Below are 54,984 nucleotides of genomic sequence, written 5' to 3' on the forward strand. Positions count from 1 at the left end.
GAGACCAAGAGCTGACCAAGAGAGAAAGATGACCCAGAGAGAGAGAGAGAACTTCCGGACAGATCCTCATCTATATACTGGGCGTGACATGCATGATATGGAATAGAGCATTGGCCAATTTGAGTCTCAATCCTAAACCTAAAGTGGAATCTTATGCTAGTAATTGGGGCTGTGCTCCCTCCCAGCTTCTCCTGCCCCTGCACAGCAGAGAAGCTGAAAAGTCTTTGACTGTCCTGGCAACAACTGTAAACTCACCAGTATGCGATCAGCCTTCTGCTCAGCACAAAACCAAAATATAGCCTCACACTAGCTACTCTAGCAAGCTAAAGAACTCTAAGAAAGTTAACTCTGTCCCAGCCAAATCTGTGACATTCACTGAGAACACTTCCTTCTAGGAAACAAGGACATTCAAATTCTAGTTCTTCTCTATTTTTATGAAGTCAGGCAATTTCCTGAATAAAATGCAAGTTTGCAATGTAACAATGCTTACACTAAGTGTTGTTTCACATTTACAGAGAGCCTGCAACTCTGAAAGATCCCAGGGAGCCTCATGAACTTTACATATCATAAACTGAATATACCAAAGAAAAGAAAGTAAGCCTACCACAGTATTAAAAAAAAAAAAAAAAAAAAACAACAACAAAAAGGCTGATAATGACATACAATACTGCCAAAACCCACTTTTAAAAAAAGGGGGTTTTGCAGAAGGCCCACTGAAAATCACAAATGCTATTTTTCTTCAAGTTTTAGATTAAAGACTATCTCAAATGTTTCAAGTTCCTGGTATTTGCCTTCTGAGTGTTTAAGTCATTAGAGTGCATTTGGGTCACATTCTGAAGCTTTGGTATTAGAGATATTGTTTGAATGAAAGCTGCAATTTAAGCAAAAATGATTGATGCCGGAAACATGAATTAAATGAAAAAAAAGTATCTCAAGTCCTTGATAGATCTGGCAATAATTACTACATGTAGAGCAGAAAAATAATACATTTAAAACATATATTTAATGTTGAAGTAGGAGTTTTATTTTATTGTTCTCCTTAGCAACCTAACAATTTAGCTCTTCAAGAACTAGCTAAGAGCTTGAACCTATCCTTACGGAGAGGCAGTCGCTAAAGCCACCTAGATCTACATGCCAGGTTTTGATGTTATTCTCCTTGAAACATCATAGTTAATGGAGCAGCATGCACAGGCATGTCGAAGTTTTCTGCTAAATGGAAAACTCAAGGGCTGGACTCGGTATGAACAAGGCAAGAACACCCCATGTCAAGTACAACCAAACATGTAGAACTAATGCTGGAATATGACCAAATGACAGAAAAGGGAGGAAAAAAATTTGAAAAAAAAAAAAAAAGAAAAAAGTAAAAAACAGTTTCTTCTAGTATTTTAAAACATTAAATATTATACCTTTTAACTTCATTTCAGAAAAGCACAGATCACCATAGCAACTACTATTGAATGGATTCTACCCACAATCGGGAAAAATAAGTTCTCCAACAGAAGCAGCTTTTTTATTAAACTTCCAGCTACTAGAATCTCCCTGGGTTGTTTCTGTTTGTTTGTTTTGGGGTCTTGTGTGTGTGTGTGCCTTTGATAAAGGAAGTTCTAATAGAGTGAATGTGTTATACGATTGCTGTCAGTTTTTCCCCTACTGGAAAGCAGAAAGCAAAACTCTAAGAGAAAACAACTGGGAACACATTTACTCTGCTATCAGCAAATAACGCTGCAGTGATATCAATAGAATGGTGAATTTGACTCATAACCCAGTATATTTTTACCTGCCTTCCATCTGGTGAGAGGAATTACACCATTCTCTGGAGGGGAATTATACAGAAGAGGACAGCTGGATATTTTAAAATCTTATTCTTATGTAAATCAGACTATCAGTAAGTGCTTATTATTTATGCACAGATCCGTACAATATTAAATAGTTTTTTAAAGCTTGCATACAGTGAAGATTTTACCAAATAAGCAGGGTATATTTTTATAAATAGTGTTTCTTCCAGATCTTCAGAAGAAATAATGAATAGTCTGAATATTTATTAGAATTAAAACAAGCAAAATATTACTTTTTCATTTAAATTGAATTTATTCTTCTCACAACTACATAAAATATACTATAAAATATGATATTAAAATGATTTTGCTTCCCCAATATTTTATGCCCATCTAACAGTTCTTCATTACAAAAGACTTGAAGCCCAGTTTTTGCCCAGTTCTCACATGGTTTTCTTTTATTTGTTTGTTTGGGTTTTGTTTTTTTACACACCTCAGCAGACATCTTCAACATTTTAATGTTTCCCAGTTAACTAAAATAATTATTATTCTGATTTATGCCTGGGAACTTAGATACACTAACATATCTAACCTGCTCATCATTCAAAGATACCGTTTCAATCCAACAGGACAGGTCCAACAGCCTAAAATCTGCCACAACAGGGAGCATTTAACAAGGGAGATTTATTTTCTTCCCCAAAAACTACAGCAATGACTGTAACTGGAAAGTACAGTGCAATAAATGCTACAGTACATCCAGTAAAACCTGACAATTTGAAAAATTCACTACGATATCTTATTTCCACCAAGCATTTGTAACCCTATAACCTTTCCAGAAACTCATAATTTGTCCAGATTTACAAAGATTTACAAGGTATGACAAAAGCTAAAGACACATCTCCAGGTGAAGGCTGTCTCTTGAAAAAGCTCAGACATTCTGAAACTTCCCAAAGAATTATTTAACTGCTCAGTTGTTTCTGCAATTTTCATATTCATTTCTTGCATCTAGTAAAAGTTCTCTCATTTAGTATCTGAATTTGAACTTTGAAACATCCTTTTAGCAGATTCCTTACATTTCCATTGGCCTATTCCTGAAAATTTACCTGTGTATATAATCCTGCAGATGGATACACTGAAACCTACAGAAATTTTAAAACTTCTGTAGACGAAATTCTATGAGGGAATAAAATGAACAGCTAGCAAATCAAATATTACAGAAAATTAAGTAAAATCACCTTAAAGTAATAGTTTTTACCTAATAATACTTTAAGTTAATATGATTTTCCTGTTATTATCAATGGTACATTTCCTTATTAAAATTAAGGGGAAATAAAAACCTAAACATTTTTATTTTTTTCTCTTTTATTGTTTTACAGTCTAATTACTTTGAATAATCAAACTATTCTATTCAGTTCCCCTGATTAGGAGAGTGTTACAGGTTTTTACCAACTGAAACTACCTAAAGAAAACAAAAACTTTTTTTTTTGGAAAAAAAAATGTTGTCAGGTGTCATTAAAGAAACATTGTAAATTAGTGTATTAGGTTTTTATCCCCACAGCAGCCCTCCCAGTGCTGTGTTGCACTGGCAGCTGGCAGGGTGTTGATAACACATCTTGGGAGGGGGCGGAGCTGGGACAGCTGACCCGGATTGGCTGTTCCACCCCATGTGACCTCAGCTCAGCCATAAAAGCCAAGGGCAGGGAGGAGGAGGGGGGCATTTGTTACTGTGTTTGTCTCCAGGAGCAGCTGCTACACATAGTGAAGCTCTGCTTTCCCAGAAAGTGACTGGACATCACTTACTGAGGGGAAGTAGAGAATAACATCTTTGTTTATCTTTTGTTTCTATGCGTGGCCTTGGCCTTTGCTTTAATTAAACTGCTTTTATCTTGACCCATGAGTTTTTCATCTCATTCTCTCCCTTTATTTTGCTGAAGGGGGAGTGATAGAGGGGCCCGGTGGGCACCTGGCATCCAGCCCAGGTTAACCCACCACAATTAGAATGTAAATGTATCCTCCAAGCTGCTTTAGAGCACTTATTTTGATTTAAAATGCCCCTGTGCTTCATGCTATCCAACAGCACAATTCAGAAATTAATATAACTGAGATGGGTATCCTAAAAAAAAAAAATAAATGAAGAAAAAAATTAAGAACTTCTGTAAAAAACACAAATAAATAGCTGTTCTTAAGCTAGGTAGAGAAAAAGCAAAAAGTGTTGTAAAGTTTCCTAAAAACTCTGCCCCCAAGGCATGGTGTGTAGTGCATATGACAAGCAGATATAAAAGCATCAGAGGGAAGGAGGAAGAGATGGAAGGAGGGAGAGAGGAAGATAACATATAACCCTGCAGCCATGACTTTCTAATCAATAGGATTCTTGACAGGAATATAAATCTAACTTTCACACTGAACAGCTAGAGTTTGGAATTTTCACAGAAATCCTTATTTTAGAAATCACAGGGTTATAGGTTTGCTGCTGAGATTGCACAACAGTCTATCTAATGAGTGGTAAAAAAAAACCCCGATTTTTTTTCCAGAGCTATGGAGAACAGTATTCACACTTTGAATCAAGTTCCAGATGATTTATGGAGGATATAATAAAATCATAAATACAAGTAAGGCATTTATCTGATTTAAAATAGTCCTTATCTTCTAGATGACTACAGTGTATGTATTTTGACAATATAATACGATACTTTCAAAACAGGTTTTTTGAGTTCAAGAATAATTTTTAACAGAAAATAGTTTTCTAATTTTTTTACACATAATATGAAACTGATCAAGTTCAAATTTTTCAAATGAAGTTTACAAATTAGATGCCAATACATGACTGGATTCCATGATTCAGGAGTGAAATATTTTTATGTTCTTCATCTCCTGATATTCTAAGTGAAATAATTAAAAAACATTTGACTGAAACTTCCCTACATCAATGGATCACTCTCCCAAACAAAGCATCAGAGTACAATGCCAAATCCTATGTGTATCAATTATCTGATGACATGTACTAAAACTCTAAATCTGTGGTTATTGGCTTTACTCAGCATATCCAGTGATCTCAGCAATGAGTCTCTAATACTGAAATTTTATCCTACATAGTCTCCTAATAAGTTCAAAGTGTTTATAACTGGAATTGTTCTCTTTCTACTTCTGCTGTGATAAACTGGATAGTCTACATAGCCTTTTTTTAATTTTTTTTTTAAGAACAGAGTTCGGAAAGGACTTAAGACCAAAAATTCATTTTCATGCTAATATTTGTGCCTATGAACCCAAAAGATGCGAAGCTCACAATCCGAAATGTTATCACAGCCCAAAACAATTTGAAAATGGCTGCTCTGCAGAGTTTAGATCATCCCAAAGAAAACATTTGGAATTAAAACATTTGATGCTTTAACATCACAGCTTGCCCTGGATAAGCCTCTGTTCTATGTAAGAATCTAGGAAGAGGAATGTATTACATGTGAGAAAGAGCCACATTTCAGTCTGGAATTTCAGTCACCATTTCAGTCTAAAATTGCTATTTAAAATTTACTCTGGAAAAGTCAAAATTCAAATCCCCATTTCCTCCATTTTGTGGAATTGCTGTAACTCTTGATCAGGACAGTAAAATCCACCACTGGAAACAGCTTTTCTCTTCTAGTTCAGTAAACGGGATAAAAGAACCTTTTACGTCAGACATAAACTCAAGACAGCAGCCTGATGTGGCTGAGCAGCACAACCAGCCATATGAGAAAAAAGTTCCAAATCAGAGCTGAGAAAACGATGAAATGGACAAAAGGCAGAGGGAAAGCAGTAGCAAAACTGGTTTGTGAAATACAGACCAGGGAAAAGGTCTATAAAGAGTGCCTTAGGCTGAATGGCAGTAGGTAGAGCACTGGAGTTACAAACAAAGAAACTACTTCCTGTGGTTCAAGTGTTACAATGCACAGAGGAGCAGTTTGTTTTGTTTTTTCCCCATTCTTAGCAAACAGGTAGAGCAGAACCAACATATGACTGTAGCACACTGGTAATCAAACCACTCATTAACATCTAGAACTGACTGTTTGGACACAAAAAGAGGAAAAAAAAACTTCTCAGTGAAGACTTAATTCAGAATTTAAAGATATGATCGCTCTTCAGCTTTTGTCATGATAAAAATTCACCATTTAGTTCTAATCTTGGTTTCCCCTCTGATCCTGAGAATCTCCAGTTAGCCAGACAAAAAGTCCCAGGGGTCCCACTTAAACGTTATACCTCACAGCACAGTTCTTTCTCACAAGTATACACATAGACTCTGCATCAGATATTTTGCTTCTTGACTGTTATCAAACAAAGTGTTAATGGTAGGATTCAAGCCATTTCTTTAAGTGTATCAAAGACGAATCCACAAATCAAGTGAAAGAATATGCTTCAGGGCAGGCAGAAGGTAACCTTCTGGCACCTCTCCCTGCTGGAGAGGAACAAGCTGTATTTACGCCTTTTCCCCTGTTCTGATCAACACTGCTAAAACAATTATGGGGCCAGATACTATTTAAAACAAATATAACTGTGAAAGGAGGTTCCTGTTGGATAATGCAATGTACAGCATAGAATGAACTGACAGAAACATCTTGAATATAAGGACATTCACAGGTAACCTTAATGTGTTATTTCTCCTCTCTACAAGTTATTCCACTTCAGTAGTTCCTTTTTCCTAGTCCTTCCATTTGCTATACTCTATCTTAAATTGCAAGGTCTTCCTCTAAACAAACACAATAAAGTATGCCAGTACAAAAGAAGATATACTAATTGTGCTTTTCATGGCAGATCTACACATTCCTCTGTTCTCTAACTTATGGGAAAATGTCTAAAACACTGTGCACCTTAACATGTTTCCAAAACTCTGAAAATCTAATCATTGTAGGTTCTGAGCAAGATATGTAACAAATGTACTGAATATAATTACCGATTTTGCAGATATTTTTTACGTAGAATAATTTTTAAAAATCATTTTAAGAAATGAAGATAATTACAGGTAATTTTCCAGTTACTTTTTTTTTTTTTACAGGATATTTCTTAAATCTGTAGGGTCTACAAAATATTGCTAATATTTTGTGATGTAATTCTTTAACAAAAGAATAATAAATATTGAAATTTCCTAAGAAATGTGGGAAACACTAGATTCACCACTACAATGTTGTCAGGGCAATCACAAAATCCAAAAACAAAAGCAAAACAAGAACAGGAAAAAGTGATTATACACTAGGCATGAATTGCAATTACTTTGGGCTACATTTAATTGTACTCACAGTTGACACTGGTCTCCTTTGATTCCCTTAGTTGTGCAGAAACATTTTCCTGTTTGCATGTGACAAATATTTGCATGTCCACTGCACGTGCAAGCTATAAAGTCAAAAAGGAAAAGTGAGATTTCTTCACCCATATTTTACTTTATAAGTAAAGGAATTTTCACGGATTTTAACACTTCATTCTAAACACGTTTCCTACAAGCTGTATTAAAAAAAAAAATAATGACTACTTCAACTATAAGCTTTTTTGAAGAACTTTTCACTAGCACATCATTTAGTTTATTTTCTGTAGAGTTAAGAATTATGCATGTGTCATTAGGGGCTCTCCTCCACACCTTAAATTATAGCAGTTCGAGAATAGCTGTTGAAGTCTACCATTTCAATGCACAATACAGAAAATTATTAACAATACATCTTTTCTATATACGGTGAAATCCCGACCAACAGCAAAACCAAAGGCAAAATTCCATTAGTTTCAAATGTTTAATTAAACAAATTGCAGATGTTTGGTAAAATGTCTAATATAATTGGAACTCTTGCTTTTCAACAAAGAAAACAAAAAAAGAAAGCTTAGAAACCATTTGAACAAAGATGGAGTTATTACTAAAATTATGGACCACAACAAGAATACTCTAGAAGTAAAAAACCAGACACCTTTAAAAGCTCCTGAAATTTGAACTGGAGGAGCATCACAGAAACATCATCATCATTCCACTCCTTTTTAAACTCAGAGGCTAAAGCAAATCTCTCCACAGTGGTCTGCTCACTGCCACTCTTGCTTCCTGATTGATTCACACCTCAAGGCAAGCCATTATGTTCCAATTCTTGAGCTTTCTTTTTGCTTTTCCCATGTTTATACAAATGACTATCTTGTTTAGGCAGTCCTCCCTGTTTTCTAACCAAGCGTACAAAACTTAATAACCTCCTTCTGGTACATGTGTCAATAAATTCCCACATCATACTGGAATAATTACCTGCTAATATTCCCACTACATTTAACATCTTTCTTTAATACAAAGTAACTCTGAACTTACCTTGACCATCATATGCTTTCACTGAAGTTTTAATTACAACTAAGATAAAAGATTTAATATGTGGGCTCCTGCTTGGGAACTGATATGATACTAAGTGGTGACCTGTATATAATAAAAGTTTATTTTCCACTTTATAATCCTAATATTGAATTTCTATCAGAGGGACTGAGTTTAATGTTCCTGTTCTCCTGATAAAGAATAAAACACAATGAATACTTCTGCACCAGTGGCCCATACCATACATACTTTAACCTCTCTGCCCCACAATAAGACAAATAGGAAAATAGGAAATAAAACAGCCAGACTAGAACCACAATTAAACATAAGATATATATTCCAATGTCAGGTATTCTATGGTTTCTTTAGCCTTCAGCCTTGTGCCCTGGTTTAGTCTGGGATAGAGCTAATTTTCTTCTTAGTAGCCAGAATAGTGCTGTGTTTTGGATTCGGCATGGGAATTGGTATGAGAATGTTGATAATATACTGATGTTTTTAGTCATTGCTAAGATAAGGGTGAGCGAGCAACTGCATGGTGTTTGCCACTGGCTGGGCTAAAACCATGACAACATGTTCAATAGCCAGCTGAAGCTGAAAGAGCAACACTTTACTAAAGAGGTACTAGAGATTCAAACTGTCTTGAAGAAACACATACCAGACATTTCTATGCAGCATATAGTGATGTATGCTGTTTTCCTCTCTTTTATAATATGGCTTGTAACCACATTCCTGAAAAGCACCTACAGTTTCCACAGAGGGCTAATTTTTTTTCCTTTTTTTTTTTTTTGCTATGATCTTGTACTTCTATAATAAACATTAATTGAAGTGCTGCTACTATATAATCAATTACATTTTCCTAAATTCATTCACATTTTCCCCTCCACTTTTATAGAATGTTTATTTGGACATTTTAAGCTGGAAAAGCCTCTTCTCAAAAGTTAATTGTGTAAATCTTTGTTATACTTTCAGTGAAAAACAATGGAATATATTCTTAACATCTTATTCTACTTAAGGTTAATTGCTCTCAACAATGATGCACCATTACAAGAAAGCACAAAAGTTATAAAGGAGCTAAAAGGCCATATTCCAAATCATATTCCAGAGCTCTCAATATATTGACAAATACAGAAGCTATTACCAACCAACCTTAATTGGTTACTCCCATAGTTATTCTTCACTTAATAGGAAGCAGATTACAAATGTGAAAGTGGAACTTCCTTTACTTGAGTAGCTTTTATTTTGTAAAAGTATTTAAACATTAAATTGTAAAAGCCTTTGGACACTATGCAACTTCATAATCTTCTTGAAAAAAAAAATGGGTTAAAATGAATTCTATAGTACAAGTAACAGATGTACCATACGGGACTTTGTGGAAGAGCAAAACAGTTTCCTTTGACAGCTCAGACATGACTTGTATAACCAGTCCATGGAATTACTGGCCAAGCAAACTTTTCAATACCATTAATCCCCAAGGACATCTAAATCAAATCAGCACCTACATAATGCACTTCAGTATAATATGTGCTCACTCACACAGGAGTCCACAGATAACTCCTCTCCAATCAGACACATATCTCCTTCCTTTTAAACTACATCATGCTTCAGTCACTGCACTCTGTCTCTATCTCTATAGTTTCCTGGATTTATAGTGGAGAATCATTAAATAACATAAAAATCTGGTAGAATTCATTTGCCTACGGATTCATCTAAATTTTGAACCGTGTGTATTCATAGCACACACAAAGAAATAATATGTTCATTTTTTGGTCTCGCTCAGCAAAAACACTAACAAGGCTACTCTACCTCACATAACACATATGAAGCTTCTATAGTGCTATGATCAGCATGGTTGGAAAAGAAGAAAGGAGGAGTTGAGGAGACTCAACCCTTGTATTCTGGGTTACTCGTCAATGAAAAAGCTAGCTCTGACAAGCCCAGCAGCTAATTTTCTTCTGTTACAAGATGAAGAGCAATTAATCTCATTGATCGAGTTTCTAATAATTTAACTGTTCCCAGGACAATACCTTGAAAAAGGACATCAGGAGCTAATCACTTTTACATTATTTAAAAAAAAAAAAAACAAAAAAAAACCCAACTCATCAGGGCAAATTTATTTAACAGTAATAACTGCATATTTTAATTAATCTCAGGTTGGCAAGTCTGTGATGAAAAATTGATTCCTACCAATCTGTGGACCTCTATGTGGGGGGGGGTAACCAAAAAAAAAAAGAAAAAGAAAATATATATATAAGGCATCCCTGCTGTCACTGAAGCAAATGTCAATATATGTTATCAAGCAAATAAAACAGCAGAAGCAGGACAATATTACATATATTCAGTGGAAAAAATCTTTAGATACCATTGTCTTTGTGCCTCACTGCAAGTTTTTTCCACTGGCCTACTTCTGAATAACACAAAAGAAATTATGAGCTTTGAATACAAACTATGTTTACTAATTTATAAACTGCAACCTAAAGCTAAATTTTATTTCAAAGTAACACAAGATTTACATTCTTACGCTACCTCAATATTTCCACACTCCTCTTTCCATTATTTTCTTTAATATTTTCTATTTGGTTTTCTCTGTTTGACCATTCTCAGTGAATGGTTTCTCTTCTGAAAGTATTTAAGTCAATATGTAAAACTTTAGCTACAGCAGTATCTCTCACAGTGTAAAGCTAGTAGAAATACGCCAAAACTTGGAATCAGTTTTAAAAGCAGATTTTGTATCAGTCATTATCAGCTGCTAGAAGTCAGCACAGGAGATGCAATTTCTATTTTCCTTCCCCCCCCCCCTTTTTTTTTATTTTTTGAGGTCCTACCCCTCTCTACCCCCATGTATTTGTTTTCAAGGAAGGAGGCTTAAGTTCCAGCAGCAGCAGCTGCAGCTAAAGTCTATATAAACTCCTTTTTTTTTTTTCCAAAAAAAGGACAGTTATAATCTTTAATATTGATCTAAAGAAATGCTTAACGTGATTTTTCTTTGTAAGAACTCCCTAAAGCTGAAGGAAAAGGAAATAAAAGTTAAAATTAAAGCTGTACTTAATGCTTCACATTTGAAACGCTTCCCTTTTCTCCCTGTGTATTTAATAAAAGGTTTCAGAGTTTGAGTAGAACTGCAGGGTGGTGAGCAGAGATTTCTGACTGAAAAATCCCAGGCTCAAGACTACTTAACGTCAGATAGTGGTAGGATCACATTATTGCGTTTGATTTTCTGGGCCTGTCTGCTCCATCTTAATCAACATATCTGAGACACTGTCAAGGAAATTTTCTGACATCCCATTTTTGTGCTTTAGAGTTCTCCAAGACATCATATTTTTTGAGGCTGTGCATGGTTAGCTAAGCCACCCCACTGAGATTCTCAGCCAATAAGGACAGTTTCAGCTTCTGCTACACCCGAGCATTTTACCAAGTTTCAGCATGTTTTAACTGATTTCCATTACCCCATTTAGCTCCCACATCCTCCAGCGTGGATTTTTGATAACCACAATTCTCCCACGTGTTCAGGTAGGCACAGGGAGAATTTCTTCTTGTCACATCTCTCAAATGATATGAAGTTGACAGAAACACATTCTCTATCATGATTATGCTTTAAATAATAAACAATCTCTATGCTTTTGGACGGGGAGTTTTCACCCATAACGGAAAGACAAAAAAAATAGAAAGATAACAACACTTAACAAGTCCACAAGTCCAGTCACGAAAGGTTCTCTAAACCTGATTTCTGGTTTTTTTTCTTTATTTAAAATATACTAATTAAAGAAAAAATAAATGTAGAGTCAAATTTTGGCCCTATCATCAAAAAAACACACCATCAACATAACAAACGAGCCTCACCAGTGCCATTATACCTTTTCCTGAGTAGCACCATATGAACAGTAGTACATGACAGTTAGAGAAGAGAAATTACTATCTACAGGGTACATCAAATTCAGATTCTCGTGCTGTACGACGCATTCCAGCACTCATAGCAGCACCATATTCAAGCACTTTCAGGAGGTTACGATGACACTAATCCTCTCTCAAATCTCTCCTGACAGTCATCAATGCAGAGAATAGCCTTGAATCCTGCTTTAACTTTATCACAAGTTTAATACAATAACATTTTAACAGTCTTATTGACTTCTGTTCATAGTCTCTATTTCCTCCTAAGTACTCATATTCCATATTCAAAATTCAGAAATTAATCTCTGTAAACCAACTGGTTAAAATGAAATATACACAATTTTCTTCTCAATTTTCTTCTGCATCCCAAAACACTACTGACTTTAAATAACAATAAGTTAATTCCAGGCAATGTATTTTCAATGAGATAATCACACCTCTAGGATACAACAGGGGTTGATAGTATATCATCTCTCCCTTATCCTCATGGGAAAGAAGTAGATCCGTCATTCTCTATTTCATAATTCACACAGTGCTAACAGTTTTTAATTATAAGGCTAAGATTAAAACTCAAAATAAATGCCAGCTTCTGCTCAATTTCAGAACTTTCTGTTAGGCAAGAATTATCATTAGCCCTACACCTTACAAAATAAATTGTAGTACATAAAACACACAAAAAAAACTTGTTACCAATGCTCATATTTCACTTAAAGAGACAAGAAATGATGGGAATTAGAACTGCCACACTTTTGCGTGTGAAAAACTCAGCTGCAGAATACGGACATAGGTGACACATTGCAATTCAAAATATATTGTACAATTCTAATGGATAATTTACTTCATTTGTAAATTCCTGCCCAAATGTGCACATTCTTTAAATCAATTTCAAAGTTTTTATAAATTTTATGATACCTATACTTTAAAAAAAAAAATCGTATCAGCTACAAAAATTCTTCTTTCAAGATGCAGATAATGAGTGATCTTTTGTAACAAATCTCCAAACCACGCCCTTCCTACCATGCCTTGGTTTGTATCATACTCCATGTCCATTAAATCAATTTAACAGAAATGAAACCAAAGCAGAAGATGGACACAGGACCACAAAGATGACCAAGGGACTGGAGCATCTTTGATATTAAGAGAGGCTGAGAGAGATGGGATTCAGTCTGGAGAAGAGCTTACTAACACATGTATAGAGCTTATTTATATATATATATGTATATCTCATGAGAGGAAGCAAGACCCTTGTGGTAGCACCCACTGACAGAACAAGAGGCAATAGTCACAAATTAAAACTCAGGAAATCCCATCAAAACACATGAAAACACTTTTTTTACTGGGAGGGTGACTGAACACCGGCACAAGTTGCCCAGAAAGGTTGTGGAGTCTCCATACTTGGAGATATTCAAAACCCAGCTGGGACTCTACCGCCCTGGGCAACCTGCTCTCACAAATCCTGTTGGAGCAGGTGTGGACCACACGATCTCCAGAGGTCCTCTCCAGCCTCAGCCTCTCCACAACTCTGATTATTCCACAAACTCACCTGAAGGACAGCAGCCATTTATAGCTGTTATCCTCCTCCCAAGTAAAATCCAAAAAACTTTCAGTGTGGGTGCTAGATGCTGTTAGTTGTACTCTAGAGATTGGTACAGCAGCGTTGTAACACATCGCAACAGTGCAACCTGTCACACTGCACCCTGTGCTGCTCATTTAGATAGAAGCAGTGAGTTCAGCCCAACTTCAAGTCTTCCCAAACTACTGTATGCACTCCTCTTCAACTTGGGTTTACATTATGGACGCATGCTTTTGTTTAAAAAGTTATTTTAAACACCTAACTACCCTGCAAACATTTTATCAATCATTAAGTATTGTAAATAAATAGAAAATCTATGTCTTACAACAGTAAACCTGCTTAAAATATATATTTTTAATCTATTTTGTCATGTTATTTTTACTTATTAACGGAAATTATAACATCAGAGCTCCAAAAACAACAAAAAAAAGCCATACCATCCTGGCAACTTCTACTCTATTTTTAGGGAAATAGCAGTTCACACTATTCTTTTGTACAATATGCAAGTTCTAAATGGAACATAAAGATTATATGAAAAAAACATAATCCAGTACAGTAAATCCATGCTGTAAAATCACAACCCTATAGAATTTATTAAATAATAAATCCACAGCACGATTGATTCTGAGTTGCTAGCTCAGCATATAATTGTTCTTGCTGATGCTGACACCAAAAGAATACCCATTGCTATTTCCATGAAGTATGCATTTTAGACAATTGAATTTAAACACACTTATTGCTTAGCCCCCACCATATAGCTGCAAGAGCAATTTTTCTCTTAAACGGAGCTTGCTACAAATGGTACTTTAACTTAATATGTTTGCTTAGTTCAAAGACTGATAAACTAGTAGATGCACACAGATAATTCCTTTAAGGCACATTGCTGATGCTTTTTAAAAGGAAAGCTATGACAATGCTATAAATACAGAGTTGCGCTACTTTAATTTTGGTAATGTGCAAGGCAAAAATTGTACCAAAAAACATACATGTTGTATCAAAAAAAACCCCACATGTATCAACAAAAACCATTCACATTAAAACACATCTACATTGTACAAAAAAATATTGTATATGTTTTTTGAAAAGGAGATAGTCTTTTTCAAGCTGCTAAGTAAGAAATCGCAAGTATAAACATATATTAGATATAACATTGTAATGCTCTATTTCACTGTAAATGTAATCCATTAGTCTACTCATATGAGAACTGCTCTTCTGAGACGGTTCTCTACATTAGTATTATTACAAAACTGTCTAGTCACTTATTTTTCTAGAAATGTATATTCAGCTGGAAGCCCCTGATACCCTTTTAGCATCCAACTATTACTTCTAGAGGAAACACATCCATCCAACCTTTGAGACAGACAATGTAAAAGCAAACAGATGCGCCCAACACCACTTATGCAATAACACTTATGCAATGAGTAGCACTGCAATTCAGCTAAAGAACTTCTGTGAAGCAATGAGCAATAAAAATAAGTGTTAAAAAAAATTAAAAAAAAGTTGTTATTAGAAAGGACTGCTGCCTTCTAGCAAGCACTCCAAAGGTACACACAGGTCAAATGCAACTGTCATTTTATAGTGCCACAGCTAACCTCCATGATAAGTCAATCTTATTAGACTAACTAGGACATATATGGCTAATTTTCTTTCCATCCTTGTGATTTATCTTTCTTTGGTCTCGGGCCAATTTATTTTTAAGAATACAATAACAGCATAGAAAAGACAAAAAACCATATCTATGTGTATTTACACAGTACTAAGGACTGTGAGACCCTACACTTGCCAAAGAGAGAAAAGGTGAAAGGAATAGATATAGCTTTAGGATAAAAGGAATAGATACAGTTTTAGAATTTATATAAGTAGCATATGGTATCTGTATATGGAGGATATACAGGAATTCTGCAACCACCCAAATCATGTATAGCTCACGTATGTATCATCCAAAGCAAGGTCAGTTATTCCCAATATTCACAAAAACTAGACAATCATTTCACCAGATCAGTACTAGACATAAACTTGTTCTGGAAAAGGCAAATATGCCAAATCACCCAGACAGCCATTTTCGTAAAATTAGACATTCCTTACAACTTCACAATGTTTTCAGCAGTTCTCTCAGACTGCAGTGCACCCTGACCTCTGCTCTTCCTTGGCATTTGAGAGGGTAAGCAGGGGGTTACAGAAATGCTCTTATCCTTAGCCACTTCCCATTCCAAAAGAGCAATTCACCCAAGCCTGAATAGGATTTTAATTTTTTTTTTTAATTTATATTCACAGCAAAACACAGACAATTTCACCTGACCATGATCTAAGCCTACTGAGATCATACTGACTACTAGTAATGCAAACACATTTTTCCTAAAAAGCAGTTCTGTGTCATGCAGTCAAACACTCTGGAAATCACAAGTGAAGTTTCCTTAGCTTTTTGGAGTGATATATACATTGTGGAAGTAGGATATTTAATCTAAAACAACAAACAAACAAACAAACAAAACACCAAACAAAACTGGAAAACAATAAATAGGCTGGTTTCTGTTGCAGGAAACAAAATTTGGTTTGGTTACACCAACACAATCGTATGGCGTCCTTCTCTATTTCAAGACTTGTATTTATTCTTAAGCCATTTTTACACTGGTGAGAAAGCTCTGCAGTGTTTGTATTTCATTATTTCTTCTGTTTAAAGTACTCAACCTGAAAAGTGAACTGATTTTTTTTATTTGTAATGAATACCTCTCAAGCAATCATACTAAATCTGTCTTTAATCATCAGCAACTAACATTATAAAGACAGCTTGGAAAACCATAATTTTGTTTTATACAAGTAGATAATGAAAATGCAGCAGAGAAGATTAACACTGAAAGACAGGATATTTTTTCTTGTTTTGAACTGAGCAGAATATTAATTCTGAACTAGAGCACAGAATTTCTATAGCTTGTTCTTGGGATCACTCAGGAATAATTAGACAGTATTTTCTACAAAAAAAAAAAACAACCCATGCCAAAACAAAACATTTCATGAGAACTCATGAACTGAGTATCACTAATTTTATTTTCTCCATGTTCAACTGTGTGAAGAACTGAAATTTTTACATTTACTTTGAATGTGTGAAACCAAAAAATTTCAGGTGAAAACATTATTAAGAGCACTTTATTTGGAGATAAGTTTAGTATGTCCTACTTACCAGTTTCCTTGTCATTCTTTACACTTCTTTTCATTTTTGAATATAATTGTATGTTATTAAGAAATAAATAGCCTTCAAATGTTACAGTGAGTTAAGCCGCTCAAGTCAAAAACTGAATTCTGTATCCGATGTGTAGTACAGTTCTTTAAGCATGCAGGCATTTAAAGAGATGTTTCTTTCACAATGCCTACATGATTAAAAATATTATTTGTTAAATTACTCTTCATTTTCTTGTTTGTCAAGAGGCTTCTCACACAAAATATAAGATAAAATTAGAATTACTTAAAAAAGAATTTATTTCAGATCTAGCAGACTAAAATTTTTATTAGATTTAGTAAAAACTGAAACAGGGGTGCTTGTTGGGCTTTTTTTAAAGGAAAACCACAAACTGATAATTTTAGATGCCTTAAGCTTTGCATGTCCAATAAGAGATGTGTTTAAGTAGACTTTTTCAGACACCAAAGGCTTAGTACATTTTTTTTTTAACTGTGTCTTCTTACATTTACAAAAGACAGCAGCAGCTTCTCTATTGGCTGTTTTGAAATTTTGGCCAAAAAATTCACTAAAAGACTGCTATTTCTTTTTTCCCCTCTCTAAAGAGAATGTATAACTTCCTAAATTATAATAGAAAAAAAATCAATTATTATTATTATTATAAGGCAGTATGAAAAGCAAAACAATTTAAAACCACTCAGTAGCGATCCATAGCAGCTTTAAGCACGACAAAAAATTTCCAGTCTAAGGTGAAAAACAACTGAAATCAACAACCGATGATTGCAACTGTGTGTGCTTATTTGGTCATTCAGAGTAAAAGCCCAAAGAAGAGAAATGTCTCACACAATTTATCAGAAAAAAATGCCACAAAAACGTAAAGAAGTCAGCAAATAATTTCCCTGTGTTAGCTATTAGGAGGTACAAAATACTGATTTTTAATGCATTCAACTGTGAGTGAAGCTTTTTTTTTCCCTTAAATAACCAATGCCACTGTAATGTGTTGCATTTACCACTCAGAAAATGAAGGCGGAATCAACCGCAATCAAACAGAAACGCCATTACAAAAGTTTGTTGGGTTTTTTTCAAATCTTCATTCTACCAGTTAGAAAATAAGTTGCATGATGCCTCAAAAGCTGTTTTCTCAACAGCCTGTAGGTGGCTTCCAAGACCCCTTAGGGAGAGGGATGACCATTCCAATTCCAAATTACTATTTCTTGACTCTTCTGTCCTGGGGACACATTCACATGTAGGGATTCAAACATGTAACTCCATGGTCTCCTGTCACACTGGGAGGTTCTGTCATACCTCTGACTGATGTGCAGTCTCTGATCTAATTTAAACTGATGGGTACATAACCAAATTTAAAAAAAAAAATATTTTAAGGTGTAAAATTGCAATTGATGATGGAAGATACCATGCCACTTGTTACATGACAGACTAACCAGCTGTTAGGAGACATATTTGTGGGATTTTCTTGGGGAAAGATTACAGATGGAGATGCCGGAATTTCTGACGTACTGCAGATGTCTCTGCATTTAAAATAATAAGACTAATAGGGAAGCAGTGGTTGCAGTAACAAAAGACAGAATGATTGCTTCTCAGCACGTAGAAACACCTAGAAGGGCAGACTCAGAAATTACAAACAAATGAAATGGCTACTTTTATTTTTATTTATTTCTGTTGTATTTGGGACAGGAAGACTCTGGCTGTAGTCAAATGTTTATCTGAGGACCAGGTAACAGTGATTTAAGAAAATTTCATCCTCAACTTAAAACCACCAAACCTCAACCGGAGGCTAGCATCTTCTCAGCCTAGACACAGTAGCTAAGTGAGCTCTTGACATTTCCTTCAACAAGGCAAAATATGTTTTTCTTATAAGTGACAGAGAAAATCACTATATTTCTGGACAACCGAAAGTTTCTACATCATGCCCTGCCTATCTTCTCTGGGAACATCTTTTGGACACCACCGACTTTACAAATTTAATTAGGAAGGTGAACATACTAATACACAGCTCAGAGACCACATCAGAAACACATTTTATAAATATTCCTTATTCCTGAAAGTAAATTTATAGCACGTAAACCTGAAAAACATGAAAATTGAAAATAAGAATGCACAGCAAATCATTCATCATTGCCAAGAACTATGTTACACAATAATACACAGGAGGACTTGATCACCAACATCAGTGAAAGCATTAATCCTTGTGAAAAGATAAAATAAGCACAGAGATAAAGGAATATAATATAAATCAAACTTCTGTATCTCTTCAATATCTATAAAAGTAATAAGTGGTGATCAATTAAAGGATGCCTGAATTCTTAGTCCTCAGGCTAAGACGCTGAATAAGCATAAAATGCCTGCTATTTAAAACAGATTAAGATAGCACAAGTTGTTGCTATTTTTTTTTACTATTTCAGATATTTTTGTTATATAACAGACATTTTAAAAGTTCAGAAGAAGTTTATTAAATATGCAGTATATATTGTACATTTATAAAATTTCAGAAATAGGAAAGAATAGAAATTTTTATTTTTCTGGATTGGTGAAGTTACATTTATGTATGATCCAAGACCATGTTGGAGCAGGTTTATTCAAAGGGATATTCCATACCATATGACGTCATGATCAGCATATAAAGCTCGGGGAAGAGGAAGGAATGGGGGGGATGTTCGGAGCGATGGCATTTGTCTTCCTAAGGAACTGTTACGCATGATGGAGCCCTGCTTTCCTGGAAATGGCTGAACATCCGCCTGCTGATGGGAAATAATGAAATCCTTGCTTTGCTTTGCTTGCATGTGCGGCTTTTGCTTATTTTGCTATTAAACTGTCTTTATCTCAGCCCACAAGTTTTCTTACTTTTACTCCTCCAATTCTCTCCCTGATCCCACTGGGGGTGAGTGAACAAGCAGCTGTGTGGTGTGTATTAAACCACAACACAGAGCATCAACCCACCACACTGTCAGTTAGCAGTTCTGCCCAAACACCAACTTTTTCAACAGCAATCCAATCCTAAACTGATGCTTTAACCAGTACTTTCCCATGCAAGCTCTTCCTAAAATCAGATCACTCTGCAATGAACGCACATATCCTGGTTTAGTAAGTAAAATCAAACTTAAGAGAACCAAGCACTAGGTTTACAAAGTTGGGTTTTTGCAGTGCTTGACAGGAAGTTTATAATAGTCTTCTGTATACAATCAAGAAAAATCACAAAAAGTATTAAAAAGTATTAAATATACCGAACAGGCATCCTGTCAAAACCTTATGAAATCCCACAACCACCCAAATAATCTCTCTCTGGAGGTTAATAATGAGGAATATTACATTCAATAGTTTCTTCTTTTTTTCCTCACAAAAAATATAGACCTCTAAACACAGCTTGAGAATTACACTTCCTTGAAGTACAACTCCAGGCCCTTTACCTAGGATTATTCTAAGAAGGTTAGGGAATACAAATGTATCTATAAAAAGGTTCCTAATTTTAGCTGAGTTTTTGCTTTTAATTTGCAAATTATCTAATCTACAACAAAGCAAAAAGAAAATTATATGTATACACAACAATTAATAGCATACTGAAAAGTTTGTTTAGTAGATTCTGCTTGGCAGTCAAAAAAATAACTAGAACAGTAGTTTGTTAAAGGTGTCTTCTTCCAAGGTCCTCAACTAATTTTTTTCTTATGGCAATCTACTTTTCTTCTGTTTTAGTAGTACAGGACTTATTTGGAACACATTCTGATTGGAGTGAATTGAATTGAAGTCCATAACTAAGCCCAAGTACGGGCATTTTATTCACTCAGTATTCAGACTATCTTAAAAGCTGTTCAATAAACAGCATTCACTAAAGGAAACAAAATAAATTTCCAAATCATCTTTAGGGGAAGGGTCTTCTTAAATAAGAGTGCTTATTCCTACTATTCTAACAATCTCTGCAAAAAGCAATATAAACCTTCTCTTGAATGCCTTAATGTGCTGATATCTTTTCTTTATATTTCATATGTACTAAGAAGCCCCCTACCTACTACTACAATCAAATTCCAGCATTTTACTTAATATTAAGTGTTTTTATTCTAAAATAAGTTCTTGTATAAAAACGAGCAATTGGTGTCATTATCTCTATTCAACACTTAAAAAAAAAAAAAAAAAAAAAAGACAGCAAACCCAACAACAAAAAACCACTACCACTACTGCAAAATGGGACTTCTTCACAGCCCCCTCATTTGTCGAAACCTTTGGTTATTTTATTTCTATAGGATAAACAAAATCACGTTTTCTATTGGACTTTAGCACCACGTGTGAGCTTTTCTTTTTTTCTGAATAATCTTAAATTACAGCTTCTTATCACAGTTTTACTGTGAACTTGTGACCCATTGTTTCTTAGAAACTAAGGTACAAGACACAGTGGAAGTGGATTTTTTTTTGTTTTGTTTTTTAAATCTAGTTCCCTTTTCTGGTACCTCAAGACAGTATGAAGCATACCATACTCTCCTTTTTGATGATCTCCAACATTTAACCATTTTTATATAAATGTCTTTATTCACATTGACTCCTGGGTTCTGTATCATAAGCCTCCAATCCAATGAATATCTGGTATTCATGTGAATAACCACAAAGCACCCGGGCTAAAAGATGCTTTGGATCTTTAATTACACAGACTTAGTCACTGTGAAGAGAAGGTTTCTAGAACACAATATTTGACCTAATATAGAATTTCCTCTAATAATTTAGACATCTAATGATGGAATATCTCAACCTACAATCCTTAATGCATCCATGAATTTCATAAACACAATTCTCTGCATGCTAGAAATTAAGATGCCTAAACAGAAAAACTGTATAAAAACTCTGTATCCCAGATTGCCAGGTCATTCTCTAACAGACTTAAAACTCACATTCATTAATGTTCATTCCTAACTGTACTTTAGGAAGAGCAGAACAAAATGCTTTTGCTGCTGTTTATACTGCTAGCTGAGAATACTGTGTTCCTTTATGATTTCCACATTTCTGTTAGCTTTTCCTGCAGATGACACTTAAAAGTGCTTTGTCCTTATTCTTAGCTCTACCTTACACAGGAGTCGTGGTCCCTGAATGCAAGGTTTTGGGACCAGAAACACAGAATTCCCCTGCAGAAGATAAAAGACCAAATTTACAGCTGCCTCCAACAGTAATAGAATACTGCTAACTACTACTAACGTCTTTTCTGATATAAAGTTAAACACTGAATATCACTTTAATGGTTCTATTAAAAAACTAATAAACCAAACTCTACATAGTGACAGAGCTTATTTTTCCTCCTTTTCGTTTTCATAACATGCAGGTGCTGACCTCTATGGACAGCACTGGATAAAAGCATCCAAACTCTAGGTATTGTGGCACAGGCAGAGCCAGGATGAAATGTACAGGAATGAACCTTTTGAAGTGTAAAATGTAATTGCAAACAGGGGTGGAAATTGCCTCTGGGTAGTGGAGTTGATCCCCACCAGAACTTTCTAGCTCTCACTGCAGCACCAAGCCCGTATCCACACGACATGTGGAGGGGCTTAGCTTCGGCTAAGTGACAAAACACCATGTGTAAGAAAGCTACAGGGTCCCTTTTTACAGCCAAGTATTTTTGGCTTGTTAGTGCTATCTTGACAATTAATATCTTTTATTGTTTCTGTATGATATTTTCCTCTTGGGTGTGTGCTGGGTTCTAGGGACATGCGTGCACACACATCCATCTACAGGAAACATCTACATCTGAAAGCACCAGCAGCTGAAAAGCTTGAGAGACATCAGTAAGTACAAGATAGCTTAAACTTGATACAAAACTATGAGACTTCTATTAGTACTAACTGGACTCATGCAGCTGAACACATTCCACTCCCCATTTTGAAAATTTAGATACAAGAGAGGAACCATTTAAAGAAAAATACAGAAAATTGTGGGTTTTTAAAAGTCTCATAGAAATAATCTATACACTATTTATTACAAAACTAAATGTCGTACTCTAGCTTGTTTTTAATTTACCTGACTCCAATAAGCAATTTTATATGACTGCCAGACTCATTGGGAGGAAAGATTGATGATGGCTTGAGAGTCAATATTTAGATGGTCTATTTTAAATTTCTACCTTCTTCATCCTTCTTCATTTAATCACTTTATGTAGAAATGCATTATGTTATAATAATTTGGACTATGAATACCTGTATTTTGTTTCTAAATAATACAAGATATGAGCAAAACATCAGGTCATTGGTCACTGAAGATTAATAGTTAAGAACAGCAGCTTTTGTGCTATTAAAACCAAGTATTACTACAGGCTAATAAAAACATGTTTCTGGACAAGTGCCACCACTTTGTGGTCATAGCAGGAGAAAAAAAATAATGCAAATAAAATAAAGAAATGAACACACTAGTTAAACTAGCTCTATTTTTAAAAATCTTGTTCCAACTAAAACCATGTAATTTTCTAGCAGTTATAAAAATAATGATCAATTAATTCTCTTTAACATGTAGGTTTACTGAGCTCACGTATTTTTTGTTTCCTTGGTTATCACAGCCTATAATATTTCCTACATATTTTCATCAAAATGACAGTCTGTATGACTGTTCCCCACAGAGAACTGCTATTAACAGATGTTGGAAAAGATACCAGTGACGGATATCAAAGGCTGGGAAAGCTTCAAGGGCAGGTTACCAAATGAGATTTCAGTACTTACACATTAGGCTTCCAGTTTTCGAAGTTTGACACTTGCAAGTTTGGAAGTTTGACACTTAAATTCCCCAAAGAGCAAATTATTTCATCTGCTCTCACTCTGGCTGGTTTAGTCTACACTAACAAAGGAACTGCAGTTTTGAACCAACTCACTGTCAGGATGGGAATAACCCTAGGGGCACTAATTATGAAATTATCATGTTAAAGAGGGATGCTCTTTCCAGCACCTTGATTTTAGACAAAATCAACTGTAGTTCATGGGCTCTTAGCTGATCTTAGTGCTGGCTTTATATATGGATATAGTCTAAGTATACTATGGACAGAATTCAGGCAATGTGCACAGAATGCCCAGTTTCAGAGTACAAAATCAGTTCAGGAAATAGGTGCTTTGATGGTTAGTTCATCAAGAACAGTAGCTAGGTACATGAAGGTAAAAACTGTTAGATGCCTTAGTCTTCTTGAAAAAGCTTATTTACTCATTAATTCAAAAGCAAGCATTTGTCTCACCTAGGTCAGGTCTATAAGCATGTGCAAAAATCAGGGATACAACCAAAAGACCTTATAACAAAGTCACAAAAGGAAGATTACAGGGCTACAAAAATTAGCACAAGCATTTATGCTAAGAATTGTAATGAACAATCAGGCACGGGGGTTTTGTTGTGGGTTGGGGTTTTGAGGGGATTCTTTTTGTGTGGGAGCTTGAGGGGTTTTTTTTTCTCTCTTTGTGTTCTCTTTGATTTGGCCACAGGATGTTTGACAGACCTGCACATCAGTCATCAAATGCTCTTTTGGAATGCACTGTATGAAGTCAATACTGTCATCCTCTAACAGCTATTAGTTGACAGTCCATCTAGTGTTTACAACTTTTCAGCCCACTGAATGCGTTTTGTGGAGAAAAGCTTTGCCACATGTCCAGCTGTTTAACAATTCCAGAACCTAGTAAACAAGAAAAAAAAACAACCAAACAAACAAAACAAAACAAACAAAAGCAATTTGAACTCTACACAGAACTGCACTGGTCACCAGACCTCAAAATAACAGTGTAAATAACTTCCTTAGAAGGAAATCATTTAAAACTAGAGAGTGTACTTGCATTAGATTTGGATTTTGAAAGGCGTTAGTGCTACAGTGCTTCATGCTACCACGCAGACAAAGCACGGATAACTGTAGTGTAACAAGAAAGGTGTGGGGAATCCAAGCACTGGATCAAGCCTTCCACAGTCTGAGTCAGGGCAAAACTGATGGAGTTGCAGAGCCACTCACAGATAGCAGCATATCTCCTCCCTGTCCAGCTGTGTTAATTACACTTTGCAAAGGGCAGGAAATTAAACAGAAATGGATGAAACAACATAAAAATCATCTTACTGAAGCACAGAAGTAATTACTGTATGCAGCACCCCAGGGTACCTGTACAATACTTGCAGTTTCTGCATGCATTTCTAAGGAAACATAGATCATGATAGTGAAACGAGCCAGAGAAAAAAATAGAGCTAGAAAAAAATAGCATGAATATTCATACCAGCTGAGACCAACTCGTAACCAGCCCTGTAAGAAAGAAAAATTTGCTTGGATCAAGGTATTATGAGACACTATTCCAACTTTGCATACTGAAGATATCCAACAAGCCAATGGATACGAGGGCAACGGAGAGGTTCCTTGTAAACCACTGTTTAAACACTCAACAAGACAGGAGATTAGTGGTAACTCAAATATAAATTTGAAAAATTCTTGCAAGGTTTTCCAAGACAGGCTTTATCCTCCCTTAAGACTGGTTTATAGAAACAAAATGTGCTGATCCTAAAAGCTACGAGAAGAATCTAATACAGGCACATGAAGAACAGAAGTTTTTGAACCTCTGGTCTTTAATGAGTCAGTATACAGCACTGTTTTCAAATCACAGAATGGGTGAGGTTGGAAGGGACCCTGGAGGTCATCTGGTCCAGCCCTCCACCTAGAGCCAGTTCCTCAGGATTCTATTCAGAGGGCTTTTGAATTATCTCCATGGAGGAAGGTTCCATAACCTCTCTGTGCAATCTCCTCCAGTGCTCAGTCATGCTTATGGTAAAAAAAATAAAAATATTTTTTAAAGTTTTTAGCACACTAAAATTGCCTTTTCAAAAGCAGACTAGAAATTTCATCTAAAACAAAATAATTATCACCTTCCTACTGCTCAAACTGCTGTCATGAACTACCTCCAACAACTACATATGACTAGAATACTTAAGAATGTTGTTAAAGAGAACAAGTCTCTCAATCGTAGAGCCATTTTGTGACAGCCCTGAAAAGTAATCAACACATCTCTCCTAGATACCCATCAGTGGTGGGACTTTCCTGATAGACAGAAACTTTGACTCCCATTTTAGCTAAAACATTTACAAAGGCCAGGATTGCTGCAGAATCTGTTTGTAAAGTTCTGAATCACAACAAAATAAAATTATTTCAGGTTGCGGAAAAAATCCCTTGATGAAGTTTTAAATGTAAGATTTTATTTCTCCTTCCAAAACCTATTTCTCACGACAAGAGCATCTGCCTAGTTTTGCTTGTTTAAAGTAGCATCATACAGTTCCTAAAACCATAATATATTCGTTTCCAAGTGTTCTGAGACTAAAACTCAAATATCATGTCATTGTACTATAACATTTACTAAATAAAACTGTTCTTAGGGAAATAATTTATTTTTTTTTACTTTCAAGTTTACTGCCACAAATAGTCATATAATATTTATGTTCAGAATATGTAGGCTGATACTTCTCTACACCTGCCCTATGCAATCCCAAACTACAGGTAATTTAAAAGCTACTCAGTGATAGTGTTGAAGTGAAAAATTAAGACTGCTGCTTTCTTTTCCCTCATTGCTTGTATAACTTCTTGAAATGTAGAAAAATAAGCCTAAGGGGAAATTACCACATATGTTTCTATCAACTAAGTAGACAACAGCATATTTTAGTTCAAAAAAGAACATTAAATTGTTTCCCTTGTCACGCTATCAACTTTTTCCTTTCCAAAAGACAGGTTGCTTTCCGTAATGTGTGAAATTATGTAATTTGCTGTATTAGAATTTAACACACAAATGCTGTGCATTGTGTACGTATACACACACACATAAACGTGTGTATACGTATTCCAAGAGTATGGCTGGGGAGCAAGCACTTACATTGTCCTGGGCACCATGGGTTATGTTGTACTCTCTAGATGGAAAAGGAAACTGCTTCTTCCTTGAACACAAATGAAAACAACAAGCTTTGCAAAAACTATTGGGAGCAGCAGTCAGGGCTGAGAGAGGACAGAGACAACAGGAAGCAGAAAACTTGAAGTAAAAGTAGAACCTAGGTGTTGCAGAAAAGAAGAGGCCTATCTACATCTAAGAGCAGATTCAAAACAAACTGGAGGATGGGAAAAAAAAAAAAGATGTTCCCAAGATCTAGTGTAGGTTGTACAGAGTCTGATTCAGCTTGGACACAGCAAGAAATTGTTGGATTGGGAGGAAAACTGGGAAAGGACACTCACCTTGGAAGTATTTGTTAGCAAAAGTTAGATCCACTTCCAATTTTTCTTTAGTACACCTCCTTTAGTTTTCTATAGATAATCTTGTTCAAGTTGATGTTTGGGTTCTAATAAATCAGACTACAGATTACTAAAATTATTAAAGTAATTGTGGGGTTAGAAATCAAATGTGAGGGTAAGTTGTTGCCTTTAGGATTGAAAACGTCCAACTTTATGATGGCAAAGAAGGGGACAAATCTATAGAGGCACTAGAAATGACACAGATTTGCTTAAAAAACTTGTCCCATACAGCCTATCGGGTAGGAGGCTCTTATAGAATGGTCATCAGTGTCTAAAACACCATGCTTTTTCAGGCTGTTTAGAAAGCAAGCAGTGCAAATTGAAACACAATGTTCCTGCTGTGCTAGTACTCACAGTTTTACTCCTACTGCAAAAGCAACAGCAATGGTAGTACAATTATAGGAAAATTGAACGCTGTTTGGGATGTTATCACTTTATGAAAAAAATGGCAATACAGCAAAGTGCTTACATTATCTTATTATTAAATGTATTATGCACTCACACTGTCATAAGTTACTGTAAAGAATTCTCTCCTGGCATTTCATACATTTTAAGAATAATTTGTAAATATGCCATGCATAAAGAAAATTACAAGATCATAAGCACCTAATTCTTTTAACACTGACAACTAAGTAAATGATTAATAAGTTTGAAATTATGCTTAAAAAAATGTTGCCAAGATTACACAAAATTGTTCCGAGCAGTCTCCCATACTGTTTTCTCCTCTGACGTTATGCTGCAGTACACATAACCTTTTTTTCTAGAATGTCTATAAAAACATTGCATATTTTCTGGACATGCAACACATAGCATCACAGAAAGGTTTGGGTTGGAAAGGACCTTAAAGATCGTCAAGTTCCAACCCCCTGCCATGGGCAGGGACACCTCCCACTAGCCCAGGTTGCTCAAAGCCTCATCCAGCCTGGCCTCGAACCCCTCCAGGGATGGGGCATCCACAGCTTCTCTGGGCAACCTCGGCCACTGCCTCATCACCCTCACAGTGAAAAATTTCTTCCTAATGTCTAGTCTGAATCTACCTTCTTCCAGCTTATACCCATTACCCCTTGTCCTCTCACTACAGTCCCTGATGAAGAGTGCCTCCCCATCTCTCCTGTAGCCCCCTTCAGGTACATGATAGAACAAGAAAATATAACACTAAGAGAAACCAAGACAAGTCAGTATCTGTTCCCATCTACAGTCAGAGCTGTCTTATTTCCAAAATCTATCAATGTTTAACGATTAGTTTTCTGTTATTGAATTTTGATATTCATGCCTTCAAAACTGTACCTCTAATGGAACTCAAGCACAATTTAAAAAAAAAAATAAAAAGACAAAGAATCAAAGTGATTTGGAACATCCGTCCTCCAACTCTTCAGTATCTCAGACTACAAGGCTTCCTAGGTGCAGGAAGCATCTGGATAGCTTGACCCACTCAGAAGCGAACACGGCTGAGCTGTGCATCTCTCATCTGAGCTTCATCACAACACAGAGTGCAAGTGTGCAGTATTCTGTTAATTCACTACTTTCCTTAAATATTTCTGGCACAGACTGACAGCACTGTTATTTAGTACTTCAAGGGCTGCTTGTGCATTTGCACCCGAGATCAGACAGATAAAAGGGGCAAACAGAACTGGAGCCTGGTCTGGAACCCAAAACCTGTCCCTTGCTAGTGCTCTCTATTCCCTCATGTTCAGAATTCACCTCTGGCTTCTTTCTTATTTTCTTGCACATTGAGCCAACTCTTAAAAAGGATGCTGTAACTTTATGTGGTAACATTGATGGTACACTTCTCTTTGCCGTACAGGGGCTTTAGCTTACAAATCTTAAGCACAGGCACAGGGTCTGGACTTACCAATTAGTGCACTGTGTATAATTTATTTCAAAGAATGCAAATGTTTTTGTCTAACTAAAAATATATCATAATGTGAGGTAAAAAATTAATAGCATTTTATATTTTGGCTACCTGTTTCACAGACATAATAACTACCTGAAACCATTCATAAATTACAGGCACAGAACTTTCTTTAACGTAAAATAAAAGGCTTTTACAATTTATTACTGATTTTTGTATAGAATGCAGCAATGAATCAAATACAAAAATAATTTAAACTAGATATTTGTACAATGAAATGTCATAAAGAATTGAAGGAGTACATCCATCTTTACTGCAAGCCACAAGTTCGGACTACTGAATATAAAGATCATGTATACACCAAGAATACAAATCTAACTTTCACTCTCTGTATAGAAGAGAGACTTCAAGTGACAGAATTTAAATGAATAAATGGTATTAGGCATGTATTTTTAAGAAAAAGTACAATAACTAATTATAAAAATATGATAATTGTCAAACTATTGCCCATCAGCAACCAACATAACCACACTTCCGACACAAAAATAGAGAGAAGATAAATCACAGTAAACCTGCATTAGATGGAAAGCTTTTTAATGCCACAATAACAAAAATGCTACAGATTCCAAAATAAGTACTATGCAAGACTTAAAGGCACCTTTATTAAGCATGCATAATATGGTGAATACCATAGAATAACAGAATGGTTTGGGTTGGAAGGGATCTTAAAGGTCATCTAGTGCCAACTTCCCTGCCATGGGCAGGGACACCTTCCACTAGATCAGGTCATTTTGCTATACATAGATCATTTTCTTATGTAATCAGGATACTTTATCTTTACTCAACACCTCTCTGCATTCTAGATCTCAGACTCCAAAAATCTTTTGAAAATTAGGACTGGAGAACATGTGAAATCAGTCAGTCCACTGCCCTTTTCTAAAGTTAGAGAAGTTTCAAAATTTTAAAAATACAGTGTAGATGATATGGCAGATTTCATAACAACTTTAGGCAATCTATTTTACAGTTTAACCTGTAGAAAGTTTTCCTTGTATTTTACCTTACTCTTTCTTGTTGTAACCTAATCCCATTACTTCTTCCTCAATCAAAGTGAGGGCATGGGGGAAGGCACTTTATCATCATTCTCTCTTTTCAACTTCCTTTAGCATATTTGAAGTCTGTTATTATGCCTCAATCTTTTCTTTGTCCTTCTTTATAGGTTTGTCACATCTACTAAGCCTGCATTGTATCAGGATGCAAAATGAGTCCTTAGATTTGTTTTAAAGCTATTGAAATGTCAGCAATTATAGTGAGCAAAAATCCAGAAAAGCAATTTTTTTAATCCATTCTTTAATCACAAGTATTCAAAACCTTCTGAAACATGAATTATATCTTTTTCTACAACAACTGTTACTCATCCCATCGTAATTTGATAGCATAACACTATGCAATACCACTATAAATCTATCAGTTATCCTGTGACAGTTGTAAAAGCATCATTATTCCCAGAGCAGAATAAGGAAAATAGTTATATTTGTACAGTTTTCCATCCCTGGACAAAGGTCAAAACAGAATTGATCACTCTGGGGTGGACAGTCAGTTTCTTTCAGAGCTTTTTGAATGACCTCCTGGACGTATAAACTGAAAGGATTTAGGAAAGGATTGGCATAGTTAAGGGGGAAAAAAAAGTCTTCCAAGGACTGAAAGACTCGCTATGCATTTCCTTCTCCTTCCTTTCAAGATCATCAGGGAACTAAGGAATAACAAAGGCTAAACCACCTTATTAAAAAAAAAAAAAAAAAAAGGAAGTTTCTCTTGCAACTCTTTATATCACCAACAGCCAAACTAAGTTGGCAAGTCACATTTTACCTATAAGTACATCAATCACAACAGCAGAATACACAATATGTGTACTAAATACAAAAGTACTTTTGTCAGGACACTGGAAAAAAAATATGCCATATGTCATGAGCATGTTAACAGAATAATTCTTAGTTTTTCTCCCAGTGTAAGCCACTTTGCCTCTCAACTGCAGAGATCAGGTACTACCTTTTCCCAGCTCCAGCTGCTCTCTGATTCATAACCAAGTTACACCCTTGTAACTATAGCAACTTGTTATATGAAGAACATTATAGTATTACAGACATACTTTAAGAGTTATAGTCATTATCTTATAATTCCTTTAAAAAGTTTTCAATCTGTATCCTCAGAGAAATAACTCAGGAGCTCTGAGGAAAAAATGCACCATGTGCTCAGGCAGTCTCAACCCTCGTACAGAAGGATGAGTCTTAGTAGAAAAGAAATGTTCGCAGGGTGCAGCCAGAAATTCAGCTGGCAGCAGCAGACAAAAGTGATACAACACAGGACTATGAGGATGACTGTTTTTTTCAGTTCTTCATTTTTTTTTTTTATTTGATTGGCTATTCCATACCATTTCCTGTCTCATTTTCTAATTATTTTAGTCATACTCAAGTTCAGCTTCTGACCAGGTTGCCCTTTCTTCCACTTGGTTTTTTTTTTCCTTTTGCCTTTACTTTAATTATGGTTTCAATTTGCAGCCATTTTCAACTTTTTCTGTGTTATAAAAATCAGTACCAGAACGAAGGAGAGGGGGAAAAAAAAAAAAAAAAAAAAAAAAAGACACTACCAAGACACTACCATTTCTTTCCTTCTTTATATGCACATGCCTGATCTCAATTACAGTTCCAAAATCCTATTAAATCCAAAGAAAATTGATTTGATCTATGGATCACTGGTAATTTTTTCCTGCAGAAATGCCTGGCCCATAATTTGGGCACCTCTATCACAGGAACAAAAACCACAACACTGAGAAAAATCTAACAGTTCATAGTGACTACATCGATCAAATTATCTTAAATAGATTTATAGGTTCTGTACTACAAAATATAGTATACCCATGCAGACAAAGCCTCGAAATAATTATCATCTTTATTTTTTAAAGCATTCTTTAGTCTAAAAACCTCCTCTTAAAATCACATCTACCAATAAAAATAGGTACTCTTACAGACTAGGGTTGGAAAAACAAGTCGTAAAATTTATAATTTTACTGGTCTTATAAATTGATTTTAGCCATTATTGCACTACACATAATTCACTAAAGGTGATGGAATGCTTATTTGGTTGATAGCTAATGTATCCCTGAAGAATAAATCTATATTAATACATCATTTTGCCATACAGATGATATAGACAGCATAAGAACATTTTGTCAACTTCAGGAAATAAGAGAACTATTAAGAATTATTTAAAGCATCATAAAGCACCAGCAAAATGTGCAATTGTCAATAGGCGTAGACATTAATCTTTCCATCCCCTTGAACACATTTTCTACATATTGTGCTTGAGTTTACCAGATGTGCAGCTTTATGCATTGAGTGCTGCATGTTAAAGTGGTGAGGAACAAGTGAAGCCTTTAAATGAATGAATACTCTCCTTGAGAAGAAAAGGTGGAGGAGGAGGATGAGGAGCCTGGGGGCCAGTATTGCCTCCCCTCCAAGTTCTGCCCAGGGGGCTGAAGCCCGAGGAAGGGCATGGAGGGCATGGTCCAGTTAAAGAAACACCAATAGCAGAGAAGTAGTAGTCATGGGACAAAACTTTCTAGCACCTTCCTAGATTCAACCTCAACTACCTTAACAACTTGTCATCTTGAACATATCCCCCCCTTATCCCATTTAGTTATAAGAGAAGGCGTTACTGTCACCTTTAAAATCATCCATGCAAGTAAAAAAGGAGCCCTACGGCAAAAACCATCTGGAGTACTGGATTTCATTCTCTCCTTCACTTCAAGGAGAATCCTCCAATGCAGCAATTACAAAACTAAACAGATTGAATAGGTTAAAGTACCTGACAATCCCCAGTGTGCCTGGGTTTTCTATTTGAACTATACATGAATAAGAGTTGTTGGTCTGCTAAATGCATAATTTTTCCACTAGCATCACCCACTTATACAGATCAGTGCTATCAGACATTATGGTAGATACTGAACTTCATTTTATAAAAACCTTCTCACTGCTTTTAAGAAGATTGTTCACATAGAATGAAATTATGTCCCTCTGAAACATCAGGATTTAAGGTGTTACTCCTCCTTTCCCTAACTGGGTGTGCATCTTTAAATTACCATGGTTTTTTTAGAGTGTCCAGACCAAACAACAGCAAAATGATGATTCTAAATGCAAAGTTTCTCTTAAAAATATTAATTTGATTTTGAATCATAAATTAATCTGATCAACTCATCTGTACTATCAGGCAAATGTTTAACCTTTAAAGAAAAGTTAATTTCCCATCACATTAAAAAAGTTAAACTTACATTACTTAAAATGTCATTTCAATTTCTTTTTCCTCACAGCATAATGACTTACCTGTACACTGTCCTCCATTTGTGGGATCCCCGTAATATCCTGGCATGCACGTTTCACACTGTTTTCCTGTTGTTAAGTTTTTACATTGATCACAGACATTACTGTTGATGCAGGTGCTGTGGCCATTACACTGGCAAGCTAGAATATAATGTTTAAAAAGCCATTACTAAATTGCTCTTGGGAACAAATCATTCCTATGAGATTGCAAAATTGCAGTAAAATGTAATTCTGAGGAGTTTAATCCTGACTAATGACCAGCATATATATTTGTACTTTGACACATAACCTCTTTAAAATAGCATTGTGACAAAACAGGAATCCACATAAAAGAGCACAGAAATTGACTACGTAGTGACAAGTGAGTTTAAGGCGTCTGAGAAAGTATTTTTTGCCATTGTGAGTGACTAATCCAGTCCTCATAGCTTTAAAATACTGCCCAGTCACTTAAGAAACCTGTTTAAGAGGCAGTAAGTCACCGAGACTAAATGAAAATCCCGATACCTACATGCAATCCACTGTGAAGCATTTGAAAGGCTGCTGTGATGGAGAACACGAACAACTCACACTCACATCTACCGGGGAGAAAGAACTTATGAAAAAGTTAACAAAAGATAATCTTATTTTTAACAGTTTGATCCTCGCATTAGATGTGGCATAGTAAGGGGCTTTAAGGGCATCAGGACCACAAACAGCTCCAATCCCTCCTCACTTCATTCGACTTTGGTGAAAGTAAAAAACCTAGACTCCTACTAACATAATTTTTTTTAATGCATTACCTTAAAAGTATAAATTTGCTTTCTGTCAAAGAGCAACAGTATAAAGCACAGATCTTGCACCACACCTCCACTCCAGTGCTCCACGTTTTGGAGAAACTCAGGAAGTACTGATCACTACTTCAGGAAAGTCACAATGTGAATTCTGCCAGAATCATTGATCTTACTGCCAGGACTCAGCTGAACAACCAGGAGGTTTCTGAAGGATGACCTCTCTATAGAGTGGGACCTCAGAGCTCATAGTGCTCAGCAGATTAGCAATCTGTCAATTACAGCAGCTTGTCAAATGTCAGACTGTGTCAAACCTGTCAATTCCTTACTGGCAAAAGGGTGTGTAAGACTCAGCAGAAGACAGCTATCTCAGTAAGATTGTTTTTTTCTTTAAATTTATATTTTCAATCTACATGTCACAGTGACTCATGTCTTGGTTGAAAAATACACATATATATATATATATTCTCACCACATGATTTAAAAGTTTTTAGAGCTGTTTTAGAATTTAGTAATTTAATACATTTACAGCCATTGCCAGGCTTGTCTCATAAACCATCAAACCTCCTAAGTTTACAATCTCCTCCATCTTCTGTAGCTATGCCTGTAGAATCTTGTAAACAAGTATCAAACATTTCTGTACTACTGGAAGAGTAGTTTTCCCACTGTCTTGACTAAATTTCTTTAGAAATTACACGTTTTATTCTTCCTAAGAATACTTGACTTTTAGACAACTTTGCACTGTCTTCCTCCAGGCAGTCTGCAATTCTGCTCTTTGTTGACTTTCTCTGAAAAAGCTACAAGAAAATACCATGAATTGCAGTTCCCTTTGGGGTTTTCTTTATAGGTCTTACCCATTAAATTACTTAAAGCAAACATTAAAAAAAACACAGCCCAACAAACCAAAAGGAAAAACAGATAGTGCATTAAATAGGCGTTCTGTTAAAGTAAAATCGCCTAATTAAGACTGTGTCATAACGCTGGGAAAATGTTTCATTCTGCTATTTTCTAGCTAGTGGGTCATTGATTTATAAATCTTCTCTTCTTTCTAATGTTTAGTTTTGTATATACATTATTTAAAGGATAATGAAAGCAACTTTAATCAAACTTTTAATTGTGAATTTTAGTTTGCTGCAAGTCATAATATTACCTGTTCAAATATTATATTCTAACATTTTGTATAGGCAAAAAAATGGAAGAGATTTTAAATCAAATTATATATACATATGCACACACATAAGAGCCAATCCAATCTCCAACTGACATGGCACACGATTTAAAAATGTTATTATGTATTTGCTGATTTTCCTATAAATATGTATCCTATCAAGAAAAGTGATAAGCCAGAATTGCACAATTCAACAACTTTCTCTGATACAGATGAGTGCAATCAAACTGCAGTAATTTGTATTAAATAATTAAAATAATAATTAAAATGATAAGACACTGTAATGATCATTTAAATAAGAACTAGGAGTTAAATGGTAAAAAGTAATTTTTTCTTTAAGTGATTTTAATGTACATCACTGCCAGCAACAGAGTAGTTTTGCTCACACATACAAATGTGATTTAGCTGAATCTTCAGTGGGGCTGCCCTGGAGATAAGCAATTTTATGTCTAATTTGGTTTTGATCTCTGTGTTGGTGATGCTGACAATTGTTGCTTTAGTTTTAAGAAAACACTTAATACTAGGAAAATATACAAAATAATGTCTGTATTACAATCTGGATCTAGAGTAGAAATACTTCAATTAAACAACCTATTTGAAATAAATTCAACACTGCTTTTCAGAGGAGAAATTTAGGCTTTAAAGACAAACTTAATTCTACCCAAACTGCTCTTCTCATGAGACGAAATTCCAACACTATTTTTCTTTTTTTAATATACACAATATTTGTCATTTTATTTATAATAATAGTTCTGTTAAATACAAATCTGATGAAAAAAATGAGAATGTATTCATATTAAAAGAAATCTGTGACAGCTGCTTTGAGGACTATTGATTTCAAAATGACCTGTCACAAAAAGAAACATTTATTTCTGCTACCTGGTGAATCCTAGTTTTAAAGATTTGAACAGAGAGAAAATATGAGTAAATTTAAAACACTTATTACCAACACAATTGCCCAGAGGCACTATAAAGAGCATGGATATGAACTAGAAGGAAAACTAAGTGCATACATGAATGAACACAAATGGTTTAGCCAACTACTCATCAATGTGACAGAATAATCTTCAAATTACATTTATTTTTATTTTAATCCAAACTAAAAATTGTTCAGTGACTTATAAGGATTTAGTTATCAATTCTATCTTATTTCACGTACATCAAATGATTGCTTTGCTAAGACTAATAAACTGTGTTAGTAAAATCCATTACTGACAATATTTTAAGAAAATTAAAACAAAAGGTTAGGAACAAAACCTACACCCTATACCAATCAAAACCAAATTTCACATCAATTGAAATTTTACTTCTATGACTTTGGTGGTATTTGCCTCAAGCTAATAAACCACTGAGTTTTTAAACTAAAGGGGAACTTTGGTGACTTCTTGGTCAGAATCTATAATATAAGATTTCTTCCATGAAGAATAAATACTAAACAACTGAGGTGATGAAAACTACTAACACAAACATTTTAGGCAAGCAATACCTATATACATCACAGTTTCACCAGTGGTAGATTCTATGTATTGCAGTGAAAGTCTTACAATGCATTTATTATCAATATGGTCTGTATGTTAAAATACAGACTGAGTACTGAAGTTTCCAGACAATACAATGTCATTCTATTGTTTCCAGAAATTCATTAGAGGCATTTTTTTTAACTTAGATTATTTGACAGTATTCACTTGGTTCTACATTTCACTTATTTATTCTAAAGCTTTAAAAAAATTCTTCTCTCTACCTATGTTTTTTTTCAACAAGTTACCAAAATAAAACTTTCCTCAGAGCTTCTGTTTTCTAAATAATAGTGATACACACACTTACATACAAATATAGGCATATGCACACACATATGTATGCATACACACACAGAAAACATGCTGATGAAAAAAGCACCCTGGAGAGAAAAAAAACATAGCCACATGTACCCATAAAAGTTTTGATCCTAGAAAAGCTCCATCTTCCAAATTGATGCACAATAGGAACACTTGCTGGAAAAATAACTTTAGCACAATTACATCACTTATTCTAAAAAAAAGAGGTTTTCAATTTGTCTTTTAAACTGCATTATTTATTGTCAATTACCACTGGAGGTCTGTCAAACTCCCCATTGTGCTTTTCATTTGTCTGCACTACTACACCACTGCAATGACACTGCTTTAAAGATTTGAGTATTTCCATACAGGAGGCTATGCCAGCACAGCTTCCACTGTGTTAAAGCACCTGATGTCTTGCTTACGTTTCCAATAACTTAAAAATTAAAACACTATGATCAGCTTGGTATGGCTTAAATTTAGACTTCAGAGATTCGCTTTAAGATTACAAAAGCATACATTCTACTTACTCAAAATGTCTAAAAGGAGGCTGAGCTCAGATATTTGGCAGCCCCCCATTCTCACAGCCAGCCAGACTTCTGCGTGAGCAGCAGGGAGTTCCTGCTGCTGCCCATCAACAGCTGCCTATAGATAATTGCTCCCCAACTACACTCTTCTTTGACAGATATAGGAGCCAGAAGAAAGCAAAAGATGAAGCAAATCCATGTAGTTGGATTTCAAAAAGTAGGATAGAATGGGTGAGAACTTATTTACAAGTAAATAGCAATTCCAGTTAAATTATTTGCATTAAATTCCACATGTGAACCTGCATGACAGTGAGAACATCCATGTTCAGTGGACAGAGACTAACAAACTATGCATTTAGGAAATATTTTTGAAAAACAAATCTCATGCAAATTTGATTTGTATTGCTCAAAATAATTATGTTAATTTGACATGCTTCAACAGAGAAACAATTTTATATGTATATATGAAAGAATGGAAACAGACCTTACCTGGACACTGGATAAAAGACCACTCATAATTTTTCTCTTTTGGACAAAGGCTACCATCAAGCACCATTTCATTAGAGTGCGTACCAACAGGCTTCATTGGTCCTCTTGATGATCCTTCCAAACATTGTCCTTTTCCAGTGTTACTGGGATCGTTACACCATCCACAACCAGGCTGTTCCAAACACTGTCCACAGGTCCTCAGTCCAGAGCAGTTTTGAGCTTTATTACACGGAATACAGTATTAATGCAAAAAGGGTGTTTTTTGTTTCGTGTTCTAGTTTGGTTTTTTGGTTGGTTTATGATTTGTTTGTTTGTTTTTTAAATAAGATGCTAGGATTTTATAACAGTTGATAATAATTTTGCATTTCTATTTCCTTGTGCAAATTAAACATTTCAGTAACATTAGTAAGAATATCTTTGTTTTCTTTAAAAGTTGTAGTTCTTTAGGGATCACAAAATACACAGCTGGTGTTTGTTACACCACCATGCAACAAAGTTTTCAAATAAACAAAGATAATGAGGCAGAAAAACAATACTACACATCTTCATTAAATCCCATTATAATATATATAATCTGTGCATATTATTAATATATATTATTGCACGTGTATATTACTAATTTTACTGATGTGAACAGTCCTTCCATCAAAAACTCTAGAATTCAAGACAAGGTCAGTAAACCAAAAAAAAAAGTGATAATAATAATAATCCAAAAATTGTTTAGAACCAAATAAAATTCATGTTCTGAAGGTACTACCATTTCTTATTAATAACAAATTTACAATGTAGTATCTTCAGGAACACCATTATAGTTCACAAGTTTATTTGAGCTTTCTTTCTGCTACATCTTAATTTTTTTAAATTAATGCTGTAACACAAAATCAATCACATCAGAATAAATTGAACATTGATCACTAAGGATCCCTGTCTCTTCTCACATAACTTTTGTAGACACTTGAAAAATAAATTATAAAGGATACATGATCTTCAGGAAGATCTTACCAGAAAGCTAGAAATAGTCTAAATTTCTTTTTAAAAATAAAGTATTTAAAAGGTTGGAGGGGGATGTGGGTGGGTTGGAAGACACTCAAACAGCTTCTATGTGAGTGTAACCTCTCCATTTGGCTCAGCTGCAGCCAGGACACTGTATCCAACTAACGTTCACAGATACCTGGACCATATTACTCTATAAAGACAATATTTGAATCCATGCTATAAAGGCTATACAAAGCAGAACAATTTCATTTCTAATTAAATAAACTGTCATCAGAATACATGCTAGCTACTCTGACCTCAGCAACGACTAACATTTTTAAAAGTAATGAAAGTTTTGAGAGAAAAAATACTCCAGTAGTCTAAAGATACATGCAGATATCATGAAAACAGGCAGTTAAGAATCTGAATGAGATCTCAAAAGGACTTTAACAGTGCAGAAAACTGAAGCACCTGCTTTTGTATCACTAGACTTGGAAGAATCCAAATAGGATGAAATGTTTCAGGTTTCCTAAATATGGAAAAAAGGGAGGGTGAAAAAAAAAAGGCAGCTCAACTGTTCTTGGAAATGTCAGCCATGTGACATAAATGAGTTTTAAACCAGACCTCATCACATCTGAAGCTGAATGACACAAATTTTGTTTTTTTGAATACATTAGAAGATCAGTAGAAAAATAAAGACGATCATTCTGTACTGGCTAGCTTGCCCTTTCAGAGACGTACCATAGATGATCCAAACAATTCTCATGTTGCTGTCTATAAAGCTAGGATAAAACAGCTCTGTCTTCATGGAAGACAGATCAGAACCAAAAGTGAAAATCCTCAGATATTCTCTGTAGTGGCATTCAGCTGAAAAACTGGAGAGCTAACTAAGAATTTATTGTTTATGGAAGAAAGGGACATTCAAGCAGAATTTTTTTGTCTTTGAAATTCTAGAGGTGGTCCAAGATTGTTCAACTGTCAGCTATTTAATCAAAACTCATAATGGATGGAAGATGTGGGGAAAATGGAATGCAATTTCTTGGCAAGTGGGTATTAAAATGACAAAACGTCACCAATAAAACAGTGTTCTTCATTTTAATTCCAAGCTGTGAAAATAAATCTGAAGTTTTCAGTGTTATATTTTCTTTTATAAATCATACATGCTTCTGTGAAGTTTGTTGGGGTTTTTTTTTCCCAGAGCAAAACATCCAAAAAATCAGAAATCAGTCATTCAGATTTAAATTAAAATTTGAAAATAAGTTGGTGGGTTGTTTTTTTTTTTAAAAAAAAAAGGTATAGTTACATTCCATTCTTCAAGAAAGTAGAAACACTACCCTTTGATAAGGGAATCTACTTAATACTTCATTACCTCAGCAGCAATAATGATGTATCTACCTAATAAAATTTTCAAGTCATTTAGACTGAAACGAGGTCTGAATCATGTTTCATTTGGACATTCATCTTGTTCAAATGCAAAATATCTAATGCTTTAAACTCTGAAAAAAAAAGTTGCTTATGGACACAGAATCTTGTTTTTCTTTAATTTGTTGAATAGAAAATATATTTTCATACAAAACTGCCTTTACACAATGATGAACTGGTATTTTGCAATTCCCATTTGCCTTATTTAATATAAACTTTTACAGACCTGATAAAAAAGACAATTAAATTAAAAACAGTTTTTTGCATCTCCCAAACAAATTGGATCTGCATTATGTGCAAAAACTACAAAAACACAAAAACAGAATTAAAAGTTCGGGCTGAAATAATATATGCTATTTCAAATAGCTAAGCATCATTCATGTGTCATTCTGTCTATTTTATATCCAGATTTTCAATCTACTTATCTTCTGCCACAACTTACTACCAATATCTTACCAGTTGCAAAATTGATTCCTTATAGGAGAGAAGAAAAGTTTGGTGAACTGTTATGAGAGAGAAACCTTAACATAATTACAATATTATTATTCCAAATATATGAGACATAGAAATTAAGTGTTCCTATTATTTCTTTGTTCTTAGACCAAACGTGGGCCGACAGTTGGGTTTAGAGGACATAAGGACCAAAGGAACACGTACACCCCACTTCTAGTCCACACTGAGCCTGGACACTAGAACCTGGATTAATATCCAAAATCTACTAAGCATAAAAATTTACCAGAACAGGTTAACACTGTACTCGTTCATTATATTTTATGATTACTAAGGATGAAGAAGGAATCTCTCAATTTAAGAACACAGAATCATGGCATTTTTTATTTATCTTTTTACTACCTTTTTTAAGAGACTTACAATATTTCATCATAAAAGAACTGACAATATTTTACCTGTATCTAGAAAATACATACACAGTACCAACTGTTCACATTAGTAGTTGTATAAGGTGATTAATCTGAAATTATTTTTATCTCTAGTCAATGTGCTGAACCCTATTCATACAGATGGGTTTTTGAGTGGAAAAAAATACTAGAGTATATTTTATATTTAATAGAGTAAATGTGCATTAAAATACTCACGGGAGCATGTAGCAGTTTGCCATTCTAGACACTGTCCATATGGAAAGGAGATTATATAGGCGTTGGAGTCAACACATCGTTTTGTACTGCTACACCACATACATTCCATACCATTACTTGTGCAGTTAGAACATGTTGTTCGCAGGGAGCATGGCTTTTTGCAGGGTCTGGCATTCTGGTTGGGACTGACTGGAAAAGAACCACCAACACTTCTAATTTTGAACACAATTTCAATCTCCTTTTTCTTAACCATATGTTCCATTAGAAAAATCCTTGTTAAAGTGGTTGCTTCCTTAATTAGCTATTAATAACTTAGTCCAAGCTTATGGTGAAGTATAGAAATACAATAATATTTTATAGACATTATTGAGTAATGCTCAGCATGTGTCATACTGTAGCTCTAAAAGATTCCACTTAAAAGTGCTCGCAGCAATTTTATCTGTATACTAAAATAGTAAATTTAATATTCACTACTTGATAATGTCAGCTCAGCTACTTGCACATACATGACATGAAATACGTTTTGAACTTATGCAACAAATACAGTAGAGCTCTGGGTCTACCATTCTTGTTAGTTTAACAGTGTATAAGCAACAGATATGCTACTTGTGTTTTATTTATCCTTTAACACTTTGCCTTACAGTATACATATCAAAGTCACTACAATCCAAAGGGAAAGTAACAAAAGGAACACTGTTCAATGCAAAACAGATGGGCTTTTTTGTTGGGTTGGGGGTTTTTGGGTTTGGGGTTTGTTTGTTTGTTTTTCTCTACTAGACACCACATTCTTACTTGGTTAGTGGTGTATGGTATCTCAAAAAGTCATAACACACTAAAAGAACTTGCATACCCTGCTCCAATTTTATTCAAGCTGTAGTTTGCAATTAATAAACAATACAAAGAAAAAAAACTAACAAAAATCATCCGAACTACAAAAGTACTCTCATAAGACTTCCTCAAAGTTTTTGAAGCACCTCAAGATAAAAAAAAAAAAACTCAAACAAGTCACCAATAACTGATGCATATGTCGATCTGATTAATGTCATTTGTGTTCCAGCTAGTGTATCCTTTACATTTTGAGATGACTCTTCCATTATGAGTGTATCTCTTACTATTCTGAGAAACATCTCATAAATAATTATTAACTCGAAATTCAGAACATTGTGAAAGATTAAATTTTTAAGAAATATAGATGGCAGTAGCAACAAGCATACAATATATAATTTGCAATGACATTACTATTTGGAATTGCATATAAGAGAATAAAGGATTGGTAAGATCACGCTTTGGTCACACAAGTTAACTCAGACAATTTCATCGCAAAAGCATCGTATTGATAGGAAGTGTTCCCAACGTGCCAACAATGCAGCTATTTTCCAATTTTGCACATATAATGCATAAAATAAATCTGAAGGGGAAATTTAAAGAACTTCATGTGCTCAACTTCACATCTATGAAGAGAAATAGAGGATAATCAGAGCATGAAAATGTTAACTTGAACTGCCAAGTGGCTATTTGCCACCATAATCTTTACACATAAACAAACCTAAAAGAGGTAAAGAAGTGTTTTGGGTTTGTCAGTCTTTTAGTCCATCAAAATGTTTATCAATGCTCAGTGAGACTCAGAAAGAAAACGCCAGCCTTGTTGAACACGTCCACAAATAACTTTCATGATACAGTCACTGTTGTCACTGACTACTGCTTTAGAGGCAATTTATAAGATTTCTGGTTTTATGCAAACTAAGCCATGTAAACTAATTCACAAATAGTTGTTGCTTTCAGAATATTATTTGTTTTCTATATTAAAGCTCCACATTTTTCAAAAAATAAAAAAGTTATCTTTTTTTAATATTTAATCCAAATTGTCAAAAAATTCCTCTTAGCTAAATGAAAAATCAAACAGCTTGCTAAACATGACAGTGACAATAACAGTAACCAAGTGTAAGAGATTGCTTACCAACAGGTTTTTCACACACAAGACCATCTGCCATTGCAGTGCATGGATTCGCTTTCAGACCTGCCACCTCTGCTCTTTCTAGATACGCACAGAAGCCAGAGTCATTTGGCTCTCCAGGAAGCCACTGTAGAGTTGTATTTGTAAAAGGAGACATGTCATCCCAGCCCCAGTAGGAGATGTTGATCTTGCGTAAACCTACCCAAGGTGAAATTTTCTATGAATCAAAATGAAACAAGTGTGAGATAATTAGTTAAACATTTTGGGGTTTGTTTGGGTTTTTTGTTGTTGTTGTTAAAACATTTCAAAAAATAGCTGAACATCAACAACTTCACATTTTGAGAGAATTCACCATGCTCTTCTTTCACTTTATCTAATCTCATCATTGTCCATATACTTTTTATCTTAATTGTTCTACCTTTCTGAAAACAAACAAAAAATACACTAAAAAACCCACCTACTATATGCTTCTGTTCCACTAAAAATCTTTTTGTTCCGTTGAAAGTAAATTCTGATTAACATTATTTGATAAATAATCAGAAACCAGGCCAAATGCTTGTAACGAAATTGTTTTTTTTCCCTAGTGGCTGTCATACCAATTACTAATTGCTAGGCCAATGTGGATAATAAAATACACAGAAGTTAACAGCAATTCACAGAAATCAAAGTTCAGGAAAAAACAGCATAAATATTCCAACCTCTAAACTCTGTATTGCTGATACTGATCAATATCTTTAGGCAATTCAGAGACAGAGATGAAAATGGCACATCCACAACTCCAACAGCAATACACATTTTATAGACTTTTATTACTGCTCTATAAACTATAAAAATGCTAGTCTAGAAAAAAGCATTAATTCTCAAAAAATACTAAGAATGTAACAGTAAAATTACATCACACAAATTCTAGTCCTTTTTATCATTTTGTTTTTACACGATTACCAAGAGAAAATGAAGATTTTGAGGAATAAAGGTGTTTGCCTGTCCCAGGGTAAACCTGCATATATTTCTTGTTTCTATCACTGTAAACATCTCAAGATACTGAAAACAATTTTCTTCATGTAATCTCTACACAGGCAGTTTTCCTTAACCCCAGTTTAAACATAGGAAACAGAAATATAGAGAGACTATATATTGTGACAGGTATATGGCGGTAGGTGAATACCAGAGAGCCAAACACCACAACTGTCTGCACCAGGCAAAGACAGATGTTGTCAGCTCCAAAGCAGAGATGTTGATCTGATTGTGAATTAGTTTCTCAACTGATTTAATTTACAAGTTAAGGCAGGCAAAACATTATAATATACCTAAAGGAAACCTGCCATAGTTCAAGATCTATATGATATTTCACAAGTGAACCATCACCTTCATCTTTGATCTTGCGTCTTTCTTTGGCCACTCAGGTTTAATCCACGGCTGAAAATCTTTCAGAGCTTTTAAATCCACACCAAATCCAAGAATTCCTATTTTTTCCCTGCCTCATTAGCCCAAACTGAAATATGAAGGATTATTAATTTTGTTTCAGAAATACCAGTGGAATTACTAATAAATAAATAAATAAACAAACCCCAAATAAAAACCAAAAAACCACAGTAGGTAGATAACTGGCACTCCTGACCTACCCAAAATGTACTCCCTATGCCCTCTCTCTTCTGTCCTATTAGTTGGGAGCATGATCAAACAACAATTGCTACAGCATCTAATGGGCTTACAGATGTAAGAGCAAGTTTAAATAAACCAGAACATGACTAAGAAATATCCCATTCCATAAGCAGTGATCCACTGTGGGAGACTATCAAACAGCAACAAGAACATCCACCAAAAATGCCCACTCTTCCATCTTACTTCTGTGTTTACTTCATAACTTCATTGCTACCCCAGGTGACCAACTTTCCAGGTATCTGTAAGATCTCACAGGTTCTGGGTACTAGAAAGAACATGATGTAAGCAGTAGAAGTGGATTTGTTGTCTTATTTATTATTTAGTTGCCTAGATTGCTGTGTATGTATGTGTTCCACGTGCATCAGAAAATCTTAGATATTTATGTGTCTCTCTAGACATCTCCCTGTAGAATGCTGAGTGTGCACACTAGGCACATAAAAAATGTCAAGGGCTGAGGCGGGATAAATGGCTGACACACACAGACCTAAAACAACCCTAAATGTCTACTTTGGGGCTGAGGAATTCTAGCCAAGAGAACCTTCAACATTGCACTGCCAAATAATTTGGCCTCAGTATCAGTATAGAGAAAACTGAGATCCTATTCCAGCTATGGAGAAAAGCATGTCAGACTAATAATGAAAGCTGACAGTGCAACAGTGACATTCGGAAAAAAATTCTTCTATTTGAGTAGGAGAGTGCCTCAGAACCCCTTTAATGATGACAAAGTCCCAGGGAGGATCATGAAAGCCAGAGCAGGCTTAAGAGATAAAATGAAATGAAAGACTTCAAGAAAAAGCAACACCTGTCGTAGTCATCATCATTCTTAAATGTTGTAATATCTGGGCAACTTATAGTTGTCATGTCAGATATCTCAAAATCAGTATGTACCATCTTTGGCTCTTTGCTAGTGTAACACATCAAAATACAGACCTGAACACTGATTAACATGCTATCAAACACACACCATCGAAGCTACCGCCTTCCAGGCTCTCTTATGCTGCTCTGCGCATGTTGTTAGGATGACAAAAAGAGATTATCTAAAACGTTTTTTTTAATGCCTGATTAAAATATGGTAAAAAGCTGAGAAGCAGGCCACCAAAATGCTCCAAGGACATGCTTAAAGCACATATTCAATTATGTGGCATTAATTCCATGATGTGGTGGACTATAGCTGAAGACTGTTGGTGACAGCAGAGATTGCATGTTTGTATCACCAAAGCTTATCAGCAAAAATTACCTGCTGCACCCAAAAGCCAACAGGAAAAAAGAAATCGTGAATAGAGAATTCAGGAAGTTCCACCTGCGACACATGCAGCCACCAGTGTGCTGTGACTATCAAACTAACTTCTTCACAAAAAAAGCATAAATCTAGTCCTTATCTCTCAAACTGATTAAAAAGTTCAGTCATAATAGCTGGGAGTCTCAAAGTACTTGAAGCAACTGAGGGACTTCAAAGGTGCCGAATGAGAATGCCAATCCAGTTTCTTCTTCAGGCTTAAGAAGTAACGGAGTTAAACACCCTTCACTTGAACTCTATGGTTCTTTCATTTGATGCAAAATGAATGTAGGAAACTCTTTCCTTTGATTCAAATATCTTGCCAACTTCTGAAGAGGATCAGACAGGAAGTAAACCAGACTGCCTGTTCTCTGTAACCAGAACTCACCGGTGTAAGATTCTAGTTTCCAGGCCTCTTGAAAAATGTTATCAAACCACGTGGGTGAAAAACACAGCCCAAATCAACTCTTCACTTCAGAAAAACACTCACCGACATGAAACCAGCCCCAAATGTGTCTAAATTTTTCCTCTCAAGAATACCAGCTTATTTATCGGAAGGCCAGATGATCTTTGCTCAACACGTAAGTGGGAAGAAAGTTACTCCTTAGAGAGTTCTGAAGATTTGCTCTTTCTTCCTCAAGGCCTTGCTGAATGTATATTTTCAAGATGTCCAAAAAACACAACCGAGAAACCCATCCTACCCTCGCTGTATTTGGCACTTAGCAAGTTGTTCAGATTCAGAGTTGAAGAGGAAACCCAGTCAGAATCAGTTCCTTTTCTACTTGAGGAAGGAGGAAAAGCTCCAACACACAGGTGAATGTGTACGTGTGGTCTATACATCTACACATGCAAGAACTTGTCAGTAAACAATGACATGACCTAGTTCAGAAAATCATTCTTAGTCAAGAGACCTTTGTTTCACCACACCAGGGCTATCCCACTACCTAGCTTCTTCCTAGGGAGCCAGACAACAGGTGAGAGGAAATGTACTGGAACTTTTTCTAAGTGATTTGACTGTGCCTATCTCAGTTCTTCATGCTGACTATTGTAGGATCTAAAGTATGTCACAATTTTCCTGGGTGCTTTAAAGTAGTCCACACTTGCTGGAGTTGCCAGTCCACTGGGGACAGAAGTGAATGGGAACTCCAAAAGCACGTGGCTCCTACCATTACTAGAAGTTTCCTTTAATGCCAGATGCACGATCATCAAGTTTTACACTGGTAAGGAGGCAACAAGGTTATCTGGAGACCTTCATTGTCTGAGCACAGCAGGACCCATTCCAGTTCTTGCCTCCAAGCAGAATCTGATTTCAGCAAGGTTGATATCTTTTGCTAGAAGTTGAAGATTTTATCAGAGCTACCTCCTCCTACATTGCTCCAAAATAGAAAAGGGAGTGTCTGCTGTCTCTAGAGAAGGTGTAAGAACTCCTTAACACAAAGTATGCTCTGCAACGCTCTAGCTTTCAAAGAATGGACAATCTAGTCCAACTTGGGACTATATTTACCTTCACTCATTTAGAAGGCAGACAAATGGTTAAGCTACATTTTACCGCTGCTAGTACCTAGAAACTTGGTAAAAATTCTGTTCATTCTGCCCTCTTGTTTCCTGATTAGGAAAGCACGAGCAGGCAAGCAGGGGGGAAGCAGACACTGCTATTCATAAAGATTACAGTCACTGAGAGGCAGTGTAAAAGGGATGTCCCTTCAGCTCTTATATACACATATGACAAACATATGAAGACAGACCAGTGAATTTTCAATGACACAGTGCATACAAAAAGGCCACGAGGAATATGTATTACTCATGTTGTATTAATATTCAGCTCTACCAATCTTCCATGAATATGGAACAGTAAGACAGGCAATATCTCCTACTTCTTTGTTGATTATAAAAAAACCTAAAATTATTTCAACTAAAAATATTTTCTACTTAGCAGAAGTTAATTGTCATGTTTGGTTAAATAAGGTAATTTTTAATAAAGCAAAAGAAAATATGTTAACAGTTGGAAAAAAATAGTAATTGAAGTAACAGCACTTCATATTTTTTATACATTAGCTATCAAAATACTTCTTTATTTGATGTCTTCACTTCCCTAATACTTGAGCTTTATTACCTGCTACTACTGCTATTAAAAAGTAATGGAAAAGCTGCTGGTTTGCACAGACATGAGACTAACCATTTGTTTTGAATCATAAACTTAACTTTGAGTCTCTTAACCAAGATTCTCAACTGTAACTAGGGATTGATCTTCTACTTATGCCTCAAAACTTTTTTAACTTTTAAATACTATTATCATTTTAAATAGCAATTTATCATTACTTTAGGCATCAGCATTGAACAGTTTTGTTCCCACATAGATTCATTTAAGACTTTTAAGGTTTTTGACTAAATAATACAGATAATTATTCTTTATAGGATTTAGGAATTATTTCAATTATATTATAGATTTCTGTTTGAAATGGCAAAGTTCATAAAACTTTGCCTTAATAATTTTTTTTTGTGAGGCAAGAGGAAAGGTTAGGCAGGAAACAGTGGCTCATAGGAGCAAATATGAATTGCAGTCTACTATTTTTCCTTTTTTATTCAACAGGTATAGGCCAGAAAACTTGATTACAGAATACCAGTGCTCATATTCTGGCTGTTCAATTTCAGACATTTTTTTCCTGGAATACTATCACTCACCATATTCTGAAAAATTGTGTATACTTTCAAATGTTTCAATGGAGAATTTTTAGGCTCCAAGGTACAGCTATGAAAACCTCCACTATACATTATATACAAATCCTTTTAAAAAAACGTCAACAGCAACCCAGGTTACTCAATAGCATACTAGGTAAGTTATGAGTTAAAGAAAAAAATAAAAAAAGGAAGGGAGGAAAATAGCCAGAAATCATAAAAATAAAATTTTACAGCGAAACAAAGCAATGCACAGGAGGTGGACGAATCCATCTTGGGAAAGCTTGTAACAGGCCTTAATAACGTTGCACTGGAGAACGCAGTCAAATACATCCTGAGAGCTATTCCATAGCTTTATCCCACTGCATGATTTAAAATTTAGAACCATTCTCTTGAACGTATTTCTCCCCTCACCTATTTTTTTCTAGGCCAATTTTCAAACGTCACAACCCATCTTGTGCTTGAAACACAGCTAGTCATGGTTTATCCATTTTTATTGAAAAATCTTTTATGACACTGATAACAAGTTGCCAAAAATCTTTTTTAACTGATAAATCAACTTTCTAGATAAGTTAGAAAAGAGTTATGAGTTAGTAAATTCTCACACAAATTGCTGGACAGGGCTTATTTTTATCTGATAGAAGAGCAAAATTTCAGTCATACAATGCATCACCAATAGAATGGCATTCTGTACTCACATCTACAGTCCTATTTAAGTGAACATACACCAAGTTTTTAGCCATAACAGGAATTTATTAAACACTGGTCACTAATAACTTCAAAAATGTGGTCTTCTCTTATTATGAGTCACCCAATTTTAATTTTAAGTAGTAATTATGGAACTATGTTAAAAGGAAAACCGTGTAACCTTAACTAGAAAGCTGATACTTCATGCTAAATCCATTGTTTACTCAGAAAACTTAAGTCAGACTAAGCTGCTTTGAGATTTACAGTAAATGTGATAATTTATAGTCACGACACATTTTTCAAGCACTACTGCTACATCAGCATCAACTTAATGAGGGCCGAACAATTTGCAGATGAGTGAAATGAGCAAGTCTACCTTTACTGAATAACCAATTACTACTTGGGCTCTGTTTCTTAATTATGCAAATTGCTGAGGAATTATATATCTCTTTCAGAAACTTATCCCCATCTTTATCTAAATTCCTTTCATTTTGGATCTTAAATTGCCCTGGAAGTGTTTAGACTTCAGTTTAGATGCCCTTGAGTTGTCTTCTTTATAGGGGACAATTTTTGGGGAAATTCATGTTCTCTTCTCAGACATTCAAAGTGAATTGAGATCACCTCTTCCTCAAAGTAGGAAGACAGTTAATCCAGAGGCAAATTAATGGACAGACAGTGTGACAACTCTGATATGGGAACAAAGTGATTAAATAATTTGTTAGACTTCCCAAACCACAATAGTACAGTGGGACTGCTACAAATGGCAGTGAAGAGACTAATTCTGAGAAAAAGTAGATGTCAGCCTCCCTACAGTCAAACATGATAAAACCATAAAAACATACAGCCCTCTGAGAATACTTTGAGCTAACAAGAATAACATCGCCATGCAAAGCTCACTAATTAACTGCAACCTACACTTGAGTGTAATTTATGAAGGATGCTTAACCCTGAGAACAGCAAGGTAAAGAAAAGTTGCAACCAGTTTATATAATGAAAGGGATTGTTTAAAACTGTTCTCATCTTTCTTTATGCTTACTACACCAAAACTAAATCTTCTCTGAATTTATTGCATGCTAACAAGAAAATTATTATTTTTAGTTAAATCCCACAGTTGTGAGCAAACTCCCAAGAGAACTAATTGCACTTTTAAATGAGCATACAACATTTGAATATTAGCAGAATCAATTAATTAACCTCACATTGCTGTTGTTTCATCTACTTTGCAAAAAAACTTGCTTACTAGGTTAACAGAACAGCATGTAAGAAAAAATATCGTTATTTTGCTTTAATACAGGAATCTGCAGTCTATCCGTTGTTTACTTTGGCATTGTCTTTAAGAATTTCCTTTCTTTTCAACGAAAAAGACATTAAATTATTGGTGATCGTTTTAGAATACACCTGCAAACTCAAGTGTTTTGACTTCACAGTACAAATGTCTTCATTTTGTCCCTTACTTCAGCACCAAATGAACCTTCTCCTTATCCTTTAAAAGGAGGCAATCTATTGATTTCCAATTTAGTATTGGAATTAAGAGAAACTATTGATACACAATGAGGTCTGGACACAATGAGAACTTTGTGTATTAGAATACAATCTACAAAGTCTCACATACTTTCTATGAACAATAAAGAATTCCTAAATCCTTCCAGGCTGCAGTATTTACCACTACTATTTTAACAGTTTGTAAAATAAACAGCAGTTACCAGAGTTTTCTTTTCTCAGTACAAGAATATCTTATAAAGCAGAGATAAAAACAGACCCATAGTCTTATTTCCAAATGTTGTTCTGACACATTCACTAATCCTGAAACCTTTTCTTTCACATAGGCAGAAGATTTTTAAAGCCTTTGATATTAACTACTCAAGTCCAAACTCCACCATAGATAATGCAGATTAAAGGCAGTGTTCACCCTCCAGTCGCTGGGGCTACTTTTGTGAACTCCACATCACCACCTGTTACAAAAACAAGCCATCTAAAATGAAATCTCACCCCTTAAATCATTGCGATTGCAGTTTGAGAGGAAAAGGCAGACAAAAAAAAAATCAAGCAAAGTTTCAGAGAGCCTGTGTCACACCTGATAACACATTTAGGCCGTCTCATACAGAATGAATGTAACTGGACAGCCAGATACGAATGAAAAAAAAATATTTTTTTCTAAATGCCACCGAAAATCAGCATAAGTCAGGGTAGCATTTCATTAGAGATTCTGATTGTTTATCCTAAGATATATGCTTAAGTTGCATGCATTTGTCTATAATTGCGCAAACTGTATGTGAGGTATCTCAAATTTACATCACCACATTGGCTGAGAACATATTTCATTTAAATAAAGATTTGCCCAACAGGACATCACCTTGTAGAAGTTCTGAGCTCTGAAATGTGAGAAAAATCTAGCTTCTAAACACTAAAAAAAGCTATTTCTCATCTATACCCCAAGCCAGTCAGGTAATATCAGTCATATCAATACTCTATCGCACAATATTAGATTTGAAGGCCTCCTGTGCAGTATCTTAATTGGGGAAAAAAAAAAAAAAGCTGTAAAATAAATGACTAGAGGAATCATTGCTATTTGTGATTGTTACTTTGGTTTCAATTACATTTTCAACATTATCTCATATCAAAGATTGGACAGGCAGAATGTGTTTCAAGGTAAGTACAATATCAGGGAGATCTTCTGACACAGAATAATTACTTCTCTCTCTCCTTTATTAGCAAATAATAGAAAGTACACGTGTTTCTACTAAAAAAATTTTGCTCTCTTCAGGTCCTTTATTTATTGAGAAAAACAACAAAAAACTAAAGTATGTTTACACTTATGTTTGCACCTCCTTCTTGAAATGGAACACTAAAAGGGATAAAACTGAATATTTTGATTCACAAGATATGCCCCTAAACTCTTGCATTCAGACTAAGGATTGCCTTTGTGTTACACTAAATGGCCTTTTCCTTTGTGGATATCTCAATTCATAATCAATGAAACAACTTTGAAAATCATATACTAGCTTGATAAGCTTTAATTATTATTCATAACTATCTTTCATTTTCCTGTAAAATCCTAAAAAATTAGGGGATTTTACAAAGACAAATAAATGTTCCCTGTTCTACAAATCCAAATACATACTTTTAAATGTCCATCCTTTGCTAATATGGATGGATTTGTTTATAACAGAATGTTGTTTTGCTAAGACATCCCATCCAAGTATACACTGTGGGGTTTGACATCTTTCGAGAATATATTTCATACACGTATCAATGATGTGGGTAGGCTTTCCAACAGTTTAAACATAGTAATAAGCATTTGATTATTTAAAAGAGTGAACCTGACCACCCATCGACAGTTAGTTAATCTTCAACTTGCCTTCTCTTGTACCATTGTTAACAAATTAATGTGGATCAATTTTCTAAAGAATATTCCCATGGCAGCTTCATGTATTTGCCAGAGGCATGTAAGAGTTTGCAGCTCTCTCCCTCCCCCACCATTACCATTCAAAGACAATGAGCACCTGGCTCATTCCAGTGCTGCCATGCAGTGAATTTCCACATGCTTCACATACTCTTACATCTTTCTCTGACCCTTTTATCCCATGTACCAGTTACATAGGGAGCTAGGGTTTTCCAGAGCAGAGACGCACACATCTTTAGCACCTTCTGTCCTCAACTGCTTGCCGCTTGTGTCAAATGAAAGGGCACGGAAACATGCACCCTTTGCATGGCGTCAACCTTAGATTTTTTCTCTGATATTGCGACCGTCTCCATGATTGTTTTCTTTTCTACTGTGTGAGCTTCAGATAATATTCTGCTACTGACTGTGTTCCTAGAAAATACAGTGTGAAGAGATGTTGTAATCTGATCACCTGAAAGTGTTGAGCTTGAAAAATCAAAATAAATCAGAACCTTGAATTATCAAAGCAACTCCCTGAACAGCTGATGTAATCAAGCACTGACACTAGATTCCCAATGCCACCAGGCACTTAATGAAAAAGCTTCTGTATTCTAAACTACCTGTAACCTACCAGTTTAGGAAGGTCCCCTCAGCGTACCTCAACAGAGCACATTACAGCAAGACAATTCCGAGATGGCTAAGGCCCAGACAGGGAAAGCAGATATATTGTCTCACATTGATTTAAGCATTAGTATGAGAAATGGGGGAAAATCCCCTATGATGCACGACAAATTTCTACATAAGGGACAAGAACTATTGATTACAAAAGTTGTAATTTGAAGCAAGGTATTTTGTGTACATCCTACCCCCAACAAAGTATCTTCTTTACCCATGGACATCCATCTAACACATATCTATTTTTAACAGAAATTAAATAGGTCCATTTCATACATAAATACGTGTAGACTGACCTGCACAGGAACATGTATGTTTATACATACACATACATATAAATACATGTACATATATACATATGCCCATAGATGTACATTCCACAGAATAATAAGTAATGTTAAATAAACAGAGAAGCCCATACTGAAGCTGGGAGTACATTCAAATTAAAATTATATGGAGCTCCAAAAGGCTTCAAAGGATTTGATTCAAACCAGTTCCACTCCTATCTGCTCACTAGACATTGCGGTCACAACAAATAACAGCTCATTTCAATCACTTCAGAGGCAGCAGACAGATTCAACAATTCTGGTAAGCCTACGTTGCTCTCAGCCATAAACTGCCATGATTATTATGATATTTACAACTTTATTTATTTACAAGATTTTAAAATAGGAAACATTTAAGTTATTGGAGGAAACTTTGCCCTACCTGTTGTATTTTTTAATACTTTGTCTAAAAGTGGAATCACAATCTATTTCAATGATGATAAAAACATTGTTACAATTTCCTGAAGACAGTTCTTGCTACTGACTTAGAGATTTTTGATCTACAACATTAATGACAGTGGTCTTTTCAGGCAGGTGAGTTTAACCATACTTTCTTTTTTAGATCTCCCATTATACTGCTAATAGTAAGATCCACACATCTCTTTTGTGGCTACTACCAAAAGGAAGAAAATGCACTTAACATACACTAAGAAAAACTGCTAGGCAATTAAAAGTAATGCTTTCATGTAGGAGTTGAAGAAATTCCTAAATACCTAACAAGGCGAACACTCAAAGAAAAAGCTCCATTTCTGTGGTGGTTTTTCACCACCTAAAACCGTGTGTAGTGTGAGCACAGTCAGTTCCCTTATAAAATGAGCAATTCAGAACAGAAAGAAGTGTCATGCATTACAATTTACAATTACAATAATCAATTGTAATTATTAATTAATTAACAATATTAATTTAT

General features: G+C 35.1%; 1 protein-coding gene across 1 annotated transcript; it reads right to left on the reverse strand.

Moving 5' to 3' along the window:
- Nucleotides 1-7,036: 7,036 nt before the first annotated feature.
- Nucleotides 7,037-43,610, reverse strand: LOC104460476 (attractin-like protein 1; the record flags this gene model as incomplete). Its single annotated transcript, XM_010072689.1, has 5 exons — nucleotides 7,037-7,130; nucleotides 33,187-33,324; nucleotides 37,949-38,167; nucleotides 41,440-41,628; nucleotides 43,397-43,610. Coding segments are annotated over 5 exons (854 nt in total), but the record flags the coding sequence as incomplete, so codon positions are not given.
- Nucleotides 43,611-54,984: the final 11,374 nt, after the last annotated feature.

Source organism: Pterocles gutturalis, unplaced genomic scaffold (genome assembly GCF_000699245.1).
Source record: "Pterocles gutturalis isolate BGI_N339 unplaced genomic scaffold, ASM69924v1 scaffold25842, whole genome shotgun sequence".
In the NCBI taxonomy this organism is placed as follows: domain Eukaryota; kingdom Metazoa; phylum Chordata; class Aves; order Pterocliformes; family Pteroclidae; genus Pterocles; species Pterocles gutturalis.